The sequence below is a fragment of the Triticum urartu genome, chromosome 6 (assembly GCF_003073215.2).
Source record: "Triticum urartu cultivar G1812 chromosome 6, Tu2.1, whole genome shotgun sequence".
Classification (NCBI taxonomy): domain Eukaryota; kingdom Viridiplantae; phylum Streptophyta; class Magnoliopsida; order Poales; family Poaceae; genus Triticum; species Triticum urartu.
This window is the reverse complement of record NC_053027.1, coordinates 256,504,178-256,576,266: the sequence shown is the minus strand read 5'-3', so window position 1 is coordinate 256,576,266 and position 72,089 is coordinate 256,504,178. Positions and strand designations below refer to the sequence as shown.

Genomic DNA, 72,089 nt, shown 5'->3' with positions numbered 1-72,089 from the left:
GTTTCTCGTATATGGAGGTGACAAAGAGCTCATCGTAAAAGGTTACGTTGATGCAAGCTTTGACACTGATCCGGACGATTCTAAATCGCAAACCGGATACGTGTTTACATTAAACGGTGGAGCTGTAAGTTGGTGCAGTTCTAAACAAAGCGTTGTAGCGGGATCTACATGTGAAGCGGAGTACATAGCTGCTTCAGAAGCAGCAAATGAAGGAGTCTGGATGAAGGAGTTCATATTCGATCTAGGTGTCATACCTAGTGCATCGGGTCCAATGAAAATCTTTTGTGACAATACTGGTGCAATTGCCTTGGAAAAGGAATCCAGATTTCACAAGAGAACCAAGCACATCAAGAGACGCTTCAATTCCATCCGGGATCTAGTCCAGGTGGGAGACATAGAGATTTGCAAGATACATACGGATCTGAATGTTGCAGACCCGTTGACTAAGCCTCTTCCACGAGCAAAACATGATCAGCACCAAGGCTCCATGGGTGTGAGAATCATTACTGTGTAATCTAGATTATTGACTCTAGTGCAAGTGGGAGACTGAAGGAAATATGCCCTAGAGGCAATAATAAAGTTATTATTTATTTCCTTATATCATGATAAATGTTTATTATTCATGCTAGAATTGTATTAACCGGAAACATAATACATGTGTGAATACATAGACAAACAAAGTGTCACTAGTATGCCTCTACTTGACTAGCTCGTTAATCAAAGATGGTTATGTTTCCTAACCATGAACAATGAGTTGTTATTTGATTAACGGGATCACATCATTAAGTGAATGATCTGATTGACATGACCCATTCCATTAGCTTAGCACCCGATCATTTAGTATGTTGCTATTGCTTTCTTCATGACTTATACATGTTCCTATAACTATGAGATTATGCAACTCCCGTTTGCCGAAGGAACACTTTGGGTGCTACCAAACGTCACAACGTAACTGGGTGATTATAAAGGAGTATTACAGGTGTCTCCAAAGGTACATGTTGGGTTGGCGTATTTCGAGATTAGGATTTGTCACTCCGATTGTCGGAGAGGTATCTCTGGGCCCTCTCGGTAATACACATCACTTAAGCCTTGCAAGCATTGCAACTAATAAGTTAAGTTGCGGGATGATGTATTACAGAACGAGTAAAGAGACTTGCCGGTAACGAGATTGAACTAGGTATTTGGAATACCGACGATCGAATCTCGGGCAAGTAACATACCGATGACAAAGGGAACAACGTATGTTGTTATGCGGTCTGACCGATAAAGATCTTCGTAGAATATGTAGGAGCCAATATGGGCATCCAGGTCCCGCTATTGGTTATTGACCGGAGACGTGTCTCGGTCATGTCTACATTGTTCTCGAACCCGTAGGGTCCGCACGCTTAAGGTTACGATGACAAGTTATATATGAGTTTATCTTGATGTACCGAAGGTTGTTCGGAGTCCGGAAGTGATCACGGATGACGAGGAGTCTCGAAATGGTCCGAGAACATAAAGATTGATATATTGGAAGCCCTATGTTTGGATATCGAAGTGTCCGGGTGAAATCGGGATTTTACCGAGTACCGGGAGGTTTACCGAACCCCCCGGGAGCTATATGGGCCTAGTGGCCTTAGTGGAAAAGAGAAGGGGCAGCCCAATATGGGCCGCGCGCCTCCCCCCTCCCCTAGTCCTATTAGGACAAGGAGAGGTGGCCGGCCCCCCTCTCTCTTTTCCCCCTCCGCGAATCCTATTCCAACTAGGATTGGGGGGGGGGAATCCTACTCCCAGAGGGAGTAGCACTCTCCTGGCGCACCCTCCTTGGCCGGCCAGCCTCCCTCCCTTAGTCCTTTATATACAGAGGCAGGGGCACCCCAGAGACACACAAGTTGATCCACGTGATCTATTCCTTAGCCGTGTGCGGCGCCCCCAGCCACCATAGTCCTCGATAATATTGTAGCGGAGTTTAGGCGAAGCCCTGCTGCTGTAGTGCATCAAGATCGTCACCACGCCGTCGTGCTGACGGAACTCTTCCCCGACACTTTGCTGGATCGGAGTCCGGGGATCGTCATCGAGCTGAACGTGTGCTAGAACTCGGAGGTGCCGTAGTTTTGGTGCTTGATCGGTCGGATCGTGAAGACGTACGACTACATCAACCAAACGCTTCTGTTGTCGATCTACTAGGTATGTAGATCATACTCTCCCCTCTCGTTGCTATGCATCACATGATCTTGCGTGTGCGTAGGAAATTTTTTGAAATTACTACGAAACCCATCATATGATCCAAACAACAAGAAGTTGCCAAATTTTTGGCCATGCCCTTGCATTGGTCATGCCAAAAAATTGGTGGGGCAAGATGGGGCACAAACCAAAAATACCCTAAATGTTGGCCGACTAAAAGGCGACATGTTCAACAGTTAGGTGTGGAGGACATGCGCATGTTGAGATGGATGTGTAGCCACACGAGGAAGGACCGAGTCTGGAATGATGATGTACGATATAGAGTTGGGGTAGCACCGATTGAAGGGAAGCTTGTCCAACATTGTCTGAGATGGTTTGGGCATATTCAGCGCAGGTCTCCAGAAGCCCCAGTGCATAGCAAATGGCTAAAGCTTGGTGATAAGGTCAAGAGGGGTTGAGGCAGATCGAACTTGACATGGGAGGAGTCTGTAAAGAGATATCTGAAGGACTGGAGTATCACCAAAGAACTAACCATGGACTGGGGTGCATGGAAGCTTGTTATCCATGTGCCAGAACCATGAGTTGGTTGCGAGATCTTATGGGTTTCACCTCTAGCCTACAACTTGTTTGTGACTAAAGGCTTTGTTGTTGTTGTTAATTATGTGTGTGATCTCATGTATTCATTTTGCCCACCTAATCTAAGAAGTTATGCTTGACTCTTCATGAAAAATCAAGATGTGGAGGCTACCATGTTGGACATTGATGGCTTGCTGCTCTTCTTTTGCTTGCAAAGGCAAAAGAAATTTAAATTTGTGTGTAAACTTTGAATTGTAATGTCCTTTCATAAGATCGTGAACTGTTGTGTACTTGTGTGGGTGGAACTTGAGATTTGGGAACTTTCTATGTGCTAAAATGATGTTGTTTATTTGCTGAAATGCTACTATTTATTGTGCTAAAATGTTGCTTTTGTGATGAAATGCTACTATTTTTCGGGCTAAAATGTTGCTATTTTTTGGGTGGAATGCTGCTAAATTTCTAACAAATGTTTTTTGACACCTGAAACAGTAGGAGATGCTCCTACCATATATATTAATTAAAGTATCAAAAGGTCTTACAGAGTCATAACCTTACATCCATCGCCATGAGAAAAGCTGGGGTGGTGGGGTTAAGATAAAAGAAAGAAAGGAGAACTAAGTTAGGAGATACTAGTTACAAAAGAGTTCAAAAAGGCTTTGTGTTTTTCTCCCACCCTATAGCAAAGTAGGGAGAGATCTTCTTTCAACTGAGCTAGCCAAGAGGTTTTTGAAGGTATGATCCCTTTGAAGTGCTTGTTATTTCTCTCTTTCCATATGCTCCAAGCAGCCTGTAAGAAAATTTCCATTAACATGGGCCTTTTCCATGTGGATTTTGCTTTTTCTATCCATTGTAGTCTTGTGTCTTGTAATCTCCAGTTGATGCCAAGGTGCGACCAGCATTGTAGGCTGAATGGACATGTGAAGAAGAGGTGTTCTAGGGTTTCCTCGATTGGTGGGTCACATAGGAGGCAGTTGTAGTTATCTCCAATGTTGTAATGTCTTCTCTTGAGCATATTTCTGGTGTTGAGTCTGTCTGAGAGGAGAAGCCAACCAAAGACTTTGATTTTCATGATCACTTTTGATTTCCAAAGTCATGTGTAAGATTGATGAGTGTTCCTATAGAAAGAATGTTGCTTGAAGGTGGGTTTCCCCACAGGGATGAAAAGCCTGTTTGGGACAGGGACGGGAAGTTTTCTCTCCCCATGGGGATGGTGTCATAGAGACGGGGATGGGAGGGCAATACCTAACTGGGTATTCCACACTCAACTTTAGGTTGTCTTGGGGTTCCTGATCTCAGAACCAAAACAAAACACTATTGACAAAGAACGTATTTAAGTTATTTATCCAGCATGACATTCCCTGGGTTGATCTAATATGGAGAGAACATGGCAATGCCAATGTCCCCTCATTTCCTACTAATAGAGGATCCTTTTGGTGGAAGGGTTGTTGTTCTATCTTGGGACATTTAAAGATATGACTAAATGCAAGGTCTTCAAAGGGACGTTTGCTCTTCTATGGAATGATCTCTGGCAAGATAACAAACTCCAACACATTTTTCTTCAACTTTATTCTTATTCTAGAGGTAAGGAGATTTGTGTCTTCGGAGCCCAAGAATATAAGCCCAGGAAAATATACATGATATGTTCCATCTTCAAATGTCTACTTTGTTGTTCAACAATGTAATATAATTCATGCTCAATGACCTACTAAATGGCCTTATGAGCTATGATGACAAGGATCACGGGCGACGCCAGCATGGGGTCGTGTATGGGCGGCCGCCCTTGGTAAATTTTGAGGATCTAGGGTATCCCACCTACTGCTTTGGCGTGGCCACCATGGGAGGCGAGCAGATTCGCTTTGAGATGAGGTTGAGCAACGAGCGAGAGGAGAGGAAATGAACGGTTCGCTAGGAGAGATACACGATAGGCCACGATTCACTAGGAGATGGGCCAGTCAAGTAAGGCCCAATGAAAGATGAGATTAGCCCATTACTTTTTATCCGCAACCTGGACTTGATGTTTCCAATTGCAAGGCATGGCGCTCCACTTCTGCCTTCCCGTGGCGTTGCCAGGTTCGTCCAAGTACTGGATGGAGAAAGAGAATGGAGTCCCTTGTTTCTAGGGCCGTCGGCTCAAAACTACAATCGAGCCAACATTGGCAACTTAGTGGCAAAAACATGTCTTATCTTTTGTTTGAATAAGTGTCATGTTGTGCTAAGATTTAAATTGATCTACTTTTTTACATCTTTAACGTATTGCAATGGACTTGAAAATTAGACATTTTTTGATAAATAATGAAAGATTCAACAAGCGGGAGTCCAAGTTAGACTTTACTAAAAAAAATTGTGTTATGTTTCTTTCTCTAGTTCTTGAGAATGAAACTATTTTGAATAATTAATTGTGTTGATCATGTTGCCTGAATGCACAATTGACAATTTAATTTTATTGATTGTGTTACTTGATTATATCATGGCTTCGATTTTTTTTGTTTCTTTTAAAAAGTCCGCCCCGAGTATCTTTAAATCCTGGATCCACCACTGACATGGATATATGGTTCTTTCAAGCTCATTCCACCAAAAAGGCATATTAAAAAAACAAAAAGGCATATAATGAGATGATTGGAGGCCGACCACCAGCCCCGGCTCCATTTAGATGGATATGGAAATCTTCATCTCTTTTAAATCAGAATTTTTCTTCTACCTCCTAATTTATGACAAATTTAAACACCAGAGACCTCATAACCAGAAAAAAACATACATATTGATGACAGTACATGTGTGTACTGAAGAGACCAATGAAGATTTGCTTCATATCTTCTTCAGCTATGAATTCAGTTAAAACTTCTGGTTGTCCCTAAAGATTGAATGGAAACCGGAATTGGAACTGCTTAAGATGCTTACTGAAGCTAGAAACAGATTGGACATCATGTGCTACTAGGAAGCTCTTATTGCTGGGTATTAGGCTTCAGTGACATTAGCTTCAATGAACATTTTGGTTTAATCATAAAGAGAGCTAAACATAGTTTGGTGGAGGGCATGCAATCTTGGTTAGATCATTTGTGACATGCCCTTGTCTCACCCAACTCCACTTGTATTACCCCTTTGTATAAACTCCATTTATATAATGAAAGAGTCACAACAGGGGACTTCCCTACTGTTTTTGCTCAAAAAGATTCGTATTAATTCCCAAGAGAGCTACAGAGCCACTATTGCCTTGCAAAATATACTCAGTTAGAGAAATAAAGCAGATACCGAATGTGCATAGCAGCCCGAATTCAAGGTGCAATATGCACATGGGCGCCTTTTCAACTGAAGGACAGATGCCAGAACAAACAAGGCAGCAGACTGATAAGTTAGTTGGCACCAATCGTCTCCATAACAAACAGCAAATTCAGAACGGTGATCAGTCTGAACTTGCTGCCCTGATCTTTCCATTTTGAAATCAGTATTTTCTGAAACAGCACTCCAGGAATTCCATATGTCAAGTTTTCACCGCCATGACCTTATGGTTGATCCATGCTTGGAACCTGCATCCGCGGACTATGATGTGCATGTGGGATGCTAACATCTTCAGGTAAAAACACAGCGGTGTCCCACTGCACTTCTGCTATTTTCCATGTTAAGAACTTCAAGTTGAAATAATCACTACTTAGCATGTATATATTTCAAACATTAGTGAATAGCCTAATAAGGTTTAATGAATGATCAAACAAAGGATACGTGCTGTTTCCCACATGTCAGTAATACTAACATCACCCTCTGTTAGGAGCCAGTAATCAGCATCAGTCTGCAAAATTGTGTAGCATTATAGTTCCGTCATGATCATTTTTGATATCTTTGCACAAGAGGAGTATTACTATAGAGAAAAACTTACTGTATGCTTCTGCAAACTTAATAGTTAGTTTTACAAATAGGATTTGCATGTGAGAGTTCAAGGGACAAAAAAGGTTAACAGAAAGAGCAGAACAAAAGTTTGTACAGTCATGCATAATGTTGTAACATTTTATTTGAATTTTATGATACAGGAGAAATTTTCAAAAATAAACTAGAAAACCGGACTTACATTAACATCTGAAGGGATTATCCTTGTCATCCCTCCATAATCATTTGAAGAACTAGGATCTTGTGGAGTATTCTGCCTGTGCTGAATATTATATTCCACATTGATTGATTTGCTGCTTTGTGTAGCGTTTGTTGCATGTAAGTCTTCACAAGGTCCAGGTTTTGGGACATTTGTATGCCTTGGAGGTGTTGCAGCACCACCCAAATTCTCAAATCCATCGTCAAATTGACTAAAAATACAACAGGTTCTGATCAGGTAAAATTCAGTACAAATATTTAGCTCCACTACAGGAATGCAGCATTACCTAACTAAGTAAACATCTATTGGACCCAGGGTACTTCTTAATACGATTCTGTATCTCCTCTGGAGATAATCACCAGCCTGTATAGGGAGCAGATACACAAGAAGTCATTAATCAGTCCACAAAACCATTTGTGTGTGCAAATCTCCACTAATTTTACTAATCCTACCTCATCAGGATCAGGTACTTCAAGTGTAGTACCATGAGGAGCTTTTATTGCAATTAGAGTTTCATTCTGAAAAGCCCGAAATACATGTTAACATACAGAATCACTGCTGTAGAAATACTGTAAAGTCAACTGCAAATGATAACAACTAACGTGTGACATTGTTCACCCATGTAAGTAGAGTAGCAGACCTGAAAGCAGGGTAATCCCTTGATATCATCTTCCGTCACATAGAGCCATCTAATGGACAAATGAAAGTCAGGTTTTATACATCATTCAACATTGACGCAACACAAGAAATACAATTACCTTTGACTGTTCTCATCTTCCGTTAACCCCCTTAGCTTTTCGCGCATATCACTGCAAAAAAAAAAACAAGATTCCAGGTTATATCATGCTCAGATTGTATGTTTTGTAGAGAAGCCCAGAATTTGAAGTTTGTTGTTTGCAACACTACCAACCTTATACGCTCATCTAAGGCTTGCTCCTGCAAATTAAGATTTTCAACTTCTGTCTGAAAGAATAGGTTATACAATACTGAGCTTGATATCCTTATCATAATATATCTCAAACAAAGTATTCAGGTGCGCGTAGAATTAATATGTCAATTTCAGTAGGAATAATAAATTCACATGAACAGATACCTGCAAACCTGAAAGGCCATTATCTAATTCCACTCCTGAATCATCCAAGCCCCTGTAATGTTATGTGAGATTAGCTTTATATAACACACCAAGTGGTAAAGAAATAAGCCTAAATGAAGGAAGACAAGTTCAAGAAAGGAAAATAGCATTACTTCCAACGAATTCTGTTTTTAAGTGTCTTTTCTATAAGACCAATTCCTTCGAGGACATTTGTGATGTCATATATGCGTCGCTTTTGAACCTGAATAGTAGGAAAAATATGTGAAATTTGTATCAATTGGAAGCAATTAAGTATCAGCTGCAGTGATAACAGTGTGTATGTAACCTCTAGTGTTTCTGCAGCATTATTCAAATCTAGAATGCCATCCTCAGCTTGCTTCAGCAAATTGATGAACTTCTTTGTCAGAAGTCCTGAAGATGGATCAGGGTAGATATAAGTAACAGTGCACAGTAACATGGAACACAAATTAAGATGTAACCAAATCCTGGAAGATCCAAGTCTGCAAGATACATATGAATGTGGGGTCAGACTTATAGCCGTAGGGCCCACAACAATACAGCAGAGCCACCATAGGAAGCGCAAATAGCAGGGAGACTCGGTTTCCCTTAGCCTTCAGTTTGAGTCAGAATTTAATTAGTTAAAAGCTTCAGAGTCCGTTTAGAGAGAGAGAGAGAGAGAGTCCAGATTGTAATCGGTTTGGTTTTGGCTTGATGGCCAAGTAAGTCCGCCTATAAGAAGGGACTTAATCTGGTGAATAAAGCAAGTCAATTCAGAGCATTTTCTTTACCATAGCTGCCTAGAGTAATTATAAATTTGATTTCTTCCAATTTTGGTATTAGATACATTTAAGATGCCTGGGGACGAGGTCCTCAACACCGACGCCGTAGCCCAGATCACAGAAATCTCTGATCAACTCAAAGCTTTTGTGGCCCACAGCACGGAGGATCAAGCACTCGCTTTCCTCAGCTCTAGTGGCTATAGTGGATTCTTTGGGGCGCCCGTCTCTACCCCAGCGCAGGGCCTGGCGATGGCAGGGTCTTCTCTGGCACACCCGCAGGCCAGACCAGCACGACTTCACTGCGCGCTCTCAGCCCACCATGAGGCACGTCCTGCCCACCCACCACCTCCACCCAGATTGCTTCCAGCCTGTGCCCCAACCCAAGCCACACCGCTTATCCCGCGTACCACCAGCTGCTGCCACCACAGTACCATGTTCCTCCCTCAACCTACCCAGCAGCAACCCCTTTAATGCCTGGAAGCCGCCCTCGACCCAGCCTACAAAATAATGCCTCGCCTCTAACTTCCGTCCCACCATGCCCTTATACTCATGTTGGCTCTTGCTCTAGTTCGGTCCTCGCTTCCACAAACTGGATTTCCCCACGTATGATGGCTCCATCGACCCCCTCGGTTGGCTCAACCGGTGCGACCAACTTTTCCAGGGTCAGCGCACACACGAGGTTGACAAAGTTTGGACAGCAGGGCGACGCTAAATTTTGGTACTTGTAGTTGGAGCGTGACTATGGCATACCAACATGGGAGCGGTTCAAGGAGGCTTGCCACCTCAAGTTCGGGCCATCTCTTCACACATTTGCCCGCCTATCATCACCCCCTCGGTTGTTGACTACAGCAGCAAGTTCATGGCACTTCTCTGCCGTAACAGTGAGCTTTTTTCGCCAGCCCAGCAGTAGTTCCAGCACACCACAAGGTTGCCTGAGGGCCTTTGCCAAGACGGCGAGCTTCAGCGGCCATTGACCTCCACTCCGGTATTGCCTTCGCCAAGGCGAATGAGCGGCACCATCGTGCACCTTCTTCGGCGCCACAGCCACAGCCTCCTTGGACTCGTGTAGCGGCGCCTTGTATTGCCCCTGCCCCAACTCCGGCATCAGCTACCCCGGCACCACCAGCACTTCTCCATCTCACTCCAGCCGAGTTTGCCGAACGGCGTCGTGAGACATCTGCTACAACTGTGATGAGCCTTATGTCCCGGGCCACCAGTGCGCCAAGCTTTTCTTCATCGAGGTTGACGACTTCGCTCCACATGACCTTTGCGACAAGGATGGATCAAAGTCCCCCACCCCCCAGTCTCGTGCCATCACCGGCCTTTGGAGCCTTCACACGATGGACATAATGCAGTTGTGTGTCTGCATCAAGGACACGACATTCACTGCCTTGCTAGATACAGGCTTGACACAACTTGATCGACTCTAGTGCTCTACTGCCTACCAGCCTTACTCCGGAGGTAGACCCCGTCCTCCGTATGATGGTGGCCAACGGTGATCAGGTCGCCAATTCAGGACTCTACCTATGACATTCCACTGCATATTGAAGGCTTGACATTCCACTGCATATTGAAGGCTTGACATTCCGCAAGGACTGTTTCACCATTCTGCTCGGCAGCTTCGACACCATTCTTGGTGTCGACTGACTCCGGAAGTTTGGGCCCATTTTTTGGGACTTCCATCGTTTTCACGTATCCTTCCACCTCCACAGCACCCATGTCACGTGCCCCCCCCCCTCCCGGGAGGGTCGTGCATACACTTTTGAGACAGGATTCGGGACCCATGGATGATATGCTCAACGAGTTCGTCCACCTCTACTACGACGCTCCCACCGGCCAGGACCCAAGACCACCGCATTCGTCTGCTTCCCAACGCCACCCCTGTTGTCGTGTGCCCATACCGGTATGTGCGGTTGCACAAAGACGAGCTCAAGTGACAATGTGCCAATATGCTTCACCAAGGCCTTATCTGCACCAGCGACTCCGTTTTTTCTTCACCTGTCCTTCTCGTCAAAAAACATGATGGCTCCTGGCAATTTTATGTCGACTACTAGGCTTTGAATGAGCAGACTGTCAAAGATAAACTTCCCATCTTGGTGGTTGACAAGTTGCTCAATGAACTCCATGGTGCTAGGCTCTTCACCAAGCTTGATCTGCGCTCGGGGTATCATTAGGTGCACATGCACCCAAATGATTTCGCCAAGACAGCCTTCCGCACTAATGATGGCCACTATGAATTGGTTATGCCTTTTGGCTTAACCAACACACCAGCAACTTTCCAGGCTCTCATGAACGAGATCTTGCAACCCTTCATTTGTCACATCGTCCTCATTTTGTTATGACATACTGATTTATAGCTCATCACAATGAAAGCACCTATGAGCACCTACGCCACCTTGGTGTTGTCTTTCAACTCTTGCGGCAAACGTGTCCTTTTCCTCAAGCAAAGCAAGTGCACATTCAGCACCACAAGTGTGGCTGACCTAGGCCATGTCATCTCTGCTGCGATGGACGTAGACAAGGTGTGTGCAATAGTTGGCCGACTCCATGTTCAGTTTGGGCCTTGTGCGGTTTTCTCAGCAACAAGTTCATCAAGGACTTTGGACTGATCATCGCACATCTCACGCACCTACTCACCAAGGACATCTTCCGCTAGTGTGTCGAAGCTGAGCCCACCTTTCAAGAGCTCAAGTGCGACATCAGCAAAGGTGCAGTGTTGCACATGCCCAACTTTAACAACCGCTTCATCGTTGAATGCAACGCCTCAGGGACATGATTCGGTGTGGTCCTGCATCAAGGCGTTGGTCCCCTAGCCTTCTTCAGCCGCCACATTGCCCCTCGCCATGCTAAACTGACTAGATATGAGCAGGAGCTCATAAGCCTGGTTCAGATTGTCCGCCATTGGCACCCATACCTGTGGGGTCACACTTTCACCGTTTGCACCGACCACTACAGCCTGAAGTTCCTCCTCGACCAGCGACTCTAGACGATTCTGCAGCACCAACAGGCCAGCAAGTTGTTCAGATTTTATTTCACTGTTCAATACCGGCCAGGCTGCCTGAACATTGTCGCTGACGCCTTGTCCAGCCGTGAAACCAACGCTCTCCAACAATTTGTGCTTTGTCACTGCCGCCGTTTTCCATCTTCGACGATCTACAGGACGAGATCAACATCGCCCTGAAGCTCTTAGCCATGTGTGACAGCATCTTAGCAGGCAAGCTAGCGACCCAATGGAGTTGTGCGGACAACTTGATCCTCCATGGAAGTCGAGTACATATTCTGGAGACGTCCCTGACATTGGTTGCAATCCTCAAGCACACCAGCACGGCTCATGAGGGTGTGCAAAAGACACTACATCGCCTTTGCGCTGACTTCCATGTGTTGTGTGATCGTCACCTAGTAGCTGATCTGGTGCGTACTTGTTCCATGTACCAGCGCAACAAGACGGAGACCCTTCACCCTGCTGTCCTACTTGAGTGATGGTTCCCTCCTCTACGTGAGAGGATATCTCCATGGATTTCGTGGAGGCCCTGCCGTGCATGCATTGCATGCCTGTGATTCTCTCCATCATCGATCGCTCCTCCAAGTATGCACACTTCATCCCGCTGCAACATCCCTATACCGCTAGTTCATTGGCACGCGCGTTCTTTGAGGGAATTGTACACCTTCATGGTCTTCCACAGTCAATTGTGAGCGACCAAGATCCTATGTTCACCCGCGCTTTTTGGCAGGAATTGTTCAAATTGTCCTGTGTTCGGCTACACATGAGTTCAGTTTTCCATCCGCAGTCCGATGAACAAACTGAGGTGGTCAACAAGGTCATTGCCATGTATCTCTGTTGCTTAACAGGAGATCAACCGCGTCGCAGGCTGAAGTAGTTTTCGTGGGCAGAATACTGCTATAATACATCACACAACTCCTCACAACGTGCTACATCTTTTGAAGTAGTTTATGGGCATTCTCCACCTTGTCTCTGTGACTCTAGTCCTGACAATTCCCAAGTGGCAGCTGTTGACACAGCCCTTCAGGATCGTGATTCTTTCCTCCACGATGTGTGTGAGCATCTACTTCAGACCCAACAACAGTCCAAAGGTCCAAGCACTACTATGACAGTAGGCATCAAGAGCTCTCCTTTGACACCAGCGAGTGGACATGCCTTCTCCTTCAGCATCGGCCGGCAGCATCTCTACCAGCAGGGCAAGTTGGCACCGCGTTTCTACAGGCCATTTCAGGTACTTGAGCACATCGGCTCAGTCGGGTACAAACATGCCCTCCCTGTTGGTACACATTCACTAGAAGTGCACCATATCAGCCTGTTCAAGAAGTTCCACAGGGATCCCCCCCCCCCTCCACCCCCCTCTGGCACAACTCTTGTGTTGCCTGAGATTGAGCATGGTCATGTCACGCCTGCCCCTGCCAAAGTTCTTCGTGGAAGCCTACGTAATGGTGTCAAGCAGGTCTTAGTCCAATGGTGGGTACTTCTGAAGATGACACAACCTGGGAGCCGTTTGACGAGTTCGCTGCTCGTTTTTCCCTCCTTCCAGCTCGAGGGCGAGCTGTTTTTCGAGAAGGGGAGTGATGTTATGTGGGGCCAGACTTATAGCTGTAGGGTCAAATCTAATTAGCTAAAAACTTCATAGTCTGATTAGATAGAGAGAAAGAGTCCAGATTGTACTCAGTTTAGTTTTGCCTTGATGGGCAAGTTAGTTCTCCTATAAGAAGGGATTTAACCCCGATAAAAAAAGCAAGCCAATGTGCAGAGTATTTACTTTACCATAGCTGCCTAGAGTAACTAGAAATTCGAGTTCTTCCAGAATGCTGAATTGTAACATCTCATCCTAAAACAAAAATCATATAGACGGAGAGTATTGTCATCACCTAACGAACTGTCATAGCGGCAAGTACCAGCAGGAGTTGATGGATTGAGTGGTGAGCCTGTACATGAAAAGATGTGCATGTTTAATCTTTTGCTGCCTGAATAAATAGGCAAAAAAGAGTTTGGACTTCAGAGCAAATGGCACTCAAGAAGTTTTCACTTACCAACATTTGGCGTAGGTGTCTGAGGCCCAGCTTTATTGTTCTTAGTCTTTGATTTAGAATTCTTAACAGCTTTTCCAGACACTGGGGTGAGTAGCGGATTGCCAGTAACTCCAGTGGTGACAATCATACAGTCACTCGACTCAGCCGCATTATTTTCTTCGCGTGTGGCTTTTCTTTTTAGCTGCAGAAGAGGGGACTTGTGTTATATGATGGTAAGACAGACTAGCTGACGTCTGGCAAGGATGTCTATCATTAACTATTTCAGATTTTGGAGAAAATGCATCAGCTCAATCACATACAAAATCCAATGACCTGACAGCATAATTCCTGGATGTAACCTAGAAGACACACAAAGAACTAGGAGCAACTGGCATCTCCATAGTGGCACTATATCATTTTATTGCACAATTGAACCTAATTTAATACACTTAGAATCCACATAGAGACAACTTTGTGCAGTGGTATTGCAATGACAGAAATCGCATGTGAAAACATAAGTGTATTGCGAAACGAGTAAACAGCTCGTATGTATTTGCAGCAAACAATTAGGATAAAAGATACCAGCATAAGAATTATTCAACAGCAATGACAGCCAAAATAGTTGCCTATGTTGTGTGATAATCCTACACCAAATTAGTTCATTAGATTCAGAGTATTTATAAACCATTTGAACAGTGTAGCCTATGACTAGTTGAAGCTTTGACCTATCTTTATTCAGTTGAGGGCAATAAAATGTACACCCTCCGTTGCACAATATAAGATTGTTTTTCAAGCTAACATAGCTTGAAGCTTGAAAACCGATCTTATATTGTACTACATGATAATTATCTCCCTATCAGAGCATTATGCATGTCTTCAACAGTTGCACTCATCTGGTAGTTCGAGCTTGCACAGAATCAGGTATAAGCGGCAAATGGAACTCAGCTGCTCTTCACTGTTACTTGCTGAAACTTGTTCAGTTGATGATATTATATTATTCTTAAACTGTTCAAGGTGCTAGACACACATGTTTCATCCACCATACAGGCTGCAGAGAAGGGTTGAACCCAAAACATACATACCAACATAAACCGATAAATCATTTCTGTTCGAGCTCAAAGGAGTTTTTGCAGAGCAAAAATACATATAAATTGCGGTTCAACCAATTCTTACTGCCAGCCATGTCATGCGGAAACAGTTGGCAAGTACTAATGAGGCTATATATTATTACCATATGTTGCCTAAGTATCTGTTTATTCAGGACCTCGCTGCAGGCAACATGTACAGGTGACAGAACTCTTCCTCTTTGTACCATTGAAGAATTGACATGAAACTTACCCACCATTCCAATTCTTGCTGTGGCACGACAACATGACATGAATATTTATTTTGTCGATCCACGTCACACAATTAACATAGTCCATGTTTATCTAACATGTAAACAATTGTAGGCACTGGGCATTCAAGCTTCCGAAAACAGAGACAACTTTGGGGAGGACAAGAAATTGAGAAAAAAATAAGGAATCTGCAAGTGGATCCTTCAGATACACTCAAATCAGCACATACACCCAACAAAACCCGCAAGCTCAGAAACCATTTGGTGTCTACAAAAACAGCTCAAATCACACACAAGCTCAGCAACACCCGCAAAAAATTAGAAGGAGAAACGAATAAATCGAGATCTCGTTGTGGAGCAGAAGTATCTCACCTGCGTCCGGATAACAAGCCCCTCATCAATATCGCCGCCAACACCACCGGAGCCGATGCCGCCGGAGCCAGTGGCAGAAGGGGTAGTCGGCGCATGAAAGCGGTGGTAGTCGTCGGGTGAGGCGAAGGGAGGCCGCGACGGCGTGGAGAACACCGGGGGCGGGCGCAGCGACTGCAGGATTTTCTGCGCAGCCGGCGGCCTGCCGCCCCCCGACATAAGCCCGATCTCGCGATCGCGCGCTGCGGGACCCCCGACTCCCGGGAGCGATGGGCGTCTTCGGCTTCAGAGAAGGCAGGAGGGCATCGGGGGGGCGCCGAAAGAGAAAGAGAGCAGAAAACGAGGGAAGGAGGGAGGGAAATTAAGTACTAGGCGTTTGGGGGTATCGGGGTTGGATATGGAGGGAACCCATTAAGCAGGCTGAATTTCGAATGGGCCACTTCCGTCCGCAACACCACGCATCAGGACGATCTCCTTCTTCCTCAATTTTGCCCTTCCATGTTTATTATTTCAGAATTACTTGTCGCATAAATGGATGAAAATAGATGTATCTAGAATAAAAATACATCTAGATACATTCATTTTAACAGAAGGAGTATTTTTTTCTCAAATGATAAGTGTCACACATGTGATATGAAATGACATGGTCCAAACGCTTTTATTATTATTTATTTTCCCACGTCAAACAAACCGACAGATCATCAAACAGATGACATCGATGGATTTTTTTTTTGGTTTGTCAGACTTAAAAGTATTTTATCTTTTAAATAAAAAACTGATTAAAATCGTTTCCATCATTAAATCCGTCTCGAATAGATCTTCAAAATTATATCTCATATTAATATGTTTCGATGACTTTTTTGGAGCCAAAACTTGCCATGATGTTACACTAAAGTCGTCATAGTGTTTACACTAAAGTTGCCATGATATGTTTCATCTATTTTTTTCTAGATTTATAGCTAGCATTGTATTTCAACTACTTTTCTCAGGAAATTTTATTAATTGATCATGGCAATTTTTAATAATTAACCACAACAAATTTAATTCATGAACGATGGCTATTTTTAGTAATTCATCATGTCAACTTTAGTTTATAAATCATGGAAATTTTAGTGTTTTGACCATGTCAATTCTAGTATTTTGATCATGAAAATTATTTTTTTATGAACCATGGCAAAATTTAGTGCATGTATCATGGCAAATTTAGGTAATTCATCATGGCAATTTTAGTTTCTGGTTCATGGCAGATTTGAGTCATTGAATATGCATTTTTAAAATAATTGACGACGGATTTCTTTTTAATTGTGAACCATGTCAAAATTATTGCATGGATCATGGCAAATTTTAGTAATTCTCCTTGGCAAGTATAGTTTCTTAATCCTCTTTTTTATAACATGTCAAATTTACTTTAAACGTTGAAGAAAAAGTAGTAAAAACATATCATGGCAACTTTAGTATAAACGCCATGGCAATTTATGTGCAATAGACATGGCAACTTTTGATCGCCAAAAATATCATCAAAATATATCGACATGGGATCTAGTTTTGATGTCCTTGTCGCGGCAGATTTAATGATGAAAACGGATTTTCAATCAGATTTTTCATTTAAGAGATAAAGCATTTTAAAGTTTAAAAAACCTAAAAGATTCCCGTTGACATCATCTATTTTTATCCCTGTTTGCATGCATGTGTGAAAGAAACAAAAAGACTGACGTATCACAAATGAGGGGGCTAGAAGGGCATTTGGCCCGACCTTCTTCAGCCCACGCATGTAAGCGGAATTGCTTCGTTGTCGGAGGGATTGGCCACGGGTAGCCTCATTCACTCCCCTTAGCATTTCAAGACATCGGGGCTAGCAAAGCCCCTCACACCTTCCGAACATGCGGCCGGCTCCCAGAAGACAACGCGCTCTTAAAAGGCGGCTTCAGGGGGGCGGCTCCTAGCGGACGGCCCCTCCTCCCCTCGGAATCTACACCTCATCACTATGACAAGATGAGGCATGGCTACGTGGCCTCCCACTCCCCCGGATCACAGAGGAGCATGGCTACGGTACGAGCTGACCAAGCGGACACTTGCCTGCCCAGCGCGGCACTATAGCCATGTGGCTCATGACATGGCCCTCTTCAACAGGGGCCATGTGCCCACGACGGGCAGTCGGTACGGCCCGCAAGCGGCGGGCCCTACCTATCTGTGAGCTCCCAGAAGACGGTGCTCCCCTAGAATGTGGCTTCAGAGGCGGCCAGCCTCCAGCAGCCGGCCCTTCCGTCCTCTCGGAGTCCACGCACCATTAATCCGACGAGACGAAGCATGGCTACAGTAAGCGCAGACCAGGCGGCGGGACTATAGCCATACGGCTCCCAACAAGGCCTCCGTCATCAAGGGCGAGGCTACAGCAAAAGGCAATCAGCGTGGCCCGCAGGCGGCGGGCCCTACCTGATGCGGAGCATCCCACGTTCATCCCCATGTACATTCCGACTACTCTCCAAACTCCAAGTGGACATATGACAAGACCTCGAACATACGCCATTGGACACAAGGTAAACTCGCTCCTTTCCGAACCATCACTTTCTACATGTGAGATGTGGCTACTACCTCCAACGTGTGTTCTATGCATGATCAGGTACTTGGAGGAAAGCCACGAAGTCACCACATCCAACGGAACAGCTAGCGAGGACGCCAAGTACAAGGACCAAGAGAAGAAGATGCATGAAGCTACAGCCACCGGACGACCGGCCCAGCCCGGACGTCCGGCCCTTGAGGACCCGAGCCGAATCTATGGACGACCGGAGCCACCGGACGTCCGACGACTCCCAGCGCCCGGACGACCGCCAGACACCGGACGTCCGACACTCTCCAGTGCCCGGACGACTGATGCTGACCGGACGTCCGACACCACTTGTCCAGAGCCAAAACGCCGGACGTCCGACATGCACCGGACGACCGGACCCTCGTGAGCCACCGGACGTCCGGTACCTGTCGAACGTCCGACGCCTGTGCGCCCGCCCGTGTGTTGGGCCGAAGCCACTTACCCTTTCATTCGCCTAGACTATATATACTCCTCCACCTCCTCCTAGTTAGGGCAGCGTTGGTTTAGCTCATACTTAGAGATAGAGCTACGCTCATCCATATCAGATCTCCTCCGTGTGAGAGACTGCGGCCTCTTCGGAGAAGATCCCTTTGGATTCAAGCCCCCTTTCTAAGGGAAGATCCCCCCGTGGATTCAAGACCTCCTCACGGAGAAGACCGGCTACCCTTGTATCGTCCTTAATTGTCCGTGGATCGTGTATCTTCTCTTATGTATTCGAGGATCTAGCGCATGTGTGATCATTCTTGTTGGTTTGAGTGTTCTCTTGTGTTCCCCTTGTGATTTTCCCCTCATTTCCCTCCTTGTGTTCTTCGTGTTCATCGCGGGATCCGCTTCTTTCGTGAAAGATCGGCCTATAGGGTCCCTACCCTACATCATCTTGGCATCAGAGCTTAGGTTTATCACGAATTTGGAGCCCCTACCCTCCTTTTTCTAGCTTGATTTTGTTGTGTTCTTCCCCAATTTCGAAAATCCCCGCCAAAAATAGCCCCAATTTTTTTTGTGATTTGTTGGTTTGATGATGTTTTGTTTATTTTGATCCATGGATTTGCTTGGTTTCAAGTGGATCTAGCATCTCCCCAAGTTTCCCCATCTTTCATCCACGAAATCTCATCAATTTTGACCCCAAAATCATCATTTTCTACCCAAAATCGCGCCCTGGATCTGAAATTTCGCGTTGACCCCGACCCACCGGACGACCGTCACCTTACCGGACGTCCGGAGCCGCAGGAATCACCGGATTTCCGACCCGACCGGACGTCCGGCGACCGGACATCCGTCCATTTCCGGACGTCCGCTACCTGTAAAAATTGACTTCGGCTGATTTTTGTTTAGGCCATAACTAATTCATCCGAACTCCGATTTTGACGTTCTTTAGCTCGTTTTGCAGCTCTTGATATCCCCCCCTTCCCACAAAAATACAACCAACATCTTTTGACTCCATAAAATTTTGACAATTTTGCCATTTTTGCCTAGGGCTTCCACCACATCATCCGCTACACCACCACCGACTTCCGCAACCTAACCAATTTTGTTCCCCATCACATTAGTGGTTGCTTGAGGAGTGATTTGAGTCTCCTAAGGTGTCTAGGCTACTTAGGACGGTTGCTTCTTCATCAACCACCACCACCACTTCCGCATAGACTTGACCACTATACACTTCCGCCACCCCAACTTAACCCAATTTTGGTTGTGTTGTGAGTTGTGTCTCCTAAGGTGTTGCGGCTACTTAGGGACCGTGCTTCCAACTCTGACACCGTGTATAGTACACCACCATAACCTCCACTCCCGCATTGCGTACTCCACAACCCATCATTGCATTTCCACAATCCCTTTGAGCTTCCGCAACCACCACCGCATCCCGCTACCACCATTTTGACATTTGAGATTTTGAGTTCGCGGCTTTTCCGTTTCCTAAGGTGTTTCGGCTACTTAGGGACGAGTCTCCATCAAGATCACCGCCACTCATCATCGACACGGACGGTAACCTCCATATCATCTTGGTATCGTGGTATCCCTCCATTTGTATATTCCCTTGCCATTGCATTGATAACCCATAGCCCATTTTGCGTCACTTGCCTATCGAGACTAGCCATTTGAGTATTGCCGGCAACGTTACTTGTGCACATTAGTGATCTACACCATACATTGTATACATACCATATCATATTGGTATCATATCATCTCGTGTGCCTCAAGTTTGTTCCCGCATATATACAATTGCTACCTTGGTTTGTGCATTTCGCAAAGTGGCCATACAAAAAAAAGAGAATAAGCTTTTAAGCAAAAGAGAAAGAGCAAAGAAGCTTGTAAGCAATAGCCATAGCATCATACCACATTGTCATATAAGATCATCTTGGATCATAACACCGGGAACCATATATACATAGCATACTTGAGATAGAAGTCGTTGCATTTTTGTCTCCTATAGGTTGTGCACAAGTGTCGTATCCGCCTATTGAGCAATCATGCTAGCGTCTCTCTAGAGTTGTGCAACAAGAGCATTTTCCGTGGATTCCACATTTTGAGCTCATCCTTGGTTGCACGACCCCATTTATCTATCCGTGTGTGCGTTTCCGTGTGCCACCCATATTGCTATTTGGTCTACTTGTTACACTTGCGAATTTGTGAATCTCTTTCAACATTATTGACTCTTGCTAACATTTTACATCAAATTTTTGTGCCACTATCCTCACCGAGCTCCACCATAAGCCTTACTTGTGTAGGTGCGAGAAACCGACAAGAATTGGTACCAATTGTGCTATTTCCTTGTCCACATTGGAGTGATCATTGATCCACTTTCAACTTCGGTCAAGGTACATTTGGTATTCGTTCTTCTCTTTCTACCACTCACACTTTTCTCTTGGAGTGATGGATACGCAAGGCATTTCATCTCCGGTCTTCGACAACAACGACGGCGTGAACAACTACATCACCACTGCGTCAATCTTCGATCTACAACGACAAATGCAAGGCACACAATCAAGATTGCGAGAGCGCATCGAGAACCTCTCCATTGACATTCGCCACTCCGAAGCGAGGAAAAGGGACTACATCGACAACAAGCTTTCCGCACAAAAGGAGGAGCAAGATGCAAGGATGGAGGAGATTCGGGCCTTGATCAAGTCTACTTCCCCTTCGTCATCTTCAAGGCGGCGGCAAGCACATCGATCCTCTTCGGAGCGCCCAAGCGACACAAGCGCAAGTCGTCCACGTCCACAACTCCATGGCGACCACCATCACGCTTGTGATCCATCTCGTCATGAAGGGCATGTCACCTCCAAGCAACATGTGCACGACGACGACGAACGACATCTACTACGAGCTCAAGTGCGACAACGCCAACATCAACATGAAGATGCTCGAGATGCGCCTACCTACAAGTCCCAACAAGCCCTACTTCACGCCAAGTCCAAACTTCATGACCACAAGAGAAGACCGCGAGACAAGCACCACCAAGAGCACGCTACAGCTACAACAAGCACTTCGGCATCTTCGCCAAGTGCTATCAAGGCATCTTCGCCTTTGGACGTACGGCATCTTCACCTACTTCCCACGAGTACGCCTACATTAACTTCATCAAGTCCAAGGCGACCACCTACAAGTGAGGGAGACACTTCCATCTTCGGAAGCCCCTCAAGGAAGATGGCCGAGCATGGAATTTCCCTTCGGTCATGGAGACGAGCTATGAGGTGCCACATCATATGGACCTCCTACAACAAGACGGTGACAAGAAGGTCGACCTAGGGCCATCCCCTTCGACCACGGCGACGAGCACGAACCTCTTCAACAACATGAAGACGGCGCCCATATTGGACTCATACTCCGAGTCAAGCTACGAGACCGCTCATGAGACCTTATCTTTGGTCTTCGGGGAGAGTGATGATGTGCCATCTTCGGCCTTCATCCATGGCTACGACCACGACATGATTGAGCATGGAGACATTTGCACCAACATCTCTCCGACAACGACATGTGACGAGATGCCCCAATTGCCATGTGAGGAGAGCCACCACCACATGAGTGACATGAGTGACTCCAGCACACGTGACATTGAGAGCATTTCCTATGAGAGGATGAGTGTGACCACCACTAGCCCCACACTTGATAGCATGCCACACATCCTATGTGAGGTTGAGAGCCATTTGAGTGACTCCACCAACCATATGAGTGAGAGCATCCGAGAGGGAGTGAGTGAGCCACAACACTTAGTGAGCGAGGTAGTTGACACGACATGTGAGGCCACTTTGATTTCTAACGACTTAACCTCTACTCCTAGTGTATTTTCTTCTTTGGTGTTAGGTCTCCTACTTGACGACATGCCTACCCTCGACGAGTCCATACCTCCAATGGAGACAATGATGTCCATGGTGGACGATGATGCACCCCCACATGGTTCCATCAAGATGAAGATTACAACGAGACGATTTTCAACACCTCACCTACAACACATGAGCGACGCTCCAAAGGTAACATAGGTGATGGTACTTCTCTTGTCCCACTAGTGGACTATTTTGCGAATGATTGCTTGCATGATGTTGACACACCTATTCCCATGCTTCATGCTAGTGCGACTTCTTCATGTCATGACTCACCTATTTATGATAAATATGATGATGAGCATGTTGATTTGCCTAGTTGTGATGCTATACTCCATAGGATATCATGTGAAAATTCTATTGGTCACTTCATGTTTGACAATCCATTGAACTTGTCATATGCTATGAGTGAGATCTCCCATATAGCCTCATTTCAATCTCAACATAGTAACTATGCATGCCCCATTAAAATACATCCCATTTACACTCATGGCATAGATGACGAGATGATGGTCATTGGCTTTTGCTTCTCTTGTGATGATATTGCCATGCTTCCTTTACATGATTTGCGCAATTCATCTACTATACCATGCCATGATCACATTGTTCCAAATATGCATTGTTTTGGATGTTGTCAATATTCTCCATGTGATGTTGCTACTCATGCTCATGAGGAGACCCCCATAGTTTCCTCATACATATTAGGAGATCTTGATGCATTTCATACTTTGCATGATTCCCATGATAGTGTACACCATATGCATTCCATGAATAACAATGCTCTAGATATTTCTCATGATGCATTACATCCTTTGAGTTTCCATTATGACATACATCATAACAAACCTCTCATGATGGATGACATGTTCCTATATCACGCATCTCATTTATATGAGCATTGGCTATTTTGTGCTAACAAACACACGCACGTGCACATCATGATGGATGATGTGTACATCTACCACGCACACACAATTTTCCTTTTGTCTTTCTTTTGTGTAGGTACTCACGTATACTCGTCAACTTCTCAATCCCATGAGTTGACGAAACGAGCTCTTGAGAGCAATGATGACTTGGGATCCCGTGGACTTTCATTCCCACCATTCCTTTTGCGCAAGGACTACGCGCATCTCTTTTACTTGTCTCTCACATGACTATGGGCTATTTACCAATTGTCACCTTATGCTCATTTTCCCGTGTTCACTTTGCATGTTATTTTTACTCCTATGCCTTTGCCATGCAATTGTGACCCTTGCTTGCATCTACCCATGATTCACCATTATGCTACTCTTATGTGTATTTGCATGCTTGGTGGAGATCCTTGTTGCTATTGCCATGTTTATCATGTGCCTCATGCTATTGATGCTATTTTGCTCACATCTTGCCTTTATGCTTGTGAAATGTCTTGTGCATTATTCATGACCCCTATTTGCACACATGACATACTTGACATGATTCCTTCTAGTACGTTGCATCTTCGCACTACTAGCTTGCTTACCTTGATTCACATGATTGCTTGCTTTGTCGCATCACCCATGTTCCATTCTTACTTGCTTTCTTGGGTTGATGACGTATATATTCATGCCTCTCACATGATATATTTTGTTCATTGTCGCTTGCCTCCAATTGTTGCATCTATGCTTATTGATCGTGGAGACTTGGACACCTTACTTGTGATGCATGCTTGCTTGCCTGCGCCTATTCTATTTGGTTGTTCTCACGTCATATGCCTCCATACTATGAAATGCTCTCTTGTCCTTTCTTATGATGAGCATGATGCATCCACTTGTTGGGTATTTTACCGCACAAATGATAGGTTTTCCGCTAACCTCATTTGTTTTTCCGAGTGTTTGTCATGTTCTTTCATGTTGAAGGATTCACAAGGCGATACCGTCATGACACAATTTGGTCATGTGGAGGCATACACGATGTGCAACACCAACATTTGCAAGAATCTCCTAAAGGTGAACTCCTTCCCTTTGAGCCATCCTCAAATATGCATATTGGATGGGTCACTCTTTCATTGTTGTTTCCTTCTTCTTGTCTACATGTTACATCTATTGGATGGAGGACCGACATTGGAGATGGAACCCATGGACCTTCAAGTTGAGGAGCGCTCGGATTTATTGGATGCACCTTCGAACCTCCACTCATGCCACAACATCGAGCATTGGTATACCAACACCTCCATATTTGTTGATTGTGTTCACACATGTCATGCTCGATGGACATATCATACACATGACAAATTTGCATCTTATGCATGGATTGACTCACATCATGATTGCCTTGTTGCATCTTGTATTCCCATGTCATCCATGATATATGAGCTTGTGCATTTCATTAGCAAATTTGTTGTGATATACCTTCATGGCATATTCATACATCATGATCTTATTGCCTACCATCAATTGCATGATCACATCATATTGAGCATCCATTGCCATATTCATGCTTTTGATAAACCGTCTCACTATGACATCATTTTGCACCGTGGTTGCATTCACCATATTCTTGCTTTTGCTACCATGAATGTTGTGCATACATTTCCATATCTTTTGGATAAGCTTCATGCACCTTGTCATGATCAATCTTGTTGCACGGACTCATTCTTACATGATGGACACTTTGTGTGCTCTAACCATTGTATTTCCGAGTGTCGTTTGTGTTTGCTCTTTTTGCATGTATACCACTCCGGCGACACCTTGGAGTACTTGGATTGCGCAACGTCTTCCACTCCGTCCAACTACATGTCCGTCCACGACTACCGTTTCCATGGTGATGAGGATCATGATCCGAGGTCGGATCTTTCCCAAGGGAGGGGAGATGATGCGGAGCATCCCACGTTCATCCCCATGTACACTCCGACTACTCTCCAAACCCCAAGTGGACATATGACGAGACCTCGAACATACGCCATTGGACACAAGGTGAACTCACTCCTCTCCGAACCATCACTTTCTACATGTGAGATATGGCTACTACCTCCAACGTGTGTTCTATGCATGATCAGGTACTTGGAGGAAAGCCACGAAGTCACCACATCCAACGGAACAGCTAGCGAGGACGCCAAGTACAAGGACCAAGAGAAGAAGCTGCGCGAAGCTACAACCACCGGACGACCGGCCCAGCCCGGACGTCCGGCCCTCGAGGACCCGAGCCGAATCTACGGACGACCGGAGCCACCGGACGTCCGACGACTCCCAGCGCCCGGACGACCGCCAGACACCGGACGTCCGACACTCTCCAGCGCCCGGACGACCGACGCCGACCGGACGTCCGACACCACCTGTCCAGAGCCAAAACACCGGACGTCCGACATGCACCGGACGACCGGACCCTCACGAGCCACCGGACGTCCGGTACCTGTCGGACGTCCAACGCCTGTGCACCCGCCCGTGTGTTGGGCCGAAGCCACTTACCCTTTCATTCTCCTAGACTATATATACTCCTCCACCTCCTCCTAGTTAGGGCAGCGTTGGTTTAGCTCATACTTAGAGATAGAGCTACGCTCATCCATATCATATCTCCTCCGTGCGAGAGACTGCGGCCTCTTCGGAGAAGATCCCTTTGGATTCAAGCCCCCTTTCTAAGGGAAGATCCCCCCGTGGATTCAAGACCTCCTCACGGAGAAGACCGGCTACCCTTGTATCGTCCTTAGTTGTCCGTGGATCGTGTATCTTCTCTTATGTATTCGAGGATCTAGCGCATGTGTGATCATTCTTGTTGGTTTGAGTGTTCTCTTGTGTTCCCCTTGTGATTTTCCCCTCGTTTCCCTCCTCGTGTTCTTTGTGTTCATCGCGGGATCTGCTCCTTTCGTGAAAGATCGGCCTATAGGGTCCCTACCCTACATCACGACCTATCGGCCGGATTCTCGGCAGCCAGCAAGATCCACCAGGCGGCGGGCCCCAGCAACCGGCGAAGAACCCAGTGACCCTAGACACTGACGTCCGGGTGATTGAAAATATGTCTAGAGGGGGTGATTAGACTACTGGACCAAATAAAATCTAGCCTTTTCCCAATTTTAGTTCTTGGCAGATTTTAGCAACATAGCACAAGTCAAGCAATCAACCTACACATGCAATTCTAAGAGTATATCAGCGGAATGTAAAATAATTGCATATGAAGGTAAAGGGATGAATTTGAGGGAGCAAACGCAATGTTGACACAGAGATTTTTTATCCGTGGTTTCGATAGGTGGTGCTATCGTACATCCACGTTGATGGAGACTTCAACCCACGAAGGGTAATGGTTGCGCGAGTCCACGGAGGGCTCCACCCACGAAGGGTCCACGAAGAAGCAACCTTGTCTATCCCACCATGGTCGTCGCCCACGAAGGACTTTCCTCACTATGGTAGATCTTCACGAAGTAGGCGATCTCCTTGCCCTTACAAACTCCTTGGTTCAACTCCACAATCTTGTCGGAGGCTCCCAAGTGACACCTAGCCAATCTAGGAGACACCACTCTCCAAGTAGTAACAAATGGTGTGTTGATGATGAACTGCTTGCTCTTGTGCTTCAAAATGATAGTCTCCCCAACACTCAACTCTCTCTCATAGGATTGGATTTGGTAGAAAGGAGATTTGAGTGGAAAGCAACTTGGGGAAGGCTAGAGATCAAGATTTATGTGGTTGGAATGGAATATCTTGACCTCAACATAGGTGTAGGTGGTTCTCTCTTAGAAAATATGTATTGGAAGTGTAGGCATGTTCTGATGGCTCTCTCCATGAATGAAGAGTGGGTGGAGGGGTATAAATAGCCTCCACACAAAATCTAACCGTTACACACAAATCACCAAACTCGATGGGACCGAATCATGAAACTCGGTCAGACCGATTTAGTTCAAAATGTGAACGTTAGGATTCTCGGTGGGACCGACATGTCAACTCGGTGGGACCGATTTCGTTAGGGTTAGGACATAAGGTAATCTTGGTGAGACCGATTACACAAACTCGGTGAGACCGATTTTGGTAATGGACTAACAAAGAGTTGGTCAGGCAAACTCGGTGGGACCGACTCGCTCATCTCGGTTGGACCGAAGTGTTACGAAAGGGAAACAGAGAGTTTACATTGCAATCTCGGTGGGACCGATCGCTCATCTCGGTTTGACCGAAACGTTACGAAGGGAAACAGAGAGATTACAATCCCATCTCGGTGAGATCGAGATCCCTATCGGTGAGACCAAAAAGACTAGGGTTTCTGGCAGTGGCTATGTCAACTGAACTCGGTGGCGCCGGATAGAAATAATCAGTGGGGCTGAGTTTGACTTTTGGTTTGGGACATATGTGGATGTGAGAAAGTAGTTGAGGGTTTTGGAGCATATCACTAAGCACTTTGAGCAAGCACCTCATTAAGCAACACATCATCCCTTCTTAATAGTATTGGCTTTTCCTATAGACTCAATGTGATCTTGGATCACTAAAATAGAAAATGTGGAGTCTTGTGCTTTGAGCTTGATCCAATCTTTTATCCTTAGCATTTTGAAGGATCTAATTTTCTCATCCATGCCATTCCAATCATTGAGCTTTCCTGAAATATTTATCTTGAAATAGCATTAGCTCAATGAACTATATGTTGTTAGGAATTACCAAAACCACTCAGGGATAGTTGCACTTTCAATCTCCCCCTTTTTGGTAATTGATGACAACATATAGATCAAAGCTTCGACAAATGATAAATAAGATTGAAAAGACATCGTCGCTTTGAGAAGTATGTGATAAGCAAGAGCTCCCCCTAAATTTGTGCATTATTTAAAATTTGCTTTTGAATGCAAATGCACAATCGATTAGGATCATGGGTTACTCTTCCATGCCACATACATCTTGGTGGAGCGCTCAAAATGATAGAGATTAAAAGCATGCACTCATCACCAAGCAAGTGAATGATCATACAAGGAATGTAAAGGATAGAATCATTCAACCAAACATTAATGTAGCATATGATCAACCACATGATCAACAAGTATCTCACAAGGACATAAAGTATCTCACACAAGCACTCAATAAAGAAGTTCAACCAAAATGTAAGAGAGATAAAAAGAACAACACTCTCTCGAAGCCTATGATCTATACATTTTCTCCCCCTTTGGCAACAAGTTACCAAAAAGTTCAAAAATGCATAGTGCTAAACGACTCTCAGGCTTTGATCTTCGGGAGGTGGTGTAGAGAGAACTCCAAGGACGAAGGCTTCTGATGAAGTAGTTGGAGCTTATGGAGTGGGTGCTGGAGGTGACACTGGAGCTGTGGCTGCGGGTGCTGACACTGAAGCTCGAGTATCTATCACATGCACTGCAGCAGACCTTGGACCTCGTAGCACTCTCTTGAAAGCATCAGTAGTGGACTTGCCCTTCTTCTCCTCTGCTTCCTCCTGAAGTTGCTCAACTGTAGTTTGGATCTTAGTTACCTTGACATCCAGATCATAGAACTTCTGCTCAAAAATCCTCTCCAAGCTCTCCTGGTTCTTGCTCAGAGTGGCCAAGCCCTTCTCAATCCTCAGGGTGGATTGGATCAGATATCCAAGCTAGTCTTGCTTGCTCTTCAAGAATACCTGAGATGCCTCCTCTATTGTTTGCATCTTTGCAGCCTTCTCTGCCTTAGCCTTCTCTCTCTTTTCATGTGCTTGAGCTGAAGATGGTTCATTTTCATCCATCACTACTGTATTATCTTCAAATTCAGGATAGATGGGCAGGTGCTCCTTGTCCAAAAGGTATGTGTCTGTGCCCATCTTTGAGTTAATGAGCTCCTGAATTTGTGGGGCATACCCACAACTTCTCTTCTGGTCAAAAGCAGTCCTCTTGATTGTCTCAATAACCAGGCTCATAACCTTGAACTTCCGTGGAACATCAAATATGTGCAGCAAGTTTATAGCATGTCCTCTGATCATCTTGTGATCACCTGACTTGGGTAGCAGTGTGCCTCAGAATCCAATTTATGGTAGGCAAACTAGATAACAAGTAGTGGACAGATCCAAACTTGTGTGTATCCAAAGCAGCATATGGGATCTCTTTATACATGTCGGCCATTGTGTTGTGGTCTTTCTTCTTCTCAGCATATACATCCAAGTCATCCTCACTTTCTTCTGGGGCATTGATCAACTGAGCCCATTCATCAACAGACAACTGGTACCTGGTACCCTCAGACATCCAAACGATCTTCCCATGTGGATAGAAATGGGCAGTGGAGTAGAACTGCATGATCAGCTCATCATTCCACTTGGTGAGCTTTTGTGCAATGAATTCATCAACTCCACATGTCTTAAAACTGTCATACACTCCAGGATAGTGATTTTCATTCTTTTGGATGTACTCCCAGTCTACCCATGACATATCACACACAATGGGCTTCTTGTCAAGCAACACTGTCTCATAGAAGTCCTGTTGTTACTTAGTGTGAAACCTGTAGTCCACAGCAGTTCTTCTCTTGATAGCATATGGATCAGACTCTCTCCATACTCTCAATCCTGCATCCTTCCTGATTTTCATGTTTTCTGCAACTGGATGTGCATCATTGTGGTCAGGGATATTGGGTTTTAGCTTCCTTAGCACTTGAGTTTCATCTTCTTCAGCAGCTTCACGCACTTGGGCCTTATTCTTTTCCTTAGCAGAAATGTTTCTAGTGCTTCTCTTGGGCTTCTGAGCTGGAGCAGCTGCCTTGGGAGCAGCTTTGGGCTTAGATGGAGCAGCCCCTAATCTGATTGCATCTCCCATGAGATTTTGAGCTTTGAGTGCTGGTGCAGCATCCTCTTCCTCTTCATCATCATCTCTCATAATTGATGACCTGCCAAGCACTCTGGCAGTGGTCTTCTTGACCCTTTCCTTCCTTTTCTTGCCTTCTCCAACTGCCTCTTCAGATGGCTTGGAGGTTTCAGCAGTGGATGCTCTGGCCTTAGACATGGGGACTCTCTTTGCTGGTGCCTTCTTATGCATCCCTGGCTTGACTGTAGCAGCTGAGCCATACTCCTTTTTCAACACCTTTTTCTTGGAGCTGACTTCTTCCTCAACAGCCACATAATCCTCATCCTCTGAATCTGAGGTCTTCTTCTTTCTTGTTCTGGTGGCTGCCTTTGGCAAGTTACTTGGTGTGCTCCTGCTTCCATCATCAGATGAACTGGAGGGACTAGTACCCTCACTCAGTTCAACCTGCTCCTCTGACTTGTTCTGGCTACCACTTTGGTCAGACATCATGCAGACAAACTGTCAGCAGACCCTGTGAATAGATTATAGATGAGGTAGAGTAGATGAGCATCACAAAGTACAGAAGTTTTGCAAAAAGGATGACTTAAAAACTTAGTTTTAGTTCTTCATAGAAAGCATTTCTGATCTACCGATTTGTAAACTCGATGATACCGAAGCAGTTTTTGGAACCTAAACTAGTGAACTCAGTTAGACTGAGTCACAGTTCGGTGGCACCGAGACTGCTAGGGTCTCACAAAGAATTGAACCCGGTCACACCGATTTGCAATTTTCGGTCAGACCGAAAACGCGTGTGCTCTGGCCTAAGCCAAAATCGGTGAGACCGATTTCTACAACTCGGTCGGTCCAAGATGAATTCGGCGGAGACCTAACCCTAAATTTTCAAATCAAAACTAATTTATGGGATGTTTTCGCTGGACAGGATGATTTCAATCGTGGCAAAGATCATGGCAAAGCAATGTGCTAAGAATCGGAGTTATGGATTAGCACAAAGATCAAGTTCGTACCCTAGTTCGGCGACGAACTTGCTACGATGGCAACGGCAGTGAAGATTTCCGTTGACGGCGGCGGAGACCAGCGCCGGGAGGTCGCTGGCGACGAGAGGACGATCCGGAGACCCGAGGAGGCAGAGTAGGTTATGCGCGGGCGAGGAAGTTCGAAAAAAATTCCAAATTTTGGCCTGTTGGTATATATAACCTGACCCTGTCGGTGTGACTGAGTGGAACAACTCGGTGGCACCGAGATGCAAAACTGCAGGCAGTTACTGCAACTCGGTGTGACCGAAAGGTTCTAATCGGTTGCACTGAGATTGAAAACCTAGATCAACTAAGTGATCTCGGTAGGACCGAAAAGGATGAGATACACAAAGAGGTTTTGGAAGTTTAAGTCTATGACGAATCGGGAACTCCGAGTGCTCCTCACACAGAGTGGTTCGAATCTGACTTGTTCAAACTTTGTGATGTAGCATGAATAGAGTTTGAGATGAGAAAATCATAGATAGCTAGAGGGAGTTCTTAGGCATGCTTGTCCATCTATTTGGCAAAAGAGAAAGAGCCAAACAATAACAACAAATGGATGTCCTCAAATGAGTAAAATATGCAACCAACATGCTCACATAATAAAATGGCAAATGAAATATGTGACAAAGCATGCGCAAACACTCTAGCATCTATCAAGCAATTTGGCGATGACTAGGTCATCTATATATGAGTATATTGACTTAGGAGTCAAATGAGAACATTTGATCATAGGTCATACTCATCGCTTAAGCACAAGTGGGGTTACCACTTTTACATAAAGCATTGTTATGTTCACACCATTAGAGTTGCTTTGGCTCAATTGGTTAGAGTAAAGCTCCCCCTAGATGTGATATCCCCCCTAAGAGGGATGAACTAACCTTGGGTTTTGCCGATGATGAATTCATGTAGGTGTTGAAGATGTAGATGCTCAATGTTGATGTAGATCATTTGGAGCAATCCTTTGGAGTGAGTTGCACTTTCAATACCTACACGGGTTAGTCCCACAAGGAACAAAACAAGGATATCCATAGACATAGAGTGATGCATACACAAGATGATGTCCATGAAAGCATTAGGTTACCTTGTCCCTTGTCTTACCAACAAGAGGGTTTGTGACTCCTTGAACTAGTGCAAGATATGGAAGTTGTTTGCACTTGTCCTTGCCAAAATGATAAGAGTGAAGTATGTTGGCGGAGTCACCCTCAAGAACTCTCTAGTTCTTCTTCTTCTGGATCCACACCATCTTGATGGGAACCCTTGGAGTTGTGGTTGTACTTGATGAAGTAGAACTTGATGTGGTCTTGGGAACCCACTTGACCAAGGCCTTGGGTGCTTCTTCAAATGCATCAATCTCCTCTTGAAGCTTGTCCTTGCCTTTTTTCTTGTGGTCTTGTGGTGGAAGATCATTTTGAGATTGTGTCCCTTTGAAAGAAGTAGGATCATACTTCTCTTGTTGAGGAACAAACTTCGTCTTGGGGTATTGATCTTCTTCCCACTCAACTCCATTGGCATTGAACTTCCGTTCAAAACCAACACCTTGATTCTTCCGGTGTCTTCCTTGCTTGCGTACAATTCCCTCAAATTGCTTACTCCCGGCAAGGCTCTTGTAAACACCTTTCTCTATAATTCCCTTCAATAAGCTATTTTCTTGCTCAAGTGTAACTTGGCTAAGAGAATCATTAGTGGAATCAAGATAACTACTAGAAGCAACAATATTGGATTTAGCATGATTGTTGTTACTACTAGATGAAGAATCTTTCTTGCTCTTGTTGCTAGTTTTAACTTGTGGCATGTAAGTAGACAAGAGTAAACACTTGGCAATGTAATAAGAACTTTTCTTGCGAAGATCATCATTGATTGCCTTTAAAAACTCATGCTCTTGCTCAAGGTTGAGCTTTTCAAAGCGTAGCTTATCATGAGTCTTTAAAAGTTCTCGATGATTTTCCAAGGTAGTTTCATGAGCTAACTTAAGAGGTTTAGTTCTTTAGTTAGACGCTCAATCTCCTTCTTATCATAATCATTCGTTTTATCTTGATTAGCATGATTAATTGACGTTTCATCATAGTTTTCATCACTAGAGTTGTCAACAAGTAAATCATCATCACCTAGCAAATCATCTTCATCACTATTGAAATCAACATACTCGGGATGTGTTACCTTTGGACCTTTGGCCATGAAGCACCTTCCAATTCCTTCATTTGGTGAGTCAAATATGTCGTAGGAGTTGGTTGACACAAGTGCTAGACCGGCAACACCTTCATCTTGAGTATATTGGAGTCGGAGTGATAACTTCTTTCAGAGTGATTGTCGGAGTCGGAGCCGGATACCCATTCACCAACATGAGCTTGATGTCTTCTTTTTGTGTAGCTCCTTGATGAATTTTCTTTCCTTTCCGAATCCTTGCTTCTCCGAGAGGGTTTTCGTTCATAACGATCATCTCTACTCCTCCTTTCTCTTGGTGGTGATTCTTCTCTTCTACTTCTTCTTTTGGGAGAATCTTCTCTTCTTTTGTAGGGAGCCATACACTCATTGGAGTAGTGTCTGGGTCTTCCACAATTGTAGCAATTACGCTCACGACTAGAAGATCTTTTGTCATTGTAGGACCTTGACTTGGAACTTCTTCCTTTGCTTCTACTCTTGTAGAACTTGTTGAAGTTCTTTACCATTAGGCTCAATTCTTCATTGAAGGTTTGTTTCTCGCTTGATGATGTGGGAGCATCACATGAGGCTTTGTAAGCACCACTTGACTTGTTGTGAAGCTCTTCCTTATCCTTGAGTGACATCTCATGAGCAACAATTCTTCCAATGACTTCTGTTGGCTTGAGATCTTTGTAATTGGGCATCATTTGGATCAATGTGCACATGGTATCATATTTTCCATCCAAGGCTCTTAGGATCTTCTTGATGATAAATTTGTCGGTCATCTCTTCACTTCCTAAGCCAGCAATCTCATTTGTGATGAGAGCAAGCCTAGAATACATTTCAGCGACACCTTCACCATCCTTCATTTTGAACTTGTCAAGTTGACTTTGAAGCACATCCAATTTGGATTCCTTGACGGAGTCGGTACCTTCGTGCATATCAATCAAAGTATCCCAAATTTCCTTTGCATTCTCAAGACGGCTGATTTTGTTGAATTCTTCGGGGCACAATCCGTTGAAGAGAATATCACAAGCTTGAGCATTGTATTGTAGCATCTTCAACTCTTCCGCGGTAGCTTCACGGTTTGGTTCTCTCCCGTCAAAGAATTCACCTTGCAAGCCAATATACACAATAGCCCAAACGGTGGGGTTATGTCCGAGAATATGCATTTTCATCTTATGCTTCCAACTAGCAAAATTTGTACCATCAAAGTAAGGACCTCTACGGTGGTAATTTCCCTCGCTAGACGCCATACTCTCCTAGGTTGTGAAACCAAGGCTATGACCACCAAAAGCTATGGAAATCAAAGCAAATGGTGACCAAAGCTCTGATACCACTTGTAGAATCGAAAGTATGTCTAGAGGGGGGGATTAGACTACTTGACCAAATAAAAATCTAGCCTTTTCCCAATTTTAGTTCTTGGCAGATTTTAGCAACATAGCACAAGTCAAGCAATCAACCTACACATGCAATTCTGAGAGTATAGCAGCAGAATGTAAAACAATTGCATATGAAGGTAAATGGATGAGTTTGAGGGAGCAAATGCAGTGTTAACACGGAGATTTTTTATCCGTGGTTCCGATAGGTGGTGCTATCGTACATCCACGTTGATGGAGACTTCAACCCACGAAGGGTAACAGTTGCGCGAGTCCACGGAGGGCTCCACCCACGAAGGGTCCATGAAGAAGCAACCTTGTCTATCCCACCATGGTTGTCGCCCACGAAGGACTTGCTTCACTTGGGTAGATCTTCACAAATTAGGCGATCTCCTTGCCCTTACAAACTCCAACTCCACAATCTTGTCGGAGGCTCCCAAGTGACACCTAGCCAATCTAGGAGACACCACTCTCCAAGTAGTAACAAATGGTGTGTTGATGATGAACTGCTTGCTCTTGTGCTTCAAAATGATAGTCTCCCCAACACTCAACTCTCTCTCATAGGATTGGATTTGGTAGAAAGGAGATTTGAGTGGAAAGCAACTTGGGGAAGGCTAGAGATCAAGATTTATGTGGTTGGAATGGAATATCTTGACCTCAACATAGGTGTAGGTGGTTCTCTCTTAGAAAATATGTATTGTAAGTGTAGGCATGTTCTAATGGCTCTCTCCATGAATGAAGAGTGGGTGGAGGGGTATAAATAGCCTCCACACAAAACTAACCGTTACACACAAATCACCAAACTCGATGGGACCGAATCATGAAACTCGGTCAGACCGATTTAGTTCAAAATGTGAACGTTAGGATTCTCGGTGGGACCGACATGTCAACTCGGTGGGACCGATTTCGTTAGGGTTAGGACATAAGGTAATCTCGGTGAGACCGATTACACAAACTCGGTGAGACCGATTTTGGTAATGGACTAACAGAGAGTTGGTCAGGCAAACTCGGTGGGACCGACTCGCTCATCTCGGTTGGACCGAAGTGTTACGAAAGGGAAACAAAGAGTTTACATTGCAATCTCGGTGGGACCGATCGCTCATCTCGGTTTGACCGAAACGTTACGAAGGGAAACAGAGAGATTACAATCCCATCTCGGTGAGACCGAGATCCCTATCGGTGAGACCAAAAAGACTAGGGTTTTTGGCAGTGGCTATGTCAACTAAACTCGGTGGCGCCGGATAGAAAGAATCGGTGGGGCCGAGTTTGACTTTTGGTTTGGGACATGTGTGGATGTGAGAAAGTAGTTGAGGGTTTTGGAGCATATCACTAAGCACTTTGAGCAAGCACCTCATTAAGCAACACCTCATCCCTTCTTAATAGTATTGGCTTTTCCTATACACTCAATGTGATCTTGGATCACTAAAATAGAAATTGTGGAGTCTTGTACTTTGAGCTTGAGCCAATCTTTTATCCTTAGCATTTTTAAGGATCCACTTTTCTCATCCATGCCATGCCAATCATTGAGCTTTCCTGAAATGTTTATCTTGAAATAGCATTAGCTCAATGAACTATATGTTGTTAGGAATTACCAAAACCACCCAGGGATAGTTGCACTTTCAGTAGGCCTATATAAACCCCTAGGCTCACTCATGCAAAGGGTTCAACACACACGCCACTCTCACACACACACCATAGCTAGGAGAAGCAAGAGAGCTAGCCTTGCCCTTCTTCCTCCTCTAGCAATACAGCTCAAGGAGCAACCTTGTAGCCACCATCTGATCATAGTCATCATGCAGAGACCCCCGTAGAGTAGGACTAGGGGTGTTATATCCCCGGAGAGCCCCGAACCTGGGTACGTCTCGTGTGCGATCGAGCTCGCGCCCATTCCCACTTTCAGGGCCCTACTCGACGTGAACCCTCGCTCCGTGTGGGGACTTTCTGGTTCCAAAAGCACGCTGCCACATCAAAGTTGTGCATTTGGGTATATTCAAACACCACATGACAAGTCATACATATGTTAGGGCCACATGCATGCAGTGGTTGTCTTCAGGCACTCCCTCGCGTGGTTATCGGCGACAAGCTAGCCTATTTGTGGACGTCCATGCATGACTTTGACCCAAAAACAAGAGAGGTTATACGACCAAGGTGGTGATTCTTCTTGGTCAGTCTTACAATACAATACGCCTTGGTGAGATGCCCCCTCCCACCGACTCAAAGTGTGTGTGTGTGTGGGGGGGGGTGATACGTCTCCAACATATATACTTTTCCAAACACTTTTGCCCTTGTTTTGGACTATAACTTGCATGATTTGAATGGAACTAACCCGGACTGACACTGTTTTCAGCAGAATTTCCATGGTATTATTTTTGTGCAGAAATAGAAGTTCTCGGAATGACCTGAAACTTCACGGAGAATATTTTTGGAATTTATAAAAAATACTGGCGAAATAATCAATACCAGGGCCCCACACCCTGTCCACGAGGGTGGAGGGCGCGCCCACCCCCCTGGGGCGCGCCCCCTGCCTCATGGGCCCCCTGAGACTCCACCAACCTCAACTCCAACTCTATATATTCACATTCAGGGAGAAAAAATCAGACAGAAGGATTCATCGCGTTTTACGATACGGAGCCACCGCCAAGCCCTAATCTCTCCCGGGAGGGCTGATCTGGAGTCCATTCGGGGCACCGGAGAGGTGAATCCGTCGCTGTCGTCATCATCAACCATCATTCATCACCAATTTCATGATGCTCACCGCCATGCGTGAGTAATTCCATCGTAGGCTTGCTGGACGGTGATGGGTTGGATGAGATTTATCATGTAATCGAGTTAGTTTTGTTAGGGTTTGATCCCTAGTATCCATTATGTTCTGAGATTGATGTTGCTATCACTTTGCTATGCTTAATGCTTGTCACTAGGGCACGAGTGTCATGATTTTAGATCTGAACCTATTATGTTTTCATGAATATATGTGAGTTCTTGATCCTATCTTGCAAGTCAATAGTCACCTACTATGTGTTATGATCCGGTAACCCCGAAGTGACAATAATCGGGACCACTCCCGGTGATGACTATAGTTTGAGGAGTTCATGTATTCACTAAGTGTTAATGCTTTGGTCCGGTACTCTATTAAAAGGAGGCCTTAATATCCCTTAGTTTCCAATAGGACCCCACTGCCACGGGAGGGTAGGACAAAATATGTCATGCAAGTTCTTTTCCATAAGCACGTATGACTATATTCGGAATACATGCCTACATTACATTGATGAACTGGAGCTAGTTCTGTGTCACCCTATGTTATAACTGTTGCATGAGGGATCGCATCCGACATAATTATCCATCACTAATCCATTGCCTACGAGCTTTTCACATATTGATCTTTGCTTAGTTACTTTTCCGTGGCCACTGCTACAGTCATTACAAAACTACTACTGTTACTTTTGCCACCATTACCGCTACTTCCATATTAGTTTGCTACTAAATACTTTGCTGCAGATATTAAGTCTTTCAGGTGCGGTTGAATTGACAACTCAACTGTTAATACTTGAGAATATTCTTTGGCTCCCCTTTTGTCGAATCAATAAATTTTGGTTGAATACTATACCCTCGAAAACTGTTGTGATCCCCTATACTTGTGGGTTATCAAGACTATTATCTCGTGCCGTTGCCGGGGAGCATAGCTCTATTCTTTGAGTCACTTGGTATTTATATCTGTTGATCACTATGAGGAACTTGAAAGATGAAAGAACCAAGATTTTTCCCTCAACTATGAGGGGAGGTAAGGAACTGCCATCTAGCTCTGCACTTGATTCAATTTCTGTTTTGAGTAAACTTGCAACACCTACACCTGCTATTGATTCTGATATGTCGCATGTTATAGATGATGCCACTTCTGCTATGCATGATGCTTATGATGAAACTACTTCTATGCTTGATAATACTGTGCCATTAGGTGAATTTCTTGATGAACAACTTGCTAGGGTTAGAGAGAATGAAATTATTGAAACTGATAATATTGATGAAAGTGATGATGAAGATTCTCCCCCTAGATATGAATTGCCTGTTGTGCCTGAGGGTTATGTTATGGATGAAGAAACTGCTAGAGATCTTTTAGCTTGCAAAGATAGATATGATTTTAAGAAATTGTTAGCTAAGCTGAAAGAAAAATCTTTGAATGCTAGAATGAAATATGACCCTGCTTTTGCTACTTCACCTATCTGTATTTCTGATAAGGATTATGATTTTTCTGTCAATCCTGAGATAATTACTTTGGTTGAATCTGATTCTTTTTATGGCTATGAATCTAAAATTGTTGTGGCTCATTGTAACGCCCCGGATGTAACTTGCCATATTTGTAACTCCGACTCTTGCCTTTTCTGGAGATGCGATATGTTATTCTCTTCGTGGTTGGGTTTTTTGTATTTGTTTTACATTTTTTTCATGCCATGCTTTTCATATCATGTCATCATGTGCATCTCATTTGCATTCGTGTTCGTCTCATGCATCCGGTCATTTTCCCCGTTGTCCGTTTCACAATCCGACACTCCCACATGCACCCGGTGCACCCTCTTGTCTCTTTTCGTGAGCGGGAGTTTAACGTTCTCGGAATGGACTGAGATTTGCCAAGTGGCCTTGGTATACCACTGGTAGACCTCCTATCAAATTTTGTTCCATTTGGAGGCCGTTTGATGCTCAAACGGCTTACCGGCTAACCGCTAAAGCCCATTGTGTGTTGCAGTCCAACACCTCTCCAAACCAGCCCAATAACCCATCTAAACCATCTCCATGTCCTCCGTCGTCGAATCACGATCGTGTGGGCGAAAACCACACCTCATTTTGACACTCCAAACTCCCTCTACCTATAAATATGTGATCCCCTCTGAATTTTTCGCTCAGTCCAAACCCTAGAAACTTCCCCCGCCGCCACCGGACACGTCCGGCCTCACCGGACGAGATTACCGCCGCCCTGCAACCAGTGCCGAGACGCCACGTGGCCGCCGCCACCTTCCCTCCGCACCGGCCCGCTCGGCCTGGGGCGGGCCCCCGAAGCCCGAGTGCCGCCCGCGCCGGGTCAACGCTCGCCGCGCCGCCCGAGCGCCCCGCCGCCGCCGCCGCAGCTGCGCCGCCTCGCCGGTGTTGAGCCGTGCCACCGCGCCACCGCACGTGCGTCGCCGCCTCCCTCCGCCTCGGCCATGCCGGATCCGACCGGAGTAGAGATCCTCCTCACCGGATCCCTCGTCCTCTGCTGGCCCCGACCTCTCCGGCGAGCCCCCACGCCGCCGGCCGCCATCCTCTTCTTCCCCGTCAAGTCCGGCAACGACTCCGACGAACCTTGATCCATGTGCCGAAACCCTAGTTCTGTTTCGGAGGTGATGATTTTCTCAAAGTCCCGAGATCCCCTTACATTTTTATGCCTCCTTCATCACATCATATCTCGGTGACCGTGACTCCAATTCATGCATATGATATATCAAATTGTTCGTCTCGTTGAGCTCTTCATGGTAGAAGCATTTACATGCATGTTACTGTAACTTATGATGCCATTTTCTTTGATGCAATAGTGCTATAAAATGTTAGCTGCTGGTACTTATCATATCCTGGTGATTTGTCATTTTTGTTACATTTGATGTGAGCATCCTTTGAGCATGAGGTCTACATGTGTTTTGAACTACAACATGCCATTTTACAGGGGTGCTTGTCTTGTATTTTTTTGATCTTTGTGGTGACTAGCAAAAGCATGCAAACTAGTCTTCGTGATGTTGTTGTTTCCAGGGACTTAGGATTTTGCTAAGTCTTTTCCTGCTGTTATTTTGATGCCATGTAAATTTGATGCTACAGTGAGTTCCATGCTTATTTTGAGATGCTTCAGTAAGGATGTTTTGAACATGTGGTTATGCTCTGTCCATGCATGCCCCTATTTGCAATTATGGAGTTGTCTAGCATGTCCTTTTCTTGCTCTACGTATGCTATAAAATGTTCCTGGCAGAATGTTAACATGTTAATCAATATTGACATGGTTGTTGCTAGTGATCTATGCATCCTATGAACTTGATCTTGCCATGGTTAGCTTCATAAACATGTCTTCTTACTGTTGGTATGCTTACATTGTCATGCAATGCTTTGTGGTGAGTGGCATGAGCTCGCAAAGTTGCTATCGTGAATCTGTTTATTCTATGCTCTGTTTTTCTGCTAAGTCTGGAACTGTTAATAAAACTTGCTATGTTCATGTGGGTGCCATCATATCTTCTGTGCCTTTTTGGCTCATGATCATTAAGGGTCTTTTGATCTGTGCTTTTAGTAGAATCATGTCATGCCTTGTTTTGCTATGATATATTCCGGTAGCATGTTGTTTGCTTGCTCTAAACATTGCTTTATGATGTTGTTTTTGACATGTTTCTGATGTTGTTTTTGACATGTTAGTATTTTCACCAAGTCTGTGAAGCTGATATCTTTTGCACTTTTGCCATGCTTGTTTGAACCTGTTCTAGTGTGATTTAGCTGTAGCTAAGTGTTCATGTTTTGGCAAGCATCTCTTGCACATCACTACAATATGCTTTGTTGCTATGTTGGAGTGCAGTAACTTAGTTTCTTGTTGCATTCTAAGTGCCATCGTGCTGTTAATCATAGTTTTGCGTCATTCTTGTAAAGGGTGGAAGGCTCGGCCTTATGCCTGGTGTTTTGTTCCACTCTTGCCGCCCTAGTTTCTGTACCAGTGTTATGTTCCTTGATTTTGCATTCCTTACGTGGTTGGGTGTTATGGGAACCCCTTGACAGTTCTCTTTGAATAAAACTCCTCCAGCAAGGCCCAACCTTGGTTTTAACATTTGCCACCTAAGCCTTTCCCTTGGGTTCTCGCAAGCCCGAGGGTCATCTTTATTTTAATCCCCCGGGCCAGTGCTCCTCTGAGTGTTGGTCCAAACTAGAGCCCCTTGCAGCGCCACCTCGGGGAAACTTGAGGGTTGGTTTTTAGTTGTACGGATTGCTCATCCGGTGTGCCATGAGAACAAGATATGTGCAGCTCCTATCGGGATTTGTCGGCACAGTCGGGTGGTCTTGCTGGTCTTGTTTTACCACTATCGAAATGTCTTGTAATCGGGATTCGAGACTGATCGGGTCTTCCTGGGAGAAGGAATATCCTTCGTTGACCGTGAGATCTTGTGATGGGCTAAGTTGGGACACCCCTGCAGGGTATAAACTTTCGAGAGCCGTGCCCGTGGTTATGTGGTAGATGGGAATTTGTTAATATCCGGTTATAGAGAACTTGACACTTAACTTAATTAAAATGAATCAACTGCGTGTGTAGCCGTGATGGTCTCTTTTCGGCGGAGTCCGGGAAGTGAACACGCCCTTGTGTTATGCTTGAACGTAAGTAGCTTCTGGATCACTTCTTGATCACTTCTAGCTTCTCGACCATTGCGTTGCTTCTCTTCTCGCTCTCATTTGCGCATGTTAGCCACCATATATGCTTAATGCTTGCTGCAGCTCCACCTCACTACCCTTTCCTACCCATAAGCTTAAATAGTCTTGATCTCGCGGGTGTGAGATTGCTGAGTCCTCATGACTCACAGATACTTCCAAACAGTTGCAGATGCCGAGGATACCAGTGCAAGTGATGCTACCAAACTCAAGTGGGAGTTCGACGAGGATTCAGGCCATTACTATGTTTCTTTTCCTGATGATCAGTAGTGGAGCCCAGTTGGGACGATCAGGGATCTAGCATTTGGGGTTGTCTTCCTTTATTTTGGTTCCGTAGTCAGACCTTTGATTGTACCTTGGATGATGTGTATGGATTATTTATGTATTATGTGAAGTGGCGATTGCAAGCCAACTCTTTATCCCTCTCTTATTCAGTACATGGGATGTGTGAAGATTACCCCTCTTGCGACAAGCCTACCATGCGGCTATGCCTCTAAGTTGTGCCCCGACACGTGAGAGATATAGCCGCATTGTGGGTGTTACACACATATTACAAAATTGAATGATATAGCCACCCTATTCACTAATGAGGAAAAAATTTGTTACTACTATATCCTTAAGTTATTTCTGTTCTCATTAAAGGGTGATGCTAAAATATGGTTTAATTCTCTTGATCCTGGTTGTGTGCGTAGTCCCCAGGATATGATTTATTACTTCTCTGCTAAATATTTCCACGCTCGTAAGAAACAAGCTGCCTTAAGGGAAATATATAATTTTGTGCAAATTGAAGAAGAGAGTCTCCCACAAGCTTGGGGGAGGCTTCTCCGATTGCTTAATGCTTCGCCTGATCATCCTCTCAAGAAAAATGAAATACTTGATATCTTTTATAATGGACTAACCGATGCTTCCAGATACCACCTGGATAGTTGTGTTGGTTGTGTTTTCAGGGAAAGAACTATTGAGCAAGCTGAATTGCTATTGAATAATATGTTGAGTAATGATAATGATTGGACACTTCTTGAACCAACTCCTAAGCCAACTCTGAAGAAAAGGGGTATTCTATTTCTCAGTCCTGAAGATATGTAAGAGGCAAAGAAATCTATGAAAGAAAAAGGTATTAAAGCTGAAGATGTTAAGAATTTACCACCTATTGAAGAGATACATGGTCTTGATAACCCTACACATGTAGTAAAGGTAAATTCACTCTATAGATTTGATAAGGGTGAAATCCCATCTATTAAGTTTGCTAGCAAATGCTTGGATGAGTTTGATAATTTTATTGTTAAACAAGAAGACTTCAATGCTCATGTTGGTAGGCAATTGAAACATAATGCTTATATGATTGAACACTTGAGTGATTATATGTCTAGAGTTAAAGGTGAGCTTAAACTTATTAGTAAACATGCTTCTATGGTTACCACTCAAGTAGAACAAGTGCTTAAAGCTCAAGATGATTTGCTCAATGAATTAAATAATAAGAAAAATGATAATGCTGTTAGAGTTGTGACTAGAGGGGTTAGAATGACTCAGGAACCTTTGTATCCTGAGGGCCACCCTAAGAAAATTGAGCAAGATTCTCAGAGAACTAATGTTGATGCACCTAGTCCTTCTAAAAAGAAGAAAAAGAAAAATGATAGGACTTTGCATGCTTCTAGTGAACCTGTTGTTGACACACCTGAAAATCCCAATGATATTTCTATTTCTGATGCTGAAACACAACCTGGTAATGAACATGAACCCAGTGATAATGTTAATGATGATGTTCATGTTAATGCTCAACCTAGCAATAACAATGATGTAGAGATTGAACCTGCTGTTGATCTTGATAACCCACAATCAAGGAATCAATGTTATGATAAGAGAGACTTTGTTGCTAGGAAGCACGGTAAAGAAAGAGAACTATGGGTTCTGAAACCCATGCCTTTTCCTCCTAAACCATCCAAGAAAAAGGATGATGAGGATTTTGAGCGCTTTGCTGAAATGATTAGACCTATCTTTTTGCGTATGCGGTTGACTGATATGCTTAAAATGAATCCTTATGCTAAGTACATGAAATATATTGTCACAAATAAAAGAAAGATACCGGAAGCTGAAATTTCCACCATGCTTGCTAATTATACTTTTAAGGGTGAATACCAAAGAAACTAGGAGATCCCGGAGTACCAACTATACCATGCTCCATTAAGAGAAACTATGTTAAAACTGCTTTATGTGATCTTGGAGCCGGTGTTAGTGTTATGCATCTCTCTTTATATCTGAAAGTGCAACTATCCCTGGTCTTGGAGCCGGAGCAGTCGACCTCAGGGTCCACCATAGGAAGGCATTCCTCAGTCCTAACAACATATAGTCCATTGAGCTAATGCTATTTCAAGATAAATATTTCAGGAAAGCTCAATGCTTAGCATGGCATGGATTAGAAAGTGGAACCCTCAAAATACTAAGAACACATGTTGGCTCAAGCTCAAGACTCTATGTTTTACTTTTAGTGATCCAAGATCACATTGAGTCCATAGGAAAAGCCAATACTATTAAAAGGGGATGAGGTGTTGCTTAATGCGGAAGACGAGCAGGAATGTGGGACTGGGTCCTTCCATATAGTTGGCTTGATGGCCCTTGTGGACAGAGTCTGTTCTCATTAGAGAATTGACCTTAGAACTTTGTGATCAAGACCCGTGGTTAGTCCAGTAGAAACTTGATCTCCGGAAAGGAGGTCCTCTTATTTACTTATCTGAAAAAGCAAAAGGTAGGTAGGCTATTTCAGAGAAGAGTACGTGGGTTTTCACATAGCCGGATATGAAAAGAGACCCTAATGAGCAGCTTTTTTTATTGGTAAACCCTTCTTTCCGTGCTTATGGAATCAGCCAGTGGCAGGTCTTGGCGATTGAATTCATCCCGTTTTACTTTGTTGAGTGCGATCTGGTATTGACTTGCCCTTATTTTCCATCGATCGGGTAGTTAGTTAGGTCCCGCGGACAAGAAGTCCTATATACTAAAATAAGAGGGACTCCTTCCAGGCATCGCCGTTAAGGTGCTCTTTTGATAGATTTATATACCTTCCCCTCCCTTTCCTCTGTGTCCGGGCCTACGCGAATAACTGCTTGCTTATCAAAAAAGTCTGCTCACATGATTGGAATATGGCTCCCGTATGCCTGCTATTCTAGGACCGAGGAATGCCTTCCTATGGTGGACCCTGAGGTCGGACTCTTGCTGCTTGATTCAAAACCGGATTCAATAGCAGCAACATATTGATGATGGTGCCTGAACTACCTATTCTATTACCTTTTGGGAAGCCCCAAAGCCACATCAAGCCCTATGCTATGGGTCAAGGTACTCTCGAGACCATCTGGATTGAAGACTATCAAGCACCGTAGGTGGTACCAGCATTCCCTGTCGATAGGGCATTCCAATCTCTGGGAAGCTGCCCGCCCTACTTCATTCCTATCTCCTTCGGCGTCAGCCCCATGTACCCCCTTAAACTAACCACTTGAATTGATCAGGATTTGTTAGGTTGAGTGCATTTTCTTCCAAATCGAGTCAATTTCAGGAAAAATATCGAAAAATCCCGGGGTTAGGCACCTTTTTTCAGTGAAATCTTGTTTTTACCCGCATTAATTAGTTATGGGAGAATCCTTGCTTCCTCAATGCTCTTTCCTTCGCGGTCCTATTAAAAGAGACACAAGAGGTTTTAGCACCGACATCTTTGGATCAAAAGATCATTCCATCCTAGAACCAACACGACGACTTCTCCTTGCCCGATTTGAAATGGTGATGAATATGAAATTAGGAATATATATGGACAGATGAATTATGCGTCATGGAATCCGGATCATTAAAGAGGTAGTGTAGACAGCTGTCTAAGTGTGATCTTCTTATATCCCCACGAACTGTTCAGCTTGATAGACCCAAGGGGAAATAGAATCTCGAAAGGACCTTTCTTGTCCGTAGCCCCGTTGGAATCGAGGGCTTGGTATCTCATTGGCATGACTAATTGATGAGGCCGACTGCCTAAGTAGTACTCCTGAGGTCCTTGGTTTCTTGTTAGTCTTTATCTTTCTATTTAATAGTATGGTATCCAGGTTCACCTATTTTTTTCCGTTGTTGCTCTTCAAAAAACGCGTATAGTAAGTAGTCTTCGTCGATGGGACAAACGCTCGAGTGTATGCGTTATGAGGCAACTAGCATTTTGTCATGGAAGTTCGTGAAAGAATGTTCTTGTTTTTCGTTGGAAAAACCAACACCGACGTCAAGATTAGTCTCCTTTCCTTTCTCTTTTCGGGAGCAGAGCTGAAAAAGATGGGAAATTACAATGATTCTTCGTTCATTATCATGTCGATTCCTCACAATCGCTCTTTGTGATGCTGCGGAACCATGGAAATTAGGATCTCAAGACGCAGCAACACCTATTGAGGGAGTCCTGGATTAGGGGATGTTCGGGTAGCCAGACTATACCTTCAGCCGGACTCCTGGACTATGAAGATACAAGATTGAAGACTTCGTCCCGTGTCCGGATGGGACTTTCCTTGGCGTGGAAGGCAAGCTTGGCGATGCGGATATTCAAGATCTCCTACCATTGTAACCGACTTTATGTAACCCTAACCCTATCCAGTGTCTATATAAACCGGAGGGTTGTAGTCCGTAGGCAATCAACTCCATACACAACAATCATACCATAGGCTAGCTTCTAGGGTTTAGCCTCCTTGATCTCATGGTAGATCTACTCTTGTACTGACCATATCATCAATATTAATCAAGCAGGAGTAGGGTATTACCTCCATCGAGAGGGCCCGAACCTGGGTAAAACAAAGTGTTCCCTGCCTCCTGTTACCATCCGGCCTTGACGCACAGTTCGGGACCCCCTACCCGAGATCCGCCGGTTTTGACACCGACATTGGTGCTTTCATTGAGGGTTCCTTTGTGTCGTCGCCTTTAGGCCCGATGGCTCCTTTGATCATCAATAACGATACGGTCCAGGGTGAGACTTTTCTCCCCGGACAGATCTTTGTCTTCGGCGGCTTCGCTCTGCGGGCCAATTCGCTCGGCCACCTGGAGCAGATCGAAAGCTACGCCCCTGGCCATCAGGTCAGGTTTGTAAGCTTAAACTACACGGCTGACATCCGCGGGGAGTTGATCTTCGACGGATTCGAGCCACTGCCAAGCGCGCCGCACTGTCTCGAGGGGCACGATTTAGCTCTGCCTCCGAACAGTATCCTGGAGGCCGCACACGCACCGGTTCCGACCCTTAATTCGGAGCCTATTGCGCCAATCGAGGATGAGCGGTTGGACATCACCTCGGGGGCTGCGATCTCAAAAGCAATCGAGCCGAACGCTAGCCCCGCACTCTGCACGACCCGTGACTCCGAGGATCCGAACTCCTCCCCGGACTCCGAACCCCCCGCGCCCCCGCCAATCGAATCCGATTGGGCACCGATAATGGAGTTCACCACTGCAGACATCTTTCAGCATTCGCCTTTTGGCGACATCTTTCAGCCGCTACCTCGATCAGAGGAGGAAGCACCTACATCACCAACGCATGACATGGCAGACCGGCCACCTCGCGGCCGCGACAGAGAGGCCTCTCGGCCCTCCACCCAAGCCATGCCCCGCCGCTCCTCAACTAAGGCACGGGAAAATGCGCCCGACCTGCGAGACATACTGGAGGATAAGGCAAGACAAACAAGATCGATCTACGGATCGCGTAGGCGCCCTACGGCATGTGACAATGATCTTCACGCCGGATACAACAAATCCGGCCGGGCCGAACACAACAGACATAGCTCTTCCGAACTGCGTCGTGATATAGCCCAGTACAGAGGCGCCGCACACCCGCTATGCTTCACGAATGAAGTAATGGATCATAAAATCCCAGAGGGTTTCAAACCCGTAAACATCGAATCATACGATGGCACAACAGATCCGGCGGTATGGATCGAGGATTATCTCCTTCACATCCACATGGCACGCGGCGATGATCTACACGCCATCAAATACCTCCCGCTCAAACTTAAAGGACCGGCCCGGCATTGGCTTAACAGCTTGCCAGCAGACTCAATCGGTTCTTGGGAGGACCTGGAAGCCGCATTCCTCGACAATTTCCAGGGCACTTACGTGCGACCGCCGGATGCCGACGACTTAAGCCACATAATTCAACAGCCAGAAGAATCGGCCAGACAATTCTAGACACGGTTCCTAACAAAGAAAAACCAGATAGTCGACTGTCCGGACGCAGAGGCCCTAGCAGCCTTCAAGCATAACATCCGCGACGAGTGGCTTGCCCGGCACCTGGGACAGGAAAAGCCGAAATCCATGGCAGCCCTCACGACACTCATGACCCGCTTTTGCGTGGGAGAAGACAGCTGGCTAGCTCGCAGTAACAACTTATCAAAGAACCCTGGTAATTCAGATACCAAGGACAAAAGTGGCAGGACACGTCGGAATAAGCAAAAACGCCGCGTTAACAGTGACAACAATGAAGACACGGCTGTCAATGCCGGATTCAAAGGCTATAAATCCGGTCAGCGGAAAAAGCCATTCAAAAAGAATACCCAGGGCCCGTCCAGTTTGGACCGAATACTCGATCGCTTGTGCCAGATACATGGCACCCCCGAAAGGCCAGCCAATCACACTAACAGGGATTGTTGGGTGTTCAAGCAGGCAAGCAAGTTAAGGGCCGAAAACAGAGACAAGGGGCTGCACAGCAACGACAAGGAGCCCAAGCCGCCGGACAACAATGGACAGAAGGGCTTTCCCCCACAAGTGCGGACGGTGAACATGATATACACAACCCACATTCCCAAGTGGGAGCGGAAGCGTGCGCTACAGGACGTATACGCGATAGAGCCAGTCGCCCCAAAGTTCAACCCATGGTCCTCCTGCCCGATCACTTTTGATCAAAGGGAACATCCCACTAGCATCCGTCATGGCGGCTTCGCCGCATTGGTTCTCGACCCAATCATCGATGGATTTCATCTCACAAGAGTCCTCATGGACGGCGGCAGTAGCCTGAACCTGCTTTATCAGGATACAATGCGGAAAATGGGCATAGATCCCTCAAGGATTAAGCCCACAAGAACGACCTTTAAAGGCGTTATACCAGGTGTAGAAGCCAACTGTACAGGCTCAGTAACACTTGACCTGGTCTTCGGATCCCCGGACAATTTCCGAAGCGAAGAGTTAATCTTCGATATAGTCCCGTTTCGCAGTGGCTATCACACCCTGCTCGGACGAACCGCATTCGCAGAGTTCAAAGCGGTGCCGCACTACGCATATCTCAAGCTCAAGATGCCAAGCCCTCGAGGAGTAATTACGGTCAACAGAAACACCGAACGCTCCCTCCGTACGGAGGAGCATACGGCGGCTCTCGTAGCGGAGGTACAAAGTAGCCTTCTGAGGCAATTCTCCAGTCCGGCCATTAAAAAGCCAGACACTGCCAAGCGCGCCCGGAGTAACCCACAGCAGGACCGCCTGGCACAGTCTGAGCAAGCGTAGCAATGCGGCCCCAACCCCAGCTTTCGCGACATAGCGAAACCAGTACCTCGCGTACATAACTACGCCCTTGAAATACCATGGGCACAGGGGAAGGGGCACAATAACGGCACGCCCAGAATACGGCTTAAAACGTACTAGGGGCTGCCGGATTCTTTTTTTAATTTTTTCTTACTTTCAGGACTCCATACTTCGGACGACCTGTTCGGCAATTCGACTGCCGCACAAACGATGCAAGATCCAGGGAGGCAGACAAGCCATGCCGCATTATGGAACTCCCAGGTGGTCTCTGTTACGAGCGGTATACCTGTTTTAAATACAATTCCGCGGCCTGCCCCTGGTCAGGACATACTGAATAGTCCAATATCTTTTGCTTACCGCACTATTTGTATCGTTCGGCTTTGATAAATAGCCTCTCTATAAACAATGCATAGCTTTTGTCTATTTTCTGCATTACTCTCTTTTATATATGTTCATTAATGACATGTTGCACCCGTACACTGTGGTATGGCAAGTACGCCAGGGGATTCAGTACCCTTTAATATGGTGTGAGAAGTCCGTACACTTTCACAAGTGCGGCACCCCGAACTTATAGCACTATATGCATCGGCTCCGAATCATGATTTGGGTCAATAGTTGGGTTTGCCCGGCTCCTATGTTTTGGTGCCTTACGTTCCGCTATATCGGCTAAGGTAGCACTAGGAGAACCACTGCGATTGTGCCCCGGTTGAGCTGGGTTAAGCACCTCAGTGGAGAAAGCTAAAACTGACTGTCATGATGAGGCGAGAGACCGGTCGCTGTTCGAGAGGTTTTTCGAGTCCCTAAAGACTTATGCCGCTTCGAGCGAGGAGTCGGATTTGTCCGGCCAAGGCGTGGATAGCTCCCCGAACTCGGTCTTCCGAACTAGGGGCTTCGCCGAAATTTAAAATTATAAAGTTCTATGGCTAAGTGAGAGTGTTCAAGCATTATAGTCCAATTGCCTGGTTCGTTGTGCTGAGCGCCTCCCTCGAAGGACCCAACTATGGGAAAAAGAGCGCTCAGGTTTATCCCGAACACCCCAGCACTAGTGGCATGGGGGAAGAAGTCGACGACTGGCCATCTCTCAACTTTTTGATAAACGGCCGCACAGAAAATAATATTTTAAATTCAACAAGCATTGCTTAAGCGCCTATGAACAAGTTTTCAGCGCACAGGATAAAAACGAGCGAGTTTATTCAAAAATTACATCCTTGGTACATTCATCCGCCACAAGGCGGGCACCCGCAAGAACATCCTTGTAATAGTTCTCGGGCTTGCGATGCTCCTTCCCCGGTGGCGGCCCGTCCTTCACAAGCTTCTCACCGTCCAGCTTACCCCAGTGCACCTTTGCACGGGCAAGGGCCCGACGGGCACCTTCGATGCAGACGGAGCGCTTGATGACCTCGAGCCTTGGACAGGCCTCCACCAGCTGCCGCACCAGCGCGAAGTAGCTCCCAAGCAGGGCCTCTCCAGGCCACAGCCGAACTATGAAGCCCTTCATGGCCTGTTCGGCCGCCTTGTGGAGCTCGACCAGCTGTTTCAGCTGGTCGCTCAAGGGCATAGGGTGTCCGGCCTCAGCATACTGAGACCAGAACACCTTCTCCGTCGAGCTGCCCTCTTCAGCTCGGTAGAATGCGGCGGTGTCGGATACGCTGCGGGAAAGATCTGCGAATGCCCCTGGTGAACTCCGGATTCGGGTAAGTAACAAGTAGTTTACTTTTATATTTCTACTTTGCATAAAGAATGCCTTACCCGCTGCTATCTTCTTAATCTCCTCCAACTTTTGGAGGGCCTTTTGGGCTTCGGCCTTGGCAGACTTGGCAGTCTCAAGGGCCGCCGCGAGCTCGGACGCTTGGGTCTTTGACTCAAGCTCCAAACTCTCATGTTTTTTCATGAGAGCCTGAAGCTCTTGCTGCACCTCGCCGACCTGAGCCCCAAGTTTCTCTCGCTCGGTGCGCTCCGCGGCCGTTTTCTTTTCGGCCTCGGACAACGCCTGCTTGAGGGTCGCCACCTCAGTCGTGGCCCCTATAATAAGTAGTGCAATCCTGTTATTTTTTGCAATCACGCCTCTCTATAGGCACTTTTTCTATAAGGTATTTCTTACCTTCTTTATCCTCGAGCCGCCGCTTGGCAAGGCCGAGCTCTTGCTCGGTCTGCTCGAGGTCCTGTTTCAGGACACCCACCTCCGCAGTCAGTGCGGCGGTGGATAGCAGCGAAGCCTGCACACGCATATTGACTCTTTATTGTTAGACTCCTGCAAAATTTACTAGATCCTCTATTCGGCTTTTCTTTCCGAACGCCAAACAGAGCATCAGGGGCTACTGTCTATGCGGTACTATTTTTACATATTTTTACTTACCTCGAAGCCTGTTAGAAGGCTAGCGCAAGCTTCAGTCAGTCCGCTCTTGGTGGACTGAACCTTCTGGATCACCGTACTCATAATAGTACGATGCCCCTCGTTGATGGAGACGCCGTCAAGCACCTCCAGCAGATTGTCCAGCACCTCCGGTTGGACGGAGGCTGCCAGCTCAGAAGGCTTGCTCCTCTTGGAAGGAGTTCGCCTACCGCGGTTCGGAACTGTGGAAGATTCCAGCGCGGTGTCCGACACAAAGCCGGACTTGGAGCCCTGGGGGGTCTTGTCCCCTTTACTCCTGGGGTCCGGGAGGTCGCCTTGCGGCTCCTCCAGGACCACCTCCTCCTGCCCCGGAGCTCGTTGCGACGCCACTTCGGCGTCGTCCGCAGTGCGGGGGGAGACAGTGGGCGGAACTGAGTTCACGTCCGATGAATCCAGGGAGCCGCTCGACGACTCGTTGAGTTCGGCCCGGGGCGGGCTACATAATTATGTTCGACATTAGGGAAAGCTGTGCAACAAAGGAACATCATGAGTTATTCTGATATCCGAACTTACGATTTCGCCGGACGCTTGGCCCTGTTTGGCCACTCCTCTTTGCCCTCTTCGGCGTTGGGGGCATAGTCCGGCGGAGGGGTCTTCCTTTTCCTAGACCCCTCGGCCTCCCCCTTTGGGGCGGCCTTCCTCTTCTCTCCTCCTCCCGCTGGGGGGGGAGAGGTTTCTTCCTCCTCCTCCTCATCTTCACGGGAGGAGTGCGTCTCGGACTCGTCGGACGACGAGTCCGACACCACCATATGCCGGGAACTCTTTCGAGTCCCCGTGGCCTTCTTCTTCTTGGCCTTCTTCTCCGGCACCACATAAGGTGCCGGAACCAGCAGCTTCGCTAGTAGAGCGGGGGCTGGGTCTTTGGGCAAGGGAGCCGGACAGTTAATCGATCCGGACTTCGCTCGCCAAGCCTGTCAAAGGTAAGGGAGTTTAGATCCCGCATAGAGTCAAACTATGAAAAAACTTAACATCCTGTAAAAGGTGAAAATAGCTTACCTCGCTAGCGTGACGCTGCAAGCTGTATCCGCGGTCCTCGGAAGCGGATGTGGGAGCCTCGGCGCCTTTGGTTAGCTCCTTCCAGACATCTTCATACGTCGTGTCGAAGAGCCTGTTAAGCGTTTGGTGCTGCGCCGGGTTGAACTCCCACATATTAAAGCCCCATTGTTGACACGGGAGGATCCGGCGGACGAGCATAACCTGGACTACATTGACAAGCTTGATCGGCTTGTTCACCAGGGACTGGATGCATGTTTGCAATCTGGTCACCTCTTTTTCGTCACCCCACGACAGGCCCGTCTCTTTCCAGGACATAAGCCGCGTGGGGGGTCCAGATCGGAATTCAGGGGTTGCGATCCATTTCGGATCGCGCGGCTCGGTGATGTAAAACCACCACGATTGCCACCCCTTCAGGGTCTCCACGAAGGAGCCCTCGAGCCATAGGACGTTGGCCATCTTGCCCGCCATGGCGCCTCCGCACTCCGCCTGGCTGCCGCGCACCACCTTGGGCTTGACGTTAAAGGTCTTGAGCCAGAGGCCAAAATGGGGGCGGATGCGGAGGAAAGCCTCGCACACGACGATAAACGCCGAGATGTTGAGAACGAAGTTCGGGGCCAGATCATGGAAATCCAGGCCGTAGTAAAACATGAGCCCCCGGACAAATGGGTGGAGTGGAAAACCCAGTCCGCGGAGGAAGTGGGGAAGGAATACTACCCTCTCATGGGGCCTTGGGGTGGGGAGAAGCCGCCCCTCCTCGGGAAGCCGGTGCGCGATGTCTTTGGACAAGTATCCGGCCTTCCTTAGCTTTTTGACATGGCCCTCCATGACGGAGGAGACCATCCACTTGCCTCCCACTCCGGACATTGCTGGAGAAGGTTGAGGTGGGAAGTGCGGGCTTGGGCACTGGAGCTCGAGTGCGCAGGAGATGGATAGGCAAAGGAGGAAGAAGGCGTAGGTAAAAAGGTGGATCCTTATCCCCTTATATGGGTGGATGCGGTTGTGGGTCCCCACCAGCCTAGTAAAACTCGCTTGTCTCCCAAGCGCCGTGATAAATGGTGCGGTTAGGGTTACCCACGTCCGTATTGATGAGAATCCCGTAAAGGGGGGGGGGGGTACACGATCTCTGCTTTGACAAGACGTGCCAAGGAAACCGCCTCGCAAAACATGCTGAGGTGGAAAGGTAGAAATGATTCGAGTAAAGGACTTGGCCGTAGTGTGATGGCACACTGCGGAATACGTCAGCAGATTTGATTTGTGTTTATATCATTCTTTCTATGGCAATATGTGGTAGCCTATTTTGCAGAGCCGGACACTACTCTTGGTGTTTACAATCTTCTATGAAGGACTTGGAGGAGGAACCCGCCTTGCAATGCCGAAGACAATTTGCACGCCGGACTCGTTGTCATTGAAGCCTGGTTCAGGGGCTACTGAGGGAGTCCTGGATTAGGGGGTGTTCGGGTAGCCGGACTATACCTTCAGCCGGACTCCTGGACTATGAAGATACAAGATTGAAGACTTCGTCCCGTGTCCGGATGGGACTTTCCTTGGCGTGGAAGGCAAGCTTGGCGATGCGGATATTCAAGATCTCCTACCATTGTAACTGACTTTATGTAACCCTAACCCTATCCGGTGTCTATATAAACCGGAGGGTTGTAATCCGTAGGCAATCAACTCCATACACAACAATCATACCATAGGCTAGCTTCTAGGGTTTAGCCTCTTTGATCTCGTGGTAGATCTACTCTTGTACTACCCATATCATCAATATTAATCAAGCAGGAGTAGGGTATTACCTCCATTGAGAGGGCCCGAACCTGGGTAAAACAAAGTGTTCCCTGCCTCCTGTTACCATCCGGCCTTGACGCACAGTTTGGGACCCCCTACCCGAGATCCGCCGGTTTTGACACCGACACCTATGATGCAAGGAATCATTGACTTACATCACGATATCTTTTTCTTCCTCATTCTTATTTTGGTTTTCGTATCACGGATGTTGGTTTGCGCTTTATGGCATTTCAACGAGCAAACTAATCCAATCCCACAAAGGATTGTTCATGGAACTACTATCGAAATTATTCGGACCATATTTCCAAGTGTCATTCTTTTGTTCATTGCTATACCATCATTTGCTCTGTTATACTCAATGGACGAGGTATTAGTAGATCCAACCATTACTATCAAAGCTATTGGACATCAATGGTATCGGAGTGTGCCTCTTAACGAGGGTGATTTAAGTGCAATGAAATGTACCGGTGGTTCGCGAAGCATCTAGCTTACCGGTCATCTCCCATTCCCGTCGTCGAGAGACTAAAAGAACTATAGCATGCCAGAAACGGGGAGTTGAGGTGGTTAGACCTATACCCCGAAATGCTCCCAGCATAGGAGCCTATGGTTCCATTCTTGTTATTGCTGGAGGTACACATACCTCTTCTCGCTGTGGTGGAGAGATATACGAAAAATAGATGCTAAGCCTGCAATGTCCGATAACGGGGCTTCAGTAGTGAATCTATCGACACCACAATAGTGGCATACAACTTTGGACCTAAGGGCTGGTCCCGTTACCTTTCGGAATGGGGGATCCCCGTTGGCAACAACCACGGTAGTAGTTGCAGAACTACTGGGCCAAGAGAGGACAACCTATTGTTCCTGCTCCTCCTTCTTCGCTTCAGGGACGGAGGTCCCACGGTAGGTAAGAGCACGCATAAGCACTTGACCGAATGGGACCAACGCTTCTACTCCTCCACCGAGGAGCCGTTCTTGCGAGAAGCAAGGGATGTCGTGAACGGTGGGAGGTCAAAGAAAGAGAATTAACCTTTGAATACAGTGATCCTATGATCTAGATAGACTCCGTCCTTTTTTTAGATAAGGATGAGTCAAGAAATTGGGGTGGGACCTGCTGGCATAATGCAAGCTGGAACGTGGGAATTCAAGGTCTCATGAACGAGTTTTTTTTCATGGACAAACATACTTTCCGGTCTTTTTTATGGTTCCTTTTAGATTTACGGGCCGGCCGTTCACATGAGCATAGGGAATCTATACTCGAGCCTTCGACTTGGCCCCTGGAAGGATAGGTGAGGAATCACTCTTGAGATCTGATCTATTGGGGCCTGCAACTTCGCCAAAGCCGACTAGCATCCCTTTACATGGTGAACTGGTCGTCCCATACCTTCATTTTGTCTCTTGTGTGTTGAACATTGTCTTCCTCGGTTCCAGCTTCACTGATGTAGGTAGGGCTGGGCGAGAAAGGGTCCCCTCTTGCCTATCAGTAAGCGGGCCTTCGATTCCACCGGGGTCTTACGGTCTCATAGAGGGGGGAGAACTACCTAACTAAAGAACAATAGTGCTCTTTATAAATAAGAGTAAGAGTGGAGAGCTTCTTGCGGGGAAACTTGCAAGTCAAGTTTGGGGGGAGGCGGGCGTCGACCCAACCTTATGAGTATTCGGACTATAACAGTTCTGATGAACAGTCACTCACTTTTGACAGTTATACGATTCCAGAAGATGATCCAGAATTGGGTCAATCACTTTTATTAGAAGTTGACAATAGATTGGTTGTACCAGCCAAAACTCATCTATGTATGATTGTAACACCCACTGATGTACCTCATAGTTGGGCTGTACCTTCCTCAGGTGGTCAAATGTGATGCTGTACCTGGTCGTTCAAATCTTACCTCCATCTCGGTACAACGAGAAGGAGTTTACTATGGTCAGTGCAGTGAGATTCGTGGAACTAATCATGCCTTTACGCCTATCGTCGTAGAAGCAGTGACTTTGAAAGATTATGCGGATTGGGTATCCAATCAATTAATCCTCCAAACCAACTAAACCGGGGAAGCTGAAGCGGAAATGCAATTCTCGGGTGAGGGAAGGGGGAAGCTCCAGGAAGGCTTCGCTCGCTCGCTCAAAAAGCTCTAACGCTCGTTTACGAGTGGAGTGCATAAGCCCTTATTGAAGTAGGGTGAGGCCTTACTACACGAGCTCGTAAGTCAAGCACGGAACGAGCCTTGTCTACGAAGCTTCGCTTCATCATCTTGCTTGCTTCTGGCGAAGCTTAACGCACTATAACATAGGCATGCATGATGGTATGGTAGGAAGACTCCTTTTAAGGCCGACCACTACATAGGAGCGATAGGAAGCCAAGCCGTCAAAAGGAAAGGCGAGCAGCCCTTATTGCAATAGCAAACGGCCTACTTATAGCCCTATTTATGCCCTTTCTCGGGGACTTCAATGGGCCTTACAAGCTCAATAAATTGCAAGTCTTCACCTTTTCCTCAGACAGTGGGAATGCATTTTCTTACTTGATTGACATTGACAGATATGTGTACCACACCGAACAAGCAATATGTCATATGCTTGATGTACCAGCCAAGCCAGCTCTTTTTTTCTCAGTTCCCTTATCCTTAGCGCAAAAGTAAAAAGAAAATGAAAGAGAGTTTGTATTTGCAAATGAAAATGAATATGGATCTAAATAAATTAGATAATCAATAAATAAGAATTGGAATAATAGAAAAAATATCCTTCGCCCCTTATCTCTTCATCATCGTTGGTTCCGTCACTTGTGGTATTCATTTAGAATCTTGTTGACCCTACTCACTTACTCCTATTTTCCTTATTTCTTTTTCTACATAATTAATTAGAACTTTCTTGAAAGAATGGGGTTCTCTCTGGGGGGGGGCACACCCTCTCTTCCTTTTTGAGAAAGATGGGCTTGTTTTTTTTCAATAAGTTCTATTGCTTTGACACATTTAGTATATAACATAATATATATAAGAAAAGTACTAAAGGCGAAGGGCATTCTGTTGTACAACTACTTTGGTATAGTTACAACGGTAACCGGTAGGTGACTGTTGAATCGACAGTAGTTACGAAAGGGGGAAATAGCTCAGTTGGTTAGAGTGCTGGTCTGTCATGCCAGAAGTCGCGGGTTCGAACCCCGTTTTCCCCGCCCAATCTTTCTTTCTTCCCGAGGTCATACCTCTGCCACTTTACCCTGAGTTTCACTAAGGCATATAACCCCATTCGGGTAAGAGGAGCAAGCAGTGGGGAACATCTATTTATATGCGTGTTAGCATCAACAACATCTTTTTGAGAGTAAATTACATCGATCCTTGGTGCTAGGTACTCAGGTAAGTAAATCCTGAGGATAGAACTAGAGCAAGTAAGCTCATCGCACTATCAAGTCAGTCAGGAACTAGTCTGCCAAGCTTAAGAAGAAGTGAAAAGTAAGCAAGTTGTCATCTAGTGAGGGCTAAAAGACACGGAGAACATCCCCCTCTATTTGCCAATAGCTTCCGCCTTCCTCTCTTTCATTTCATGTCGGTTCAGCCGAGCTAATATATTCCATAGGCGGGTCAGTTATAGCTGTAGTAGCCTTTGATTAGGTCCTTTCAATAGACTTTCCGTAGCTATAATTCGATAGACTTTCCGTAGCTCAGTACTGCTGATCGTTGACGCCTGAAACTGTACTTACGACTGTACTTGTGAAAAGAGATAGAGCTGTCTCGCTATGACTCAAAGATGGTCAAAAAGCTAATAGATGGGCCACAAAAGGTAGAGGAGAGGGGGTAAGAAGAGTAGACTTACTACGGATACAAGATAGGGTATACAGCTAAAAGGGTGAGATAGAGGAATGAAATGAGCCAGTGAAACGGTCCACGACCACAAGTATTGAGCTATAACCATAAAACTTGGGGAGTGCCTCAAGAAAATCCATTGAAATAGAAGACCCAGGTTGTAATGGAACAGACAAAGGTTGAAGAAGACCAGCAGGAAGGGTGTGCTCACTCTTGTTGAGTTGACACACATTACAGTGAAGAACAAACTTGGAGGGAGAAAAATAAACCAAAAGGGACCCATTGTTTCTGTGCAAGTCGAACAATGATGGAAAAACATCCAGTATGTAGCCGACATATGCCAACAACCCAAATGCACATATGCTAGTTAAGTTGAAACTCCTAAACTAAAGCACAAGCAACAAAACTACTTTTTTGAAGGCGCAGAGCGTTGAAGAAGAGCATAGCTTGATTAACACAACTAGGGGCAATATGGTTCATTTTCCTAGAACACCACAACAAATGTCCCTACCAGCTGTTGCCAGTGAAGCTGAAACCATGGCTACCCCTCAACAAGCCTCTAGCTCTTATCCTAGGCCTGAACCGCCTGAACCTCCAATTACCGTACCATTGGTACTGAATACGACCACCACTCACACCTATTCCAGACCTTAACCCCTGACCACCTAGACCTCTAGTAGCAAAGCAACTAAAAGACCCAATCAAAAAAATAACCCCCTCTATCCCCCTCAAAACCTTGGCATGAACACTTGTTTCCAGCCACCTATGGCCTTCCTCACAACTCAAAACATGATAATATTAGACCTAATCCTTCACCTCCACCACCACAACCAAGACCCAATTCAATACCAAATATCCAATTTTTCCAACCAATACTTTTGCCCTATGCTGGAAATTCCATGAAACCAGAAGTGCCAATATATACTTACCTTAACCAAAGCTAGAAGAGTAGCACGTCTATCCTGAGTTTTCGTGTCTAGCTTGCTTGCTCACTTCCTATAACGACAATCAAAGAAAATCTTGTTCTGATCCTATAACTTACACTTAGATACTTTCTCAAAATGCTTAGTGATATGCTCCAAAACCCTCAAATACTTTCTCATATCCACATATGTCCCAAACCAAAAGTCAAACTCGGCCCCATCGAAATTTCCTACCCAGCGCCACCAAGTTCACTTGACATAGCCATTGCCACAAACCCTAGTCATTTCGGTCTCATCGATAGGGATCTCGGTCTCACCAAGATGGGATTGCAACCTCTCTGTTTCCCTTCGTAACGCTTCGGTCCAACCGAGATGAGCGATCGGTCCCACTGAGATTGCAATGCAAACTCTCTATTTCCCCTTCGGAACGTTTCGGTCTAACCGAGATTAGCGAATCGTTCCCACCAAGTTTGCCTGACCAACTCTCTGTTTGCCTATTACCAAAATTGGTCCCACCGAGTTTGTGTAATTGGTCTCACCGAGATTACGTTATGCCCTAACCCTAATGGAATCAGTCCCACTAAGTTGACATGTTGGTCCCACCGAAAGTCCTAACGTTCACATTTTGAACTAAATCGGTCTGAACAAGTTTCATGATTTGGTCCCACCGAGTTTGGTGATTTGTGTGTAACAGTTAGATTTTGTGTGGATGCTATATATACTCCTCAACCCACTCTTCATTCGTGGAGAGAGCCATAAGAACATGCGTACACTTCCAACATACATTTTCTGAGGGAGAAGCACCTACACTTGTGTTGAGGTCAATATATTCCATTCCAACCACATAAATCTTGACCTCTAGCCTTCCCGAAGTTGCTTTCCACTCAAACCCTCTTTCCACCAAATCCAATCCTATGAGAGAGAGCTGAGTGTTGGGGAGACTATCATTTGAAGCACAAGAGCAAGGAGTTCATCATCAACACACCATCTATTACATTTTGGAGAGTGGTGTCTCCTAGATTGGTTAGGTGTCACTTGGGAGCCGCCGTCAAGATTGTGGAGTTGAAACAAGGAGTTTGTACAGGCAAGGAGATCGCCTACTTCGTGAAGATCTACCCTAGCGAGGCAAGTCCTTCATGGGCGATGGCCATGGTGGGATAAACAAGGTTGCTTCTTAGTGGACCCTTCGTGGGTGGAGCCCTCCGTGGACTCGCGCAACTGTTACCCTTGATGGGTTGAAGGCCCCATCAACGTGGATGTACGATAGCACCACCTATCAGAACCATGCCAAAAATCTCCGTGTCTACATTGCGTTTGCTCCCTCAAACTCCTCCCTTTACCTTCATATGCAATTGTTTTACTTTCCACTGCTATACTCTTAGACTTGCATGTGTAGGTTAATTACTTGACTCATGCTATGTTGTTAAAATCTGCCAAGACTTAAAATTGGGAAAAGGCTAGATTTTTATTTGGTCAAGTTGTCTAATCACCCCCCTCTAGACATACTTTCGATCCTACAAGTGGTATCAGAGCGTTGGTCTCCATTTGCTTTGATTTCCATAGCTTTTGGTGATCATAGCCTTGGTTTCACAACCTAGGAGAGTATGACGTCTAGCGAGGGAAATTACCACCGTAGAGGTCCTTACTTTGATGGTACTAATTTTGCTAGTTGGAAGCATAAGATGAAAATGCATATTCTTGGACATAACCCCATCGTTTGGGTTATTGTGTATATTGGCTTGCAAGGTGAACTCTTTGATGGGAGAGAACCGAACCGTGAAGCCACTGCGGAAGAGTTGAAGATGCTGCAATACAATGCTCAAGCTTGTGATGTTCTCTTCAACGGATTGTGCCCCGAAGAATTCAACAAAATCAGTCATCTTGAGAATGCAAAGGAAATTTGGGATACTTTGATTGATATGCACGAAGGTACCAACTCTGTCAAGGAATCCAAATTGGATGTGCTTCAAAGTCAACTTGACAAGTTCAAAATGAAGGATGGTGAAGGTGTTGCTCAAATGTACTCTAGGCTTGCTCTCATCACAAATGAGATTGCCGGCTTAGGAAGTGAAGAGATGACCAACATATTCATCATCAAGAAGATCCTTGGATGTAAAATATGATACCGTGTGCACATTGATCCAAATGATGCCCAATTACAAAGATCTCAAGCCAACGGAAGTCATTGGAAGAATTGTTGCTCATGAGATGTCACTTAAGGATAAGGAAGAGCTCTATAACAAGTCAAGTGGTGCTTACAAAGCCTCATGTGATGCTCCCACACCATCAAGTGAGAAACAAACCTTCAATGAAGAATTGAGCCTAATGGTGAAGAACTTCAACAAGTTCTACAAGAAGCAAGGAAAGAAGTTCCAAGTCAAGGTCCTACAATGACAAAAGATCTTCAAGTCATGAACGTAATTTCTACAAATATGGAAGACCTGGACACTACTCCAATGAGTGTATGGCTCCCTACAAAAGAAGAGAAGATTCTCCCAAAAGTAGAAGTAGAAGAGAAGAATCACAACCTAGAGAGAGAAGGAGTAGAGATGTTCGTTATGAGCGAAGACCCTCTCAGAGAAGCAAGGATTCGGAAAGGAAGGACAAGTCATCAAAGAGCTACACAAAACGAAGAAATCAAGCTCATGTTGGTGAATGGGTATCCGGCTCCGACTCCGACAATCACTCCGAAAGAAGTTACCACTCCAACTCTGAATACACTCAAGATGAAGGTGTTGCTGGTCTAGAACTTGTGTCAACTGACTCCTACGACATATTTGACTCACCAAATGAAGGAATTGGAAGATGCTTCATGGCTAAAGGCCCAAAGGTATCACACCGCAAGTATGTTGATTTCAATAGTGATGAAGATGATTTGCTAGGTGATGATGATTTACTTATTGACAACTCTAGTTATGAAAACTATGATGAACTTTCTATTAATCATGCTAATCAAGATAAAATGAATGACAATGATAAGAAGGAGATTGAGCATCTAACTAAAGAACTAAACACTCTTAAGTTAGCTCATGAAACTACCTTGGAAGATCATCGAGAACTTTTAAAGACTCATGAGAAGCTACGCTTTGAAAAGCTCAACCTTGAGCAAGAGCATGAGTTCTTAAAGGCAATCAATGATGATCTTCGCAAGAAAAGTTCTTATTACATTGCCAAGTGTTTACTCTTGTCTACTTACATGCCACAAGTTAAATCTAGCAACAAGAACATGAAAGATTCTTCTTCTAGTAGTAACAATAATCATGCTAAAACCAATGTTGTTTCTTCTAGTAGTTCTCTTGATTCCACTAATGATTCTTTTAGCCAAGTTACACTTGAGCAAGAAAATAGCTTATTGAAGGGAATTATGAGAAAGTTGTTTACAAGAGTCTTGCCGGAAGTAAGCAATTTGAGGAAATTGTACGCAAGCAAGGAAGACACTGGAATAATCAAGGTGTTGGTTTTGAACGAAACTTCAATGCCAATGGAGTTGAGTGGGAAGAAGATCAATACCCCAAGATGAAGTTTGTTCCCCAACAAGAGAAGTATGATCCTACTTCTTTCCAAGGAACACAAGCTCAAGATGATCTTTCACCACAAGACCACAAGCTAAAGGGCAAGGACAAGCTTTAAGAAGAGATTGATGCATTTGAAGAAGCCCCTAAGGCATTGGTCAAGTGGGTTCCCAAGACTACATCAAGATCTACTTCATCAAGTACTACTACAACTTCAAGGATTCCCATCAAGATGGTGTGGATCCCGAAGAATAAGAACTAGAGAGTTCTTGAGGGTGACTCCGCCAACATACTTCACTCATATCATTTTGGCAAGGACAAGTGCAAACAACTTCCATATATTGCACTAGTTCAAGGAGTCACAAACCCTCTTGTTGGTAAGACAAGGGACAAGGTAACCTAATGCATTCATGGACATCATCTCATGTGAATATCACTCTGTGTCTATGGATATCCTTGTTTGTTCCTTGTGGGACTAACCCGTGTAGGTATTGAAAGTGCAACCCACTCCAAAGGATTGCTCCGAATGATCTACATCAACTTTGAGCACCTACATCTTCAACACCTACATGAAGTCATCATCGACAAAACCCAAGGTTAGTTCATCCCTCCTAGGGGAAATATCACATCTAGGGGGGCCTTTACTCTAATCAATTGAGCTAAAGCAACTCTAACGATGTGAACACAACAATGCATTATGTAAAAGTGGTAACCCTACTTGTGCTTAAACAATGAGTATGACCTATGATCAAATGTTCTCATTTGACTCCTCGATCAATATACTCATATATAGATGACCTAGTCATCACCAAATTGCTTGATAGATGCTAGAGTGATTGTGCATGCTTTGCCACATATTTCATTTTCCATCTTATTGTGTGAGCATGTTGGTTGCATATTTTACTCATTCGAGGACATCTATTTTTTGCCTTGATTGTTTGGCTTTTTCTCTTTTTCCAAATGGATGGACAAGAATGCCTAAGGACTTCCTCTAGCTATCTATGCTTTTCTCGTCTCAAACTCTATTCATGCTACATCACAAAGTTTGATCAAGTCATATTCGAACCACTCTGTGTGAGGAGCACTCGGAGTCCCCGATTCGTCATAGACTTATACTTCCAGAACATCTTTGTGCATTTCGGTATGACCGAGCCATCCATTTCGGTCACACCGAGGTCACTAAGTTGATCTAGGTTTTCAATCTCGGTGCAACCGATTTGAACTTTTTGCTCACACTGAGTTGCAGTAACCGCTTGCGATACTGCATCTCGGTGCCACCGAGTTGTTCCACTAGGTCACACTGACAGGGTGGGATATATATACCCACGGGTGAGATTTTGGAAATTTCTTCAAACTCCTCAGCCCGCACGCGTGTCCTGCTCTGCCTCCTTGGGTCTCTGGATCGTCTCCTCGCTGCCAGGGACCTCCCGCCGCTAGTTTCCATCACCGTCAACGGAAATCTGCTCCGTTGTTGTCGCCGTAGCGAACTCCCGCCGAACTAGGGTATGGGTTCGACCCTTGTGCTATTCCTTTACCTCTGATTCGTAGCACATTGTTTTGCCATGATCCTTACCACGTATGCAAACACTCTATCCACTTAAAACATCCTTTAGGTTAGATTTGATTTGAAAATTTAGGGTTAGGTCTCCGCCGAACTCATCTCGGACCGACCGAGTTGTAGAAATCGGTCTCACCGATTTGGCTTAGGCCATAGCACTTGCAATTTTCGGTCTGACCGAAAACTGCAAATCGGTGTGACCGAGTTCGATTCTCTGTGAAACCCTAGCAGTCTCGGTGCCACTAAACCGTGACTCGGTCTGACCGAGTTCACTAGTTTAGGTTCCAAAAGCTGCTTCGGTATCACCGAGTTTACAAATCGGTAGCTCCGAAATGCTTTCTGTGGAGAACTGAAACTAAGTTTTTAAGTCATCTGTTTTGCAAAAACTCTGCACTTTGTGATGCTCATCCACTCTATCTCATCTACATATTTTCACAGGGTCTGCTATTAGTGAGTTTGCATAGATGTCTGATCAAAGTGACAGTCAGAACAGGTCTGAGGAACATGTGCAGTTGAGTGAGGGTTCAGATCCCTCGAGCACTTCTGATGATGGCAGGAGGAGCACTCCCAGCAACTTGCCAAAGGCAACCACCAGATCTAGGAAGAAGAGAACCTCAGAATCTGAGGATGAGGATTATGTTTCCACTGAGGAGGAAGTAAGCTCCAAGAAGAAGGTGCTGAAAAAGGAGTATGGCACAACTGCTACAGTTAAGATAGGAGTGAATAAGAAGGCTCCTGCAAAGAGAATTCCTATGTCTAAAGCCAGAGCCTCTACTCAAGAGACAATGGAGTTCACTCTTGAACCCAAAGAAGGTGGAGAAGGCAAGAAAAGGAAGGAGAGGGTCAAGAAGACCATTGCCAGAGTCATTGGCAAGCCCTCCATGATGAGAGATCCCTCTGAAGAAGAGGAAGAGGAAGAGGATGCTACACCAACACCCAAAGCTCAGAAGCTCATGGGAGATGCTATAAAGTCAGGGGCTGCTCCATCAAAAGCCCAAGACAGCTCCCAAAGCTCCAGCTTAGAAGCCCAGTAAGCCCAAGAGGAAGACCAGAAGTATACCTGCTGAACAAAATAACAAGGCCCCAGTGCCTCGGGCTGAAGAAGATGATGAGTCTCTTATTTTGAGAAAATTGAAGCCCAAGATTCCGTACCATAATGATGCTCATCCAGTCGCTGAGAACATGCTCTTCAGGAAAGATTCAGGACTGAGATTGTGGAGAGAGTCTGATCCTTATGCCGTGAGGAGGATGACTGCAGTTGACTACCGGTTTCATACAAAGGAACAACAAGACTTTTATGAAACTATTTTGCTTGACAAGAAGCCCATTGTCTGTGACATGAGATGGGTTGATTGGGAATACATCCAGGAGAATGAAGATCACTTTCTAGGAGTTTATGACAACTTCAAAGCATGTGGAGTAGATGAGTTTGTTGGACAGAAGCTCACAAAATGGAATGATGAGCTGATCATGCAATTTTACTCCACTGCTCACTTTTACCCGGATGGGAAGATCATATGGATGTCAGAAGGTACTAGGTACCAATCCACAGTTGAAGAATGGGCAAAATTGATAAATGCCCTAGAAGAACATGAAGATGACTTGGATGTGTATGCCAAGAAGAAGAATGACCACAACACTATGGCTAACATGTACAAGGAGATCCCAGATAAAGCTTTGGAGTCTCACAAGCTTGGGTCTGTAAATTTCTTGCTGTCTGGTCTGCCTACTATCAACTAGATCCCAAGGCACACTCTGCTACCCAAGTCAGGAGATCACAAGATGATCAGAGGGCACTCTATCAACCTGCTACAACTTTTTGATGTCCCTCAGAATTTCAAGGTCATGAGTCTGATTATAGCGACAATCAAGAGGACTGCTGCTGACCAGAAGAGAAGCTGTGGGTATGCTCCACACATTCAGGAGCTCATCAACTCCAAGATGGGCACATGAACATATCTGTTGGATAAGGAGCATCTACCACCGTATCCTGATTTTGAAGATAATACTGTTGTGATGAATGAGGAGGAACCATCACCAGTTCAAGCACAGGAGAAGAGAGCCAAAGCAAAGGCTGAGAAAGATGCCAAGTGTTGAAGAGGCATCTCAGGTTTTCCTGAAGAGCAAGCAAGATCAACTTGCATATCTGATCTAGTCTACACTGAGGACTGAGAAGGGCTTGGTCACCCTGACTCAAAACCAGGAGAGCTTGGAGAGGATTGTAGAAACTAAATTTTATGATCTTGATCTGAAGGTAACTGAGATTCAAACAACAGTTGAGCAGCTTCAGGAGGAAGCAGAAGAGAAGAGAGGTAAGGCAACCACAGATGCATTTCAGCGAGTGCCAAGGAGTCAGAGGTCTTCTGCCATGCTAGTGACAAATTCTAGAGCTACAACATCAGCACCAGCAGCTACAGCTCCAGTGCCACCTCCAGCAGCCACTCCACCAGCTCCAACTACATCAACAGATGCCTTCGTCCTTGGAGTTCTCTCTACACCACCTCTCGAAGACCAAGCCTGAGAGACGCATAGCACTATGCATATTTGAACTTTTTGGTAACTTGTTGCCAAAGGGGGGGGGAAATATGTATAGATCATAGGCTTCGAGAGAGTGTTTTGCGTCTTTGCCTTTGGTTGAACTTTTTATTGTGTGGGATACTTTATATCCTTGTGTGAGATACTTGTGTGATCATGTGATTGATCATTTGCTACCTTAATGCTTGTTTAGATGATACTATCTTTTATATCCATATATGATCATTCACTTGCTTGGTGATGAGTGCATGCTTTTAATTTCTACCATTTTGAGCGCTCCACCAAGATGTATGTGAAATGGAAGAGTAACCCGTGATCCTAATCGATTATGCATTTGCATTCAAAAGCAAATTTTAGATAATGCACAAATTTAGGGGGAGCTCTTGCTTATCACATACTTCTCAAAGCAGCGATGTTTTTCAATCTTATTATCACCTGTTGAAGTTTTGATCTATATGTTGTCATCAATTACCAAAAAGGGGGAGATTTAAAGTGCAACTATCCCTGGGTGGTTTTGGTAATTCCTAGCAACATATAGCCCATTGAGATAATGCTATTTCAAGATAAATATTTGAGGAAAGCTCAATGTTTGGCATGGAATGGATTAGAAAGTGGACCCCTCAAAATACTAAGAACACATGTTGGCTCAAGCTCAAGACACTACATTTTACTTTTAGTGATCCAAGATCACATTGAGTCCATAGGAAAAGCCAATACTATTAAAAGGGGATGAGGTGTTGCTTAATGAGTTACTTACTCAAAATGCTTAGTGATATGCTCCAAAACCCTCAACTACTTTCTCATATCCACATATGTCCCAAATCAAAAGTCAAACTCGGCCCCACCAAAATTTCCTACCCGGCACCACCGAGTTCACTTGACATAGCCACAGCCACAAACCCTAGTCATTTCAGTCTCACTCATAGGGATCTTGGTCTCACCGAGATGAGATTGCAACCTCTCAGTTTCCCTTCGTAACGTTTCGGTCCAACCGAGATGAGCGATCGGTCCCACCGAGATTGCAATGCAAACTCTTTGTTTCCCCTTCGTAACGTTTCGGTCTAACCGAGATGAGCGAATTGATCCCACCGAGTTTGCCTGACCAACTCTCTGTTTGCCTACTACCAAAACCGGTGCCACCGAGTTTGTGTAATCGGTCTCACCGAGATTACGTTATGCCCTAACCCTAATGGAATCGTTCCCACCAAGTTGACATGTCGGTCCCACCGAAAATCCTAACGTTCACATTTTGAACTAAATCGGTCTGACCGAGTTTCATGATTTGGTCCCATCGAGTTTGGTGATTTGCATGTAACAGTTAGGTTTTGTGTGGAGGCTATATATACCCCTCCACCCACTCTTCATTCATGGAGAGAGCCATCAGAACATGCCTACACTTCCAACATACATTTTCTGAGAGAGAACCACCTACACTTGTGTTGAGGTCAAGATATTCCATTCCAACCACATAAATGTTGATCTCTAGCCTTCCCCAAGTTGTTTTCCACTCAAACCCTCTTTCCACCAAATCCAATCCTATGAGAGAGAGTTGAGTGTTGGGGAGACTATCATTTGAAGCACAAGAGCAAGGAGTTCATCATCAACACACCATCTATTACCTTTTGGAGAGTGGTGTCTCCTAGATTGGTTAGGTGTCACTTGGGAGCCTCCATCAAGATTGTGGAGTTGAACCAAGGAGTTTGTACGGGCAAGGAGATCTCCTACTTCGTGAAGATCTACCCTAGTGAGGCAAGTCCTTCGTGGGCGATGGCCACGGTGGGATAGACAAGGTTGGTTCTTCATGGACCCTTCGTGGGTGGAGCCCTCCATGGACTCGCGCAACCGTTACCCTTCGTGGGTTGAAGTCTCCATCAACGTGGATGTACGATAGCACCACCTATCGGAACCACGCCAAAAATCTCCGTGTCTACATTGCATTTGCTCCCTCAAACTCCTCCCTTTACCTTCATATGCAATTGTTTTACATTCCGCTGCTATACTCTTAGAATTGCATGTGTAGGTTAATTACTTGACTTGTGCTAAGTTGTTAAAATCTGCGAAGACATAAAATTGGGAAAAGGCTAGATTTTTATTTGGTCAAGTAGTCTAATCACCCCCTCTAGACATACTTTCGATCCTACAATATCGTAGACTTGATTTGAATAAGCTGACACCTACTGAAATATCTTTGCAAATGGCCGATAAATCATCTGCTATACCTATCGGTATTTGTGATGATGTGCCTGTTGTGGTTGCAAATGTTACTATTTTAACAGACTTTGTTATTTTTGATATTCCCGAGGATGATAGTATGTCTATTATTATTGGTAGACCCTTTTTGAATACTCAGGAGCTGTTATTGATTGCAACAAAGGCAATGTCACTTTTCATGTTAATGGTAATGAGCATACGATACACTTTCTGAGGAAACAACCTCAAGTCCACAATATCAATTCTATTGGAAAAACATCAACGATTACTATTGGAGGTTTTGAATTTCCTCTTCCTATTGTCAAGAAGAAATATGATATTCTTATTGTTGGGGACGTGCATATCCCCATTGAGGTAACTTAGTGTTATTTGAAAATTCTCCGGTTTCATGCTATTCGGAAAGAGTTTGTTAACAAGACTTGATCAACCTTGTTAGTGGATTCCTTTTGATGAGCATGAGATGGATGAAATTAGAAAGCACAACTCTCTGTATCCCCCTTTTGCTTTCTGTTATTTAGATTAAATAAAGCAAAAATAGTATTTTCTGTCTGTTTTCTGAATTATCCTTGCAATAAAAAATACCCCGAAAATAGAAGTTCTCCAAATGTCCTGAAAATTAAATATGATTTTTTGTAGATTATTTAAGAATTATTGGCACTGAGAACACACCAGGCGGCCACACCACCTAGCCACGAGGGTCTAGGGCACGCCTCCTGCCTCGTGGACCCCCTCCACTTATTCCAGCACCCACACACTTGGTCTTCCTCCAGAGAAAAATCATCCCACAGCTCAAACCCGAGTTCTAGCTCATCTTGTTGCCATTTTTGATCTCCTAGCTCAAAGCTCCATTCACAAAACTGCTTTGGGGGATTGTTCTTTGGTATGTGACTCCTCCAATGGTCCAATTAGTTTTTGTTCTAGTGCTTTACTTATTGCAATTTTTTGCTGCTTAGGTGACCCTGTTCTTGAGCTTGCATGTCAAATGTATATGGTCAAAAGTAGTTTTAATGCATGATATGGCTTCTAGGCACTTGTGGGAGTAGTTGCTATCAATCTTGTTGAGTTTGGTTCACTTTTATTTTGAGTCACTAAATTTTTTAGAAATTTTTCAGAGAAAGAAAATGATGAAGAGATTGTTGAGGGGCTCTTCGAGCCGAAGCTCGAAGGATAAGCAAAGTGAAGAGAATAAGAAGCTCAAATATAATCTCCCTCGCACTGCGGAGGTTCGGCCGTGCGAATGGCCTTGTGATGAGTTCTTGAGAGCAGCCGAGATTTACGAGGACTTTTATTATTTGGCTGAGAATGCAGGCCTCATCAATTTCCTTCGCGACTAGCGCGAACAATATCTCCTACTCACTAATATTTTCGTGCAAATTTTTTACTTTCATGCTAAGAAATCACCATCTTCAGTGGAATTTCACTTATATGATGAAGTTAAGGAGATGTCACTATATGATTTTTTGTCTGGTCTGTAAGATACCCTTTGCAGGCAGCATAGAGGAACCACATCATAATGATGTGGAGGGGTTTATTGATACGATTGCTATACGGGAAACGAGGAAAGTTTCCGATGCAAGAATTACTAGCATACATTTTCCCATTCTACGTTACTTTGCAATATTTGCTAGTAGATGCTTAATTGGTTGCGGGAACAGTGGAAATCTCAGTGCTCCTGATATTGTTATTTTGTGCCATGCTTTGTTTCGTGATACCACTTTCAGTTTAGGCGCTATTGTTGCTAAACGATTAAATCTGAACCGAACAAAGGGCCCCATCTTCGAAGGCATCTTTGCTTCGCGCCTTGCTGCACACTTTGAGATACCTATTAGGCATTATGAGAAAGAGGAAAAGTTGCTGCCCCCTATTTCTCTAGATTATAAGAGTATGGTAGAACATGACTTTATTGTTAAAGATAAGAAGAAGATGCTTAAGTACAAATTGATATTTGATAAAAAATACTGTGAGATTATTACCTTGCCTGCACCCTCTTTTTTTAACATACTTTCAGGCACGTACCTCATCTTACCCGAAGCCATTTATGCGTACTGAAGCCTGACACAAGTTCCAGAGCCAGAGCCGGAGCCACCACTTGACCCTTATCGATAGTCTGTTTATCAGTGGGATCCGGAGGAGATCGCCAACCAGTGGCACCCAGAGGACACTCTTCCACACACCGGAGAGGGCGGCTTTGAGCCGTGGCCATAGAACAACTTAGGCCAAAAGCCTAAGCTTGGGGAGTACATATTTCTCACCGACATTACATTCATGCCCACACACTCATTCCAGTTGTCGGTGCTCATACTTTTTCATTGTACTATCTATGCTAGTTTATTTTCTTTTCCAGCATTCTTCTTGTGTGTTCGAAAAACCTTAAGAAAAACAAAAAAAATTAGTTGTAGCTTTTAGCCAGTTTACTTTCCATGCTTGTAGTAGTAGTAATTTAAAAAAACGCAAAAAGATTTCTCGTTCTTCTTTTACTTGTTGGGAGATTTCCCGTGTAAATAGTTTTGTTTCTTTTCTTTGGGGGTCGAGAGGAGAAGACCTTGATGAAAATGTTGAGTGGCTCTCATATGCATTATTGTTGATCTAACAGAGAGCCCATATTACCTTGTCTTCTCCTGTGTATTAAATGCTTGCAGATTCCAGCTTAGTCCAATGCACGTGCACTATTATTATTATCCACACCATTCGGTCGTGCAAGTGAAAGGCAATAATGACGATATATGATGAACTGATTGAGATGAGAAAAGATGGTATGAACTCGACCTATCTTGTTTTTTTGAATATGATTAGTTCATCGTTCCTGATTCAGCCTATTATGAATGAAACATGTTTGCAATAACAATTAGAGATTATAGTTGCTCATGCCATGCTTAATTAGCTAGGAGTTTATAATGGTTTACCTTGCGTGCCAACATGCTATTAAA

The 72,089-nt window shown here is 45.1% G+C and overlaps 1 protein-coding gene, 1 non-coding gene and 1 pseudogene across 4 annotated transcripts; 2 read left to right on the top strand and 1 right to left on the bottom strand.

Annotated features, from left to right (window-relative positions):
* Window positions 1–5,837: 5,837 nt before the first annotated feature.
* Window positions 5,838–15,736, bottom strand: LOC125513103 (transcription factor E2FA-like). Of its 3 annotated transcripts, none has more exons than XM_048678148.1 (14): window positions 15,417–15,736; window positions 13,730–13,910; window positions 13,568–13,624; window positions 8,236–8,321; window positions 8,063–8,151; window positions 7,911–7,962; window positions 7,728–7,780; window positions 7,576–7,626; window positions 7,458–7,506; window positions 7,270–7,335; window positions 7,104–7,180; window positions 6,800–7,028; window positions 6,457–6,523; window positions 5,838–6,343 (listed from the first exon to the last, which is right to left on the bottom strand). In XM_048678148.1, the coding sequence occupies exons 1-14, from the start codon at window positions 15,630–15,632 to the stop codon at window positions 6,240–6,242; spliced, it is 1,377 nt and encodes a 458-aa protein (XP_048534105.1). In that variant the 5' UTR covers window positions 15,633–15,736; the 3' UTR covers window positions 5,838–6,239. The 3 variants fall into 3 exon arrangements, with proteins under 3 accessions (XP_048534105.1, XP_048534106.1, XP_048534107.1); XM_048678149.1 differs by having other exon boundaries at window positions 5,838–6,340; XM_048678150.1 differs by having other exon boundaries at window positions 7,728–7,753.
* Window positions 15,737–46,265: 30,529 nt separating this feature from the next.
* Window positions 46,266–57,053, top strand: LOC125516300 (annotated as a pseudogene).
* A 668-nt stretch (window positions 57,054–57,721) lies between these two features.
* On the top strand, window positions 57,722–57,795 carry TRNAD-GUC. Its single transcript has one exon. It is a non-coding gene; the product is annotated as a tRNA-Asp (tRNA).
* The last annotated feature ends 14,294 nt before the right edge of the window (window positions 57,796–72,089 follow it).

Excerpts from the sequence above, each read along its gene's own strand:
- LOC125513103 (XM_048678148.1), bottom strand. The coding sequence starts at position 15,632 with ATGTCGGGGGGCGGCAGGCCGCCGGCTGCGCAGAAAATCCTGCAGTCG. Across the intron at positions 13,625-13,729 it reads GACACCTACGCCAAATGTTG|GCTCACCACTCAATCCATCA; the intron begins GTAAGTGAAAAC and ends TTTCATGTACAG. Across the intron at positions 8,152-8,235 it reads ATGCTGCAGAAACACTAGAG|GTTCAAAAGCGACGCATATA; the intron begins GTTACATACACA and ends CCTACTATTCAG.